The sequence below is a fragment of the Copadichromis virginalis genome, linkage group LG18, assembly GCF_057382275.1.
Source record: "Copadichromis virginalis isolate Kocher_CV1m ecotype Utaka linkage group LG18, C_Virginalis_male_GT1.1, whole genome shotgun sequence".
NCBI classification, from domain to species: Eukaryota; Metazoa; Chordata; class Actinopteri; order Cichliformes; family Cichlidae; genus Copadichromis; species Copadichromis virginalis.
The window spans coordinates 2,458,044-2,528,617 of NC_140635.1; the positions used below are offsets into that span (position 1 = coordinate 2,458,044).

Consider the following 70,574-nt stretch of genomic DNA (forward strand, 5'->3'; position numbering starts at 1 on the left):
GAATAAACAGACATGTCCCAGCAGCGGCCCGGCTGCGTTCAGCGTCTTCCAGCTCAGAATAAAAACAAATATTTGTCGTTTGCTGGCTTCGGGGCGGAAATGTGAAGAATGAGGAAGAGCTGGTGCGTTTGTGCTGAGCGAGTGAGAGCAGCAGGCTCTGAAACATGTCGGCCGGCCGAGCTCAGTCTGCACACTTCCTGTTTTTCTCTCCACATTAAATCTAAAACAGAAAGATGAAAACAGTGCGTGTGACTGCTGAAGCCTGACGGTGAAGCAGACGAGTGAAAGTGACAGCAGCAGACTCACCGTCTGAGCCGGCTCTAAAAACAGCGCAGTGACTACATGTTCATGAGCTTTTAGGGAGAAACCGCCTGCTAAAGACTTTAAAACCTTTTCTTTCCCTGTCACAGGAATGTAATCTCTAACGGCCGGCTTAGCATGAGCAGACAGATTACGACTTGGCGTGTGGTGTTTTTACTGAACATGCAGCAGCTCTGTGTCATGTGTGTCCAGCTGTCAGCACTTTATTATCTGCACATGGATGGAGTCATCTCCTGACCTTTGCATGTTGGTGCAGGTTTAGTTTTTACTCAGTGAGACGACTTTTCAGTGACTCGATCACAGCAGGACTGTGGACCAACAGGAGGAGAGCACAGAGCAGTGCAGACGTTGTATCAATGAGCCTCGGCCTCATTAGTGGACGAGTTTTTACATTTTGCTGAGGACCATCAAACCTAATGTTGTAGAAGCTGTTGGAGGCGGTACTATATGCTAATCTCAAGCATCACCCATCGATCCAAAACTAGGTCAATGCTGCAGTTCCTCTTATGTCCACTTGAGGCTCTACAAATTCTGATGTGAACATTTTCAGCTCTAAAGAAGAAACAAACAGATTTACAGTCTGCTGAAAAAAATATTTTCATTCTTTAAATTAGCTGGACTATTTAATCTGCAGGAGGCCAGAGGAGAAACGTCTGAGGGGAACCAACACTTTTTGATGTCATGAATTTCTGCAGCATTTTAGGAAAAGTCCTTCCATTAGTTGCTTAGTCCGTTTCCCCCGGTAACCATCAGTTACTAGGGAAAAATATGTATTCCCCAACTAGTTGGTGAGTGGTTGCAACCTGCTGGTAAGTGAAAATGTTCACAAGAGGGTCTGTGGCACTGAACCTATCACTGTGGTCACCAGGGGTCTGCATGGCTTGTCTTCTGTGACCAGAGCAAACGTGCCGCAGTTTTAGCAGCTTGTAGAAACTTTCCAACTGGTTGGGATTAATAATCTTTCCTGGTTACCAGTGCTTGCTGGTAGGCCTTACATATTTCACTCTGAACCACTAATGTCAGCTTAAACCTTGAGGTGGTTTGATTCCTAAGTTTGACCTAAATCCATCAAATCAATAAAAAATGAATTTAATTTAGAGCAAAGGGACCGAGTGCTGCTGCAGCTCGACCTCACTGAGCTTATCAATCGATTCAGCCCTCTCCTCGTGTCCGACTGCACAAACACGCACGCCTGGACACCGTCTTTACGAGGACTCTCACTGACATAATGACCCCTTATCTGATTCCCAACCATCACAGCTAAATGCTGAACCACAACTTAAAGTCTTTACCCTTAAACAGTCCTTTAGAGTGAGCACAAACACAATCTAACAGTCAGAATGGTTCACAATGACAAACATGCAAGTAAACAAGCACATGCAGTCCAGGAAGGGTGGTCAAGGGGGGAGGAGGTAATCTGAGACGCATTTCCTGAGTCTCAAAGGCAGCGAACTGAAGAGCCTCCATTGTTTTAGCTGGGTCCTAAAGCCCACCAGCAAACAAAGGGGGGAAGGGTTCAGGTCTCACCTTTATTCTGCATTTCTTTTTCAGCACCTGCGGTAAAGGCAGAGAGCTCATTGGCCGGCGGTTATCTGGCCGCTGTGAACTCTGGTCTGCCTGTAATGTTACTGCTCTCTGCCAGCTGGAAGGGGTTCAGCATAGTTCTGTACAGAATGAATCCCGAGAGCAAACATTAGCGGTGAGCTCAGGGACACAGCATTTCCTGGAAATGTGTTAACGCTGGTCAGCTACTCTTCTGATCCTCTGCTTCTGTAAAGCCAAGGACTCTGGCACCAGAGACTCACATCCAAAGTCCCGCCGAGGGTTTGCTCTAGACCAACAAGTCCAACCTCCAACCTACAAACTCACAGGTGGTGTCCTCAGTGTGAGATGCAGGAGCACATTTGTTGTCCTGTTAGTGCTCCTCTCACGGTTATTAGTTATTACTCACCTGACGTTTGTGTTCATGGTTAAAAAACTGAGGACGAAAGTGACGTTCAAGTCAAAGACGCTGCCGTACCTGACACAGGGACTCAAATACTGTGGTAGTGAGATGGGCCTGTACGCTTTTTAGCATAGATTAGCTAAAAACAATCTATGCTACGCTAACCAAAAGACATCAAAAAGCATTTAGAGCGCGTGCAAAGCCCCTCACAGGCTTCACGACCATCAGAGGCCTTTGGAGGGCTACGCAGTATTCACGGTGTGTGTAACAATGTTTATGTTCCCCTGCAAGCCTGCACACGAAGCATGGACACCATGATGTCACTCAGCCTCGGTATTAGCATTACAGCCATACATTTTAATGCAAGTGACAGACGAATGCCAGCAAACTTGTTTAGTCATGTGCGTCATGTAGACGCAGATACCGTACCTGCTAACGAGCAAGTGTAAGAATAAAATCCTTATCATAAGATAAAACGCTTTTAAAGCAGCTGCAGACAGCAGCCAGTTTCACTCAAAGCCACAGTGGGTTTCAGTTAATATTTGGTAACATATGTGACTCAGTCATAGAAAAACAAAGCTGCAGACTTCAATTTATGAACCATTTTAAGCTTTCAGAGCGTGAGGTGGTGGTCTGACTCGAGAGCAGTTTGTGGAGTTTCAGAGGCGGAAATGCAGAGCGAGCGTTGAGCCGGAAAACCCACAGCAGGTTCCTGCTGGTTTCTGATGCACCTGAAACCATCGCCTCCCACCTCAACGGCCTCCGTCTGTGCTTGTTGGGGAAAATGAAGAAGAACATCAGAGGAAAACACAATCACAAATAAGAAAACAAAGGAAAGAAGAAGCGCTTCAGGTTGCACTGAACCTGGAGGCGACGTTTCCCGCACGCCGCTGAACACATCACAGAACAGCAGAAGGATTACACGCTCATCTGTGGGCGCCGTGTATGACGAAAACCTCGGAGGTTCGGAGGAATGACAAATCACAATCTGATGATGAGTCGATGACACCATAATGAAAACAAAACATTTAACACACAGATTTGTGGGCGAGTCTGCGAAGGTGTGTTTACAGGACAGCCTATAGGCTGCGAGGATGCTGAGGCTCAGCACAGCTTCACATTACACATCATCAGCACAGGAGAAGGCTGGGAAACGAATGATGGCCTGGAAACTGATCGTTCTCATCGCCTCGTCAGAAACACTCGTGTGGTGGTGACTCCAACTCATCCACAGCTCTGAATGCCTCTAAATGGCATCATCAGCTTGTGATGAGATCATAAACTCATCCAGAGAGTGTTTACTGATGTCATAGCTAAAGGAGCGGGAGGCTACGTTAGACTTCTACAGTTAGATTTATGTTTGCCCCCTGCTGGCCGTTAGAAAGACTGCAGCTGCGACCAAAGGAAGGTCTTTGTACTTTTATTTTTATAAATGAGAATTACAACATTTTTGAGACTGGATGATGAAGTTTTTCCTCCTCAAATTCCGAGTCTTTGCAGCAGAGTGTGTACAGCTGTCTGAACAGGCTGCAGATCAGTAACTACCGCGATTACTACGCGTGACAACAAAAACAAAGAGGTCGCAGTCGCACTCCTGCCTCCTCGGCTTCAGGCTGCTGCGTCAGCCCGAAGAGCAGAAATGAAAAGTGAGTTTGCGGCTCGTCGGTTTCACTCAGGCTGCAGCTCGCTGCTGATCGGAGGTCAGATGTCCTCGTTTCCTGTCTCGTGTGATTGAGTTTCATGAGCAAAATAAGCCACTCAAAGCATCTCTCTGCGTTTCAAACAAGATAAAAACAGCTGCAGTAAACAAAGCGCTGCTCTGACAGGACTGAGGGAATTTGATGTTCAGGCATTTTATGTTTCAGTGTTGGAAAATAAATACAAAGAAACAGTAAAGGCTGAGCGACAGGGATCAGTTCCACCAGCTGAGGCCTGTCGGTGTGTAGTCTGCATGTTCTCCGTGTTCAATTAAAACTGATTTTTGTGATTTTTAATGAAAGAATTTGTTCTTAAATGTTCCTGTTTCATTGTTTGTTTGCGCTGCGTCCTCCTCTCGCTGTCTGGACTCTGCTCTTTACACTTCATATCAAACTTGTTGTCCCGTACGTGTTAATGTGTACTTTATAATCTGGTTTCTTGGCTGTGCAAAGCCATGTTGGGTAAACTTCCTTCTCATCTTTGTAAACTCTTAATACCTTCAAACAGCTGCAGTGATGTGAGGCCCTGTCGCTGGTCGTCTTTAGAGTACCCAGGAAATTTCAGCGCTTTGTAGAACAGCGAGGTTGTTTCACGGTGTCACCTTCAGAGCAAATTAAAGCTGAATGCTTTTGTCAGAGCTCTGATGAAAACTTCTGTAACTGCAGAGTCTGACTATTATTCAGCTGGACTTATATTTGTTTTATGTGTTTTGTTGAAACTTTGTAACGGCGCACACTCGTGGCCATGTCTCTCTCGAAAAAGAGACGTTAATCTTAAAGGTTAAATAAATAAATAAAAATAAAAGTTGGGACTGGACTGCGTGTGCTTGTGTACTTTGTCTCTTAGGGAGACAGGGTGAGAAGTCTGGGAGGGGCTCAGAGTAGAGCTGCTGCTCCTCCACATCGAAAGGATCCGGCTGAGGTGGTTCGGGCATCTGACAAGGATGCTTCCTGGGTGAGGTGTTCTGGGCACCTTCCACCGGGAGGAGGCCCGGGGCAGACCCAGGACACGCTGGAGAGATTATATCTCTCGGCTGGCCTGGGAACGGCTTGGTGCTTCCCCGGATAAGCTGGAGGAGGTGGCTGGGGAGAGGGAGGTCTGGGCCTCTCTGCTTGGGCTGCTGCCCCCGCGGCCCAGCTTTGGATAAAGCGGAAGAAGATGCATGGATGGATAAACGTTGGGTTTGAATATTCAGCTGGAAGAAGCTTCAAGCCAGAGAAAAACCACCAACTCCGACTTCATAAAACAAGATGGCAGCAGTGCAGATCAGTAAAACTTGGACTCTGTACTGTAGCTGTTGTGTTGTGACTCCCTGTATATGAATGGCCATGTCTAGCTACTTTTTTTTTTTTTACAACTACCAGTGAAACACAAACGTCACAGCTCCAACATGGAAACACGTCCCCAACTCTTTCTGCATGAAAGCTGGCGAGGGTTCAGCTGCACCACAACTCTGAGCTGGATAACTGGAAGAAAACCGATGGATGGTGAAAGATGATGCACACCACGATGGTCAGCTGAAGCTGGGTGGATTGTTCCTTTCAGGCTGGGTTTAAATGAGTTTAGAACCTCGTGAGGACCTGAGGATTTGCTTTCACGCTGAGGGAGTCTACTTTCTTTCTCACGACACGACTTTCTTAACAGAAACAGTTCACTGTTTTTGGTCGTTTTGAGTATCTCTTAAGAGGACGTTTATACAAGAATGTCTGTTTTCATCAGCATTTCCTGTGTCTTCGATCATCATGAACCTTGTAAGCCGTTAGGGACTCGTTTAAATTCTATGATTTATATATAATAAAGAAGTAGTGGTGGCGTCCTGTAGTTAGAGGAGCATCTCCTTCAGCTGCTGGCTAATTTTCAGATGATTGTTCTGAGGCTCTGCAGTAGGGCTTCTTCATCCTGTCGGCTCAGTAATCTTTTGCTCTTACAGAGAACAACTTGACCTGTTCTAGTTCTGAGAACTTTAAGGGAAACCAACACTTTGATAATGACAGGAAAGCGTAACAACAACACGATAAAGGCACAGCCAGAAACAGGACAAAGCAGAAAGGGATCGAGTGTCATCAATCCACAGCAAACCAAGTCAAATTATATGGTCATTAGAGTATTAGGCATATAAAAGACATCGATCAGTTGAAGTGCAGACTGAAGCTGAGGCACAAAGAGGAAGCATCAAAGCAGCAGTTAAAGCAGCAGCCTGCAGTCATTAGTCTGACAGGAGAAAACCAGCGTTTGAGTTACACTCCGAGCCGTGACGGGGAAGGCGCTGCGTGAGTAAAAGCAATCACAGGGCTCGTTTACGTGTCAAACACACATAATTCAGGAGCTGCGGAACAAAAAGGGAGCAGACATGCGTGACGGGGGAGCCGGCGTCTCTGAACTGGGACATCGGCTCCTGATCGTCCCCGCGGATTTCCCCGGCATCAGGGAGCAGGAAAGAGAAGCAGGTTAATTAGCTCAATCAGATCAGCAAATTACAGCAGAGCTCGGATTCAACAGGAGGACGGCACATTAACACCGGCAGAAGGGCGGCTGACGGGGCCTGATCCCGATGAAGCCCAGCTCTCAGCAGGGGAGAGGCTTAGGGTATTCTCAGGGTGTGTGACCTTTGACCTCCTTCAGCTTCCTTATAATCAGATGGAAAAGATTAATGAAAACGCCAGTTTTGGTTTTTGGTGCTTCAGACTCACGAAAAGGGTTGAAAAATAATGAAGTCTGAAGAAGAATGAAAACCAAAGATTGAGGATTGGAAAAGACAGATAGACGAAACTTAAGCAAATAGTTTTCAGGCCTCCTGTCTCTCTGTCAGTGTAATCGTCTCCAGACCAAAGATCACAGCAGGCCTCACTGCCATCTTTAAATCTTCCAAAATGATCTCATGGTGTCCCTCCAATGTCCTGGTGGAAGGTCGCTGAAAAGCCAGTACTGCAGACGCCATGTGATGGCATCAGATGACACCAGGACAAAAAGGTTTCCGACGTTTTGGAGGAAGTTACCCATTCTTCCATTTCTGGTGTTTTCGGAATAATTCCCCGTAGTAACTCAGAGTTCAGAGAAGGTTATCCATCCGTATATAAGAAGTGTAAAAACAATAACTCAGTCGTTAGCGGTCTCTCTGGAGGAGGGTTTGTGTGTAAAATCAGTTGGTAGCAACAGCAGAGGCCTCTGGGAAACTGACTCTCCTTCATGCTCAGCAAACACTGTCGTCATCGCCGCAACACGTCCCTGCAGCTCGCTCTGATATCGCTGCCGTATTGTTGTCGTGTGGCACATAAAGACGCCTCTCCTCCATAACAGCAGCTACACGACTGCAGTGCCGAGGATGGCACAGCAACGGGAGCTATTTAAGTCCACTGAAGATGCCAGGAGGTCCAAACTTTTGCTTTTTATTCTCCATAAACTTCAGAGAATTCTGGTGAAATAATGTATTGGGCATTGCTAATAAAATCTTATAGTTTGGGGTGGATTAGGACGTAAGTGACTCAGTGATCCATTTAGAGTAAAGACAGAGAACATTCGACTCAGAAAAGGAAACAGTGAAGACTTCCAGCTGATAACAGAGTTATGAGAAGAGATTGCTCGTAGTTACAGCTTTGGGTAGTGATGCCAGAATTCATTTTTTAATGAATCTCATAAAACATCTTTGAAAAAAGTATTTTTAGCCTTTTGCAGCAGAGTTATGATTTACTGAGTCAAGGTTTCATTCATTTGTTTTATGACTCAAGCTTGGAGCTCTTCAGTGGCTTTAATTGGCACCAAACCCTGTTGGTTCAATCATCACTGAGCAACAAAATCTTTCATAAAACCTGAAGGTAGAAAAAATGTGCACAACTCCCACAGAGCTTTTTCTGCAAGAAGTATCTGATCACTCAGATGAATGTGCACTCATACACTCACCAAACAGAGTGACAAGTGCAGTGGTATGGATAAGATAAACCTGTGCTCCTTTACAAGTTTGACCTCATATCATCCATCTAGGGTTAGTTCAGTTAACTCATTTTATTATTGTTTTTGGAACAATGAGGTATGACAGCTTCTTACAAAAACATTTTAAAGCTAACCTGTTGTATGTAACAGGTAACAGGTAACTAACAGAATCCAAACTCGGACACGAACCACAGACAGACATCAGTGATGCTAATTCAGAAAGACGGGGAACCCTTCACATTGGCACAGTTAGCGTTTAGCTACGCTAGTTTAGCTGACTTTCCTTTGAATTACAATTTTATTACAAATCAAACATTAGCATATACAACATGTCATTTTGCACTATTTTTAAAACTAATAAGACGTAGCAAAGTGCAAACTAGGATTTCTGAGGTGCAGCATAAAAAGTGTCATTCCAGAGAATCGTGCACTGTGTGAACGAAGAGTTAGCTTAACACGATTAGCCTCCACGTGTCTCAGGACAGGTTTTTCCTGAGGATGTAGTCGTTTCTGTACTTGATTTGTTATTCTGAGTGTATAAAGTTAATATACACATATAGTGTACTATATGTGGTACACTACGAGTACCCAGAGCACAAAACTCTTCCTCACTCTTTGTCCTACAGCAGGCATCAGTGGTGTATATCAGTATACTGCCGAATGTTCACCTGAGAGCCGCGGTCGTACGACTCTGTTTTTAAAGCCTGATGTTAGCCTTTTACTTCTGCAGTGGCTTCAGAGCTCGTAAAAACTGCCTAAATCTGTCAAGATTACGTACTTTTTTAAGTCCCAGCAGGGACATTTTGCCGAGGGAAGCAAAGCATTGCTAACTTATAACTTGCAGCCAGGAGGACGCGGCTAACACAGTGATGACAGTTACATATTTGACGTCTTCAGGGACAATAAACAGTCAAAGAGACCGTCCATGAACACCAGTCAGAAATGTCATCGCTTTTCTGCCTCTGACTGTAGTTTATTTGTCTTCATCTTGAGCTCCCTCTGCTGGTCACATCACAGTAAATCATCTATCTGGACACTGCAGAGAGCTGCAGACGCCGCCTGTCCACTCGCTCCGGCAACGGCACAGCACCGGGCGGCAAATCGCCATGGCGACCAGCCCAGATTGCTGGTCACCACGGTGTGAGGTCAGTGTTTCCATGGCAATGGAGCAGATGAACGGTAATCCGTCCTTGTTTTTGCGCCGTGGAAACAGGACGTGTGGGTGGAGGCAGAGACGCAGGAAGGGTGGAGGAGGTGGAGGAGGTGGAGTCGTGAGCATGTTAGCATGTGTGTGATATCACTCTCTCACCAAAGCTGCACCCTCACCCCCCTCCCCTAAATCCTCACCCTCCAGTCCTTTCCTCACCCCTCCTCCTCCCTTCAGTCTTAATAGCAAATTTGCAATCATGCACGGCAGATCAAGCAGGAGCGGAAGATTAAAACGCGCTGATGATCTGGAGCAAAGAAACGAGGTCAGGGCGAGCGAGCTGCGTTTCACTGCTGCAGGAAGCTGAGCAGACAGGACACGACGGGAAGGACGGCGAAGGACAGACACACTGACACAGCCTCAGGTCTCGGCTCTGCACGAAACAGTCCGTGCTTTTATTTGATCCTTGTATGCTTTTATTTTGGAATTCACGCGTGAGCAGTATACACTGATACACTTTAAAGTACACGCAGTGAGATTTAAATCAGTGCTTCAGATCAAAGACGGGTATAAAAAGATGAGGCTGCAGTTCCCCACAGCTGCCACCAGGGGCTAATAAAGACTTATTTCCCTGACACCACCTTTAATTGATCACATGATTAACGAGAACCCACGGCTCACAGGGGGATAAATCGCCTCGTTCCGACACTCCACGCTCTGTGCAGACATTCACAGCAGAATAAACTTTATTAAGCAGTTCAAAGAGGACGGGGAGATGTTCTGATGAATCTGGAGCAGTGCCTCCCATGTGTGGAAGAGAGGCGACCATATGGTGAAGGCGCATGAGCCAAGAGCCCGCGGCAGGGTAAACTCGCAGCGCGCTTCCTGAGTGGAAAAACACCAAATTTAGAAAACAGGTTTCTGTTTTTACAAACTGCAGCCGCTGCACATCCACTCCGGCAGCACATTTATCTTTTTTTTTTAAACTCCTCCTCCTCCTCTTCTTCTCTCTGGCATCTTTCAAACACAGCAGCAGCTCCTGATTGGCTGGCTGAAAGGCTTGCTGTGAGGTGTGAGGGGGCGGGGAGTGGCAGCCAATCACGTGCTCCCTCCATCTCCCGGCCCCCTTTTTTTTCTTCTTCCAAACCCTCCATGAATATTCACCCTCCCCAATCCCTCCCCCTCCTCCCTCCCTGAGTGGAAAAAAAATCCCCTCTGAGATTTAAATCTGCCCCCTTCCTCCTCCTCCTCCTCCTCATGTAGAAGAACAGCAGCCTCACACAACATGGAGGGAGGCAGCTCGCTTTGTGTCACTCACACAATAGACTCCACCACCACCTCCCTCCCCCGGCTCTCCTCCCTCCCCCGGCTCTCCTCCCTCCCCCGTCCTCCCTGCTTGCAGATTTCAGGTTGCATTGCAGCAGCTCGGCCTGCGCTGCAGCCTCTCTTCGCTTGCAGCTATAAATAACTCGGCAGCCATCTTATCTCTGCTCCTCTGCTTTGTTTTTTGTGCTGTGGCCCCCGTGGAACAGAGGAAGGGGAGGGGGGGGCTCCAGGGACAAATGTGATGACGAAATTAGCCGAAGGCCTCGAAGCGTCAGCATTATGAGCTGCTAAAGAGAATAAGTGTTGATTACTGAGCTGCAGCCGCATTTCTGCTCGTTTTGCAGTCTGTTAACATTTAAAGGTCAAAAGGTCAGGAAGACTTTGCCTCTCGCAGCAGCGCTGCTGTGAGGCGGGGGGAGCAGTTGGTGGTTGGAGGTGTTCTCCTGTTTGTGGGTAAATAATTAACCTCCAGGCTGTTGTTTGGAGCCCGTGTCTGTGCTGGAAGAGGTCCCGTCACTCGCGGCGTGTCAGAGGACATTTGCATCACTTTGAGTCTTTCTGAGACGCCCCCCCCCCGCGGTGCAGATGGTCTCTTATTTAGTCCTTGGAGCTCAGTGGGCTCGTTCACAATGAACAGCAGCTGTCGCTCTCCCAGCTCCTCTGGAAAAGCCCACCTCTCTCCTAATGGTGACCTTCTGTCTGCTCCCCAGCAGGATTGGGGGCTTAGCGAGCTAACTTCAGGTTACAGCTTAAAGGTTGCAAAGGTGGTTACATACTGACCGATCAAATCTCTGGAGGATCGAGTGGATCACTGTGGCGCTGTGGACTGTAAAGACTGTAGAGCATCACACAAAACCCAGTTCTATCTGCAGCGAGCCGGAGCAGCAGAGCTGAGCCACACTGCTGTCGTCTCTTTGTTTCCTACATTGAACAACCCAACAAACTGACGCATCGTTTTCCTTCATCATAAAGAAATTCTGCTTTAGTAAATAATAAAGCCGGGAGTGTGGCTCTCTGGGCTCTGAAACACTTTCTCTGTTAATTCATCAAAAATAAAAACAATTTACAAGAAAATGAAAAGAAAAATAACAAAAAACAGGAAATGTTCTGTTTTTAAATGAATATGAACAATAAAAAACCAACACCTCCTTTATTCATAAACTTCCTTCAAAGGTTGGAGCTGCTCTGGTGCTGTGTGACAGTAAGACTGTAAAACTGATCCAAGTGCAGGCAGTACAGTCCTAAACATGAGCCCCCCCGGCCTCCTGTGCCCCCGGGCTTGTGTTTGAGGTCTTTGTCTTCAGGAACAACTTCTTTATTTTGCCCTCCTGATGTGATATTTATGCTCCATGAGCTGTCATACGATCCGTGATCGGGGCACCTGGTCACAGGTAAGCCTGCTGACTGCTGTGCAGGTTGAACCCTGCAGGGCTGCAGCCACACGAGCATCAGCAACATCAGCTCGCTTTCATTAATTTAACTCAAGTCACAGCTGTAATCATGGCACAGCTGTCACACTGACGAGTCTATTAGCATCGTTTTATAGGCTCCCGTTTGTGCCCAGTGAAAGATCAGCTGTACGGTGCCTGCTGAGCTTAACTGCTTCAGTTTTCTGTTTTATCGATGAACCCTACGTTTGTCTCTAATGCCATTTTAAATGAAAGTGTTGGAACGCCCTCCACGCAGCCTCTGACATTAAACTGTTCAAATGAAACTAGACGGAGTACTTTTAGAGAAACTAGCATCAGATATTGAAGGCGTAGCTGTTTGTAAGTCAGACGACGGCGTGTCTGCATGAATATTAACGAGCTGTCAAACGTGTTGATTCAGACGCAGGAAACTGGCTTTAAAGTCGCATTTACATGCAAGAAATCAGACTCAAGGTGACCTCGCAATCTGCAGTGACACACAGCAGGTTTATCATATTTTACACAATTCAGTTATCAAAATGGGATTTTACCCAGCAGCTCCCGACCCCAAGCATCACGTCTGGGTCGTCTTTGAGCCGTCAGCAGGTCCGATTCAGCTCCCCTCCAAACGTCTCACATCAGTTTGATGTCGTATCAATCGATGGTGCCACGTTTTCACGAGCCGACTGATACGGAAACACTTCGATCTGCGTCATGAGGTCATTTTCACTTGCATGCGTCTCGGCCCTGCGGTTCCTCGTTCTCGTCTCTTTGCATATCTTTCATATTTTCTCAGACTTCATGTTGACATGATAACATGTACAGTCATGTTTTTCACGCTGTGCAGCAGTGATGGTTTTGCCGCTCTGATTCAGCTCATTGAGGTTTGCAGGTGTGTGTTTGTGCACGGTGAACTCTGAACTATTGCTGCAGCAGCAGCTTCTTTTCTTTCGCTGGTGGAGATCTGCTGCTGTGCTCGGATCATCGTCCTGTTGTGGTCCCAGCTTCAGCTGAGGGACAGACGGCCTCACGATCTCATTTGTCCACTCAGGGACTGCAAAACAAGCCCAAACCCTCCTCCACCGTGCTCACTGAGGTGTTTGTGCATCGTCCACTTTGGTCTCGTCTGTCTAAAGGACATCGTTCCAGAAGTCTTGTGGTTGGCTCAGATGCAGCTTTCAAACCTAAGCTGTGCTTTCAGTCTTTTCCATGAACTTTAACCTTTGACATGCTGACAGAGGCCTGTGAGTCTGGCGCTCTTGGGTTTGTAGTGGTTTCTCTGAGGACTGTGGGTCTGACCCTGGGGTGAACTCGTTGGGAAATCCACTCCTGATGTATTGTGTCACTGTGTTACCAAACAGCCCAACGTTCCACATCTGCAACCTGCCCAAACCTTTGCTTTTATAGGCGTTCACACTTTCTGATGTTCAGTTAACATGTTTGACTTTCGGCTGCTTCCTCACCCTCTCAGGAGGAGGGTGAGGAAGCAGTGCTTAGTTTGGTCACATCACTGTAAACGCCTCCAAGTACTTTAATCAAACCTGTGAAATCAACTGTGTTGCTGCAGCTTTGCTCTCATTGGTCCTCGATTCTCCAAATCTTAAACACCTGAGAAGGAATTTCTCTAAGATTACAGATTACACAGACGTTCATGGCTCGCTGTGCTAAGTGGAGCAAAGTCCTTTGAATAAGACCGTCAGCACTAAGGAGCATCAAGAGCTCCGTCTTTTAGCTCTGCATGCGTCACAGTTCAAAATAACCAGTGTTCCTGTCACACTGGGCCTGTGGTCACCTCACTGTGTGTAACATCCACCAGTGGAGCAGAAGGAGAGTGAATAAAAACATGTGAATGCAGCAAGTCTCCAAAGAACTTCATATTTATTCAGTATAAATTGTGTAAGTGCTCAAACATGGATCCGTTCATACAAACAAACTGCGGTGTGTTAGAGGCGCACTGACAAATACTGGCTGGCATTAACGACGGTGACTCAGCAGGGTTTGAGGTTTTATGTTGAATGAGACGCTTATTGAAGTGTTACAAAACAAAAGCTGCTGCGAGCGCCGACTCACCGCAGCTGACCTGCCGACGGCGTCCAGGAAGCCTCTGGACTCAGAGTCTTCACGCGAGGCAGCGCCAGGCCGAAGCGCTCACCTGCTCCCTGTCGGACTGCGTCAGCACGGACAGGTGGACTCCTTCTATCGTCCTCCTGCAGTCTGACGGCAACACGCCTGCATTTACGATCACACGTCAGACGCAAAGGGCGGCTTTAACGCCGGAGACCAGAGTTTGTTTGTTTGAGTTTTCTGACAAAGTAACAGAAAAACGTTCTGATAGTGTTTGAAAAGTTCAGAGCGACACGTCAAACTGTTACTTTGAGCACTGCGCTGTACGACAGGTCACGCATAAATTAAGCTGTGCTAATGAAAAGTGTTCATGAGAGGAAGTTCGAAAGCTCCGAAAAGCAGAAGGCTGCATCAGAGAGGAACTACTTCACACAAATAAAAAGCTTTTCCTGATTCTACAAAAAGGAGAAAAACGTCTGTAAATGTTACATTATCAGATATGAAAGTCAGGCTCGGTGTCATGGAAACGAAGTGGATCACCGATAAACCTGCTGTGGGAGGTAAACAGGGCCGGCGGGGAGAAGACGGGAGAAGACCGGAGGGGTTTTCTTTCTGCAGAAGCAGAACTGAAGGAATGATGAGAAGCAGCTTCTTACTTCTTCGAGAGCGACAAACTGGAAGACACAAAGAGTCAAACGTTACAAACGCTCCGTGGACAGCACGCCAACATCGTGGTTATTGTGCAGGTGTGCACTCCAAAAACACCTCCGATTGACCTCGTAAAGACCCGTAAATCCAGGCCTGAAGCGCGGCAGACCCCACAACGTGCACGAAACAAAAACAATGTCACGTTTGTGGGTTTTAATCGGACTTTGAGATCCCATCTGTGTAAACTAGGGGCTGGGCACTGGTGCCAGACTCTGTCAGCAGGTTTACATAAAAAGCTCACAATGTTGACCTCACAATTACTCATTAAAACACCACAGGCTGAGACATCAAACACTAAAACTAAATCAAGTACAAAAAAAGTATATACGTGCGAGTCAGACACTCTTTACTGATGCTGTAAATATTAATGTGCAGTTGTTTATGCAGCTTCCTCATTATTGTAGCAACTCCAGAGTTTAGACTCTTCCAGCATCGACTCCTGTCAGGTCAACATGCGACCGCAGAAAACAGCGCAGACTGCGTCGGGGCTTCGACGCAGGACTACAAGTTAAACTTAAAGGTTTCAAACGTGGCCACACTCAGCTGGCGTCTCTGTGACTGGGTCATGCTTCATCGGACCGTCTGTGTTCAGACGGCACTGAGTAACCGAGAGCTTTGACCTCATTGGTCCAGTGAAAAAGGTGAACTTACTTGAAGCTTTTGCTGTCCTGCAGGTTGAGCACCAGGCTGTCGGCGTTCAGGTACACTTTGTTTTGGGACTGCGCCACCTGCAGGTCAAACACAGAGTGAGCAGAGAGAAAACACAGGTGGGAGGCAGCCTGCGGGCCTGACCGAGCACAATGGGAACACTGTCCGAGTCTCAACACTGAGCTGATTCACAGCAGAGCGAGAGCTGCCGAGCACGCTCGCCATCCATGTAGGAGGCGCATGACGCCAGCCGAACGCCCGGGCCCGATGACGTTCCTGCCGCGTGAGAGCGATCACGCCGCCATGGAAAAGGCGCTCAGAGCTGCTGATGAATGAGCGTCATCAGTGATCCTCTGGTGGAGACAAACACTCGCACGGTGTCTCAGTCACTGCTAATTATCACCATCACATTAGCTCTGATAGATTTGGGCAGTCAGTCTGAATGAAGCTGCAAACGCCACAGCGACGGCGAGCGCACCGACATGGAGCAGAGCCAGAGAGATTTCACCCACATCAACTTCTCTTCACCGCAATTTTAAATCCTCCTCGTCACAAAATCTCAAATAATCAGGCCCCATCTTATCTCAATGACCTTGTAGTACCATATCACCCTATTAGAGCACTTCGCTCTTGCTCCGCAGGCCTACTTGTTGTTCCTAGAGTATTTAAAAGTAGAATGGGAGGCAGAGCCTTCAGTTTTCAGGCCCCTCTTCTGTGGAACCAGCTTCCAGTTTGGATTCAGGAGACAGACACTATCTCTACTTTCAAGATTAGGCTTCAAACTTTCCTTTTTGCTAAAGCATATAGTTAGGGCTGGACCAGGTGACCCTGAATCCTCCCTTAGTTATGCTGCTGTGGGTCTGTACACATCACCTGACTCTGCTGCGAGTCTCTTCCTGTTAAAAGGTTCTTCCATCCCACCGTCACCAACTGCTGTTCAGTTTGTTTAGCTTTTCCAAATTGTAAAGCTCCTTAACATTTATACATGTAAGTAAAACTTGCAGATCTTGGTCAAAATGTGTGAAAGTAAAACAGGAAGAAAAAGGTTTCAAGTGGCTGCTGCAGTGTACGGCTCCATTTTTAGCTGCACTGTGAGACAAGCAGCAGCATCTGCTGAGCAGAGAGCTGATGGATGAGGCCGGTGCAGGTGGGACGCTGGGTAGACGTTTGCGGCTGACATCGGAATAAAAACTCAAACATATCTGTGTTTTCATCATCCTCATCAACCTGCTCTCTGCTCTGATTGGCTGCTGAGGTTCACCTGTGTCTGAAGGGGGGCGGAGCGGCTCCATCAAACTCTTTGAAACATCTTTGTGCTTTCATTCCTCTGAGCGACCTGTTTAACATGTTTGCTTCATCAACGATTTGACTGTATTTTGTGTGAGTGCATCACTCTGCTTCACGAGGGTTTGTTTTTCCTGCTCGTCACTTTAAGTACCCGACGTTTTCCCCGTGATTTTGATGCAAAGTCAACTTTAAAGCCTCGATGAAGCCACGTTTCTCTTCTGTTGCTGCTCATCATCGTTTCGGCCTCTTCCACCTCATCTGCGTTCTTTTAAAACGTTCAAACATTTAATTTAAATCCAGAATTAATGCTCGACATTTCCTGCTGTGGGCTGATGCGTGAGTGGAGGTCAAAGGTCAGGGCTGAGGACAAAAAGGACAGTTTACAGTCTGAGCCTTTTGTTTCAGTCCTGCTTTCTGTTACATTCCTGCTCTCTTGGCGCCACCTGGTGGTCTGGATCACACATGGCAGCTCAACACGGTCGAACTCAAACCAAACGTCCGGTGATTAATGAATAGAACAAATATCTGTGACTGTTCTCGCCGAGCACGACGAGCTCCACAGCTGACAACCAATGACTGCTGAGCGTTTCAAACTATCGAAGACTGAAAGACGAGCACAAAGTGACCCTGAAAGGACCGAACACACAAAAGATTCACAAAACAAACAACCGAGAAAAAGAAGGGAAACAGGTGTGTTCGGTTTGTGAGAGACACCACCCGTGCATCCACCCTTTAGAGGAGGCCAGCTCTGCCTCTGTGGTGTCCACAGTAGAAGTGACGCTCGAGTGTCACAGGAAACGTCTTGAAACAATCGTTTTAATCATCCTATCAGCGACCCTGCAGTCTCCTAGGAGACACACACAAGGTTTGACTTGACCTTTGACCTTGATGTCAGCTCCACCTTTGGTGTGAATTTCAAAATCCTACGTCACCTCGTTCTCGAGAAACTTATGTTTCCACGCCAACCCACCCGCTCCCACCCCCCAGCGGGTCACAACACCTCCCCTCTTTTACAGCTGATGGTAAATGCACGATGCAGCACAGCAGCATCACTGCGTCAAACATTTCCTCTCGCCTTTCACCTCCGCTCACTTTGTTTATTCTCCACCACGAGGAGTCACAGGAGGGTCCGACTGAGAAACCTGACGAGTTTACATTTAAACCTGTTGGTTTAAAGAGAATCGTGATGTGACGAGTTCATCGGCGGCGCACGACTCTCGGCTCTGCTGAGGTTTCGTTCGACTCACACAAAAGGCGCCTTGTTTGCATTGGTGCTCCTCTCCCCTGCTTCAGTGTCAGCAGGGTGGAGTCTGGGACGGGGGTTTGTGCTTGTTTGTGCGTTTTTAAAGGGACAGTACACAGAGGAGAACTGCGACTGTGTTTATTTGTGGGATTCTGTTTCAGGCTTTGAGGGTTAAGACGTGTCAAACAGACGAACATGGTGCGGGTCGTGGTTCCTACCGTCTTGGCGATGTTCTGCGCCGCCCGGATCTTCCTGAGTTTCAGGTAACCTGGATTCTTGGTCACGGCCTCGCCCAGCTGCGGCAGACAGAAACAGGCTGTTAGTGAGCGCTACGCACCTGCAGGAGAGCGAGCGGCGGGCCGAGCGAGCCACTCCCAGCGCTCCAACGACGAGCGGGATCGACGCTGCGGGCGTGTCGCCGCTCGGCTTCGCACGGACGTTGACGTGCAGAGAAAACAATTAGCACATTTTTGGATGAAGTGTTTGTTTGAGGTGTTTCTGGTTCTCACAGGCTGAGGTGAGCGAGTTCACAGAGCAACAAGCGCTGGATTTTACTGAAGCACACTCGCTTTGTTTTTGGATACCAACTCGTAAAAATCCTTGAAAGCGCTGAATGACTGCAGATGTTTAACAAAAACAACAGCTGGAAACAGCTGCTCTCACACTGCCATCCAAACTGCTGCTCAGAGGTCGTCTGAGGCTTTACATGGACTCAGTCTCAGCTTCCTCACGCCTGAGATCTGCAAGTCTAAGATTCCTGGTTTGATCCCAGGAGGAGACGCACCCCACTGGGGCTGTGTCAGGAAGGCAAACTCCGGAGGAGCTGCCCACTGTGGGGACCTGACTGGGATAAGAAGCAGCTGAAAGCACCACCAGCACAAAGATTCACGTCTCTGATCAGAGGCTGAAACGAGGAAACACGAACGTGTGGGTGACGCTGCCGGACCCACAGCCCGGGCTGGAAGAGCCACATTACCTGATGAGCTAATAAGTGTGATGCGTTGTCATAAATGAGGTTACAGTGAGCATGCTCAGTCCCTGATGTGTTTTATGCTGCTTTCAGTGACGTGACAGACGTTACATGTACTGAAGTTTCTCTGTGATAAACCTACAAACGAGTGATTAACGTGAACTTCTGAGCTCAGAGGTGCTGATTGCTGCTCTCGTGTCCTGTTAATATTCCTCAGATATCTCTAATCGCCCGCTGATTGGTCAGATCTGTCAGTCTGCGTTACCAGGGAGAAGCTGTAATCTCTGACTTGGGTTTGAGGTTTTGTTGAACCTGCCACAGCCGGAGGCCTCCTCTACGAACACGTCACCTGCTGACGTTTAATGAACGAGCTTCTTGAAAAAGCGACTCCTGCAGCTCCTCTCTGCTAGAAACGTGTTTATTTTCATCCGGTAATTATAACGACAGCATTAGGCTCAATAATTTTATCTGAAAGGTTTTTCAGCTCTGAATGTTATAACGAACCAAACGTTTGAGTCTCAGACGGCGGTCTGGAGGGGCTGCTGTGGCACACACTGTGACTCTGTGGATTTCATTTGTTTTTTTGATCTAAAAAAGTGATTCATCTTAAAGACATGTCCCTCCAAAGCGGAGCTCACCATCTTGGCGGCCTGAGCTTCTCCTTCGGCCTGGATGATCTTCTGCCTCTGGTCCTGTTTGGCCTTCTCCACATAGAACTGAGCTCGCTGCGCCTCCTGCTGGGCTGAAGAGGAACAAACAACAATCGTTCACCCAGCAGGCCAGCGACCTTTTACGTGACTGTTTTTATAAGCTCACCACTCTGGTTTAATCTGGGTAATGTACATATTTAGCTTTAGGTCACAGTGAGTCTCCAATAAACTGAAATCATTTCATTCTCCACACGCTGATGAAAAACCAGCCGTCAGGTGGACGCAGTAATCGAGTCCCCGGGGTCAGAAATTCAGCCCGATGTGGCTGCAGGACAAAGACTGAGCAACTCTTCACTCACCGACTTGTTTGGCCTCCACGGCGGCCGTGTACTCGCGGCTGAAGCTGAGCTCGGTGATGGCCACGTCGTCCAGGATGATGTTGAAGTCTTTGGCCCGCTCAAACAGCTCCCTGCGGATCAGCATGGAAACCTGCAGGAGACGGAGTCAGACAGACCTCAGTGTCAGATCACTAACAGTGATCATCAAGAACTCTGAAATATTCAATTTATGTCGAGCTGCAGGGACCAGTCAGGACTTCTGACTGGTCCCTGCAGGAACACTCCACAGCTGTGGATAGGGTGAGTCGTTCCCACAGTGTTGCTCATGGTCAGTGTCACAGTGTAGCACCAGAGCGTAATGGTGCACAGAGCTTGAACCAGACAGTGAAGCTTTCAGGTTACCAGTGGCACCAGGATCCAAGCCTCCCCTGAGGTCATGACCCCGGCTGAAAGGCCGAGGTCGCAGACACAAACAGCCAAAATAAGCTTCCTCCACAGGGCGTCTGAGCTGAGCTCTCAGACACTCTAAGGAGCTTACACCCAGGGGAGCTCAGAGTGGAGCTGCACCTCCACGAGCTGAGCTGGTTCAGGTATCTGATCGGGGAACAGTCGGGGTGCCTCACCTCGGAGGTCTAAGGACCTCTGGAACAACCACCGCACTGAACTGCAGCCCAGCTTTGGGTTATCAGACGAAGAGGCACAGGCGACCCACAGAGAAATAATGTGATGTAACAGCTTCCATAATATAATTTTGTTTTTTGGACTGAGATCCTCCTCAGGTGCGTCTGTGTGTGACCCCACATCACCACACGTGATTAACCCTTTAAAGCCGGGCAGAGCAGCACGCTCCGTTTTGCGTAACTATTTTTAAATCCCTGTAGAACCGGAACCACGTGAGCTAGCGCAATAATTGTTTTTGCACATGAAACTGGAGGAGTTGTACTTACATCTGATGCCATCAGCTTGTGCTCGGTCACAGTTTCCTTCCACATAAAGCTTTGCAAAAACAGCATAAAAAGCACTTGCAGCAACAAAAACAGAATATTCCAGAAACACACTTTGCCGATCAGCTGTTCAAAACACTTCCTACGTTGGAACGATCGCACGTCCGCCATGACCTGCCCGAAACCCGAAGTGACGTCATTTCGCGGAAAATGTAGTTTTTTACCTTCCGGGTCTTCTGAGCCTAAACTGGTGTTTTTAAAACTCGTGTTTGACTTCATGCTTTTCTGTGTCGTTTCTGTGACGCAGAGCTGGAAATAGTTTCTTTTGATGCACGTGCTGGTTTATAATTATAATAATTATTTGTTTTTCCTGCAGTATGTAAAACTTGGTGTATTTCAAAAATAAAACTATGCAGACACTCAAAATAAACTTTCTGTGGTTGGAAACTTTTTTGTATTTACAGTTTTGAGGGATAAGCCTCTTAAATTTCTCTAACTAGAAATATATGTAAAAAGAACAAATGATTTTCAAGTTTTTTGTAGTTTATTGCACTTTTTTGCAATTTTTGTAGTTACTGTGGACTTAATGCAGACATATTATTAAAATTTGGGCTGTAACGGTTGTATTGATGTAAAGCAACTTGAAATGCTCCCACAAATGGCTCCACAGCATGTAAGAATATAAAGATGACTGACTTGGTTCTATGGCAGGTCTTAAAGGGTTAAACAGATTCAAACTAAGCGCGCCGCTCTGGGGGCGTGTTCGTACCTGCGCTCTCTGCGTGATGAGCTGCGATGCGTTGAACTTGGCCACCACGCTCTTCAGCACCTCGTTGACGATGGAGGGCAGCACGCGCTCGTCGTAGTCCTGTCCCAGGTGCTGGTAGAGGACGGGCAGGTTGGACGCCAGCGGCCGGGACAGAACTCGCAGGGAGACGTTGACCATCTGCAGGTCTGAGACAGAACCAGTCAGAAGCTGAACATCTGTGACAGCTGCTGACTAACCAGCCGTATCTCTGCTGAGCTTCACACGACTGCACTTGTTTGAAGCTCATGATTTTGCACAGGCTCCATTCACACCTCGGATTCGTCAGCGAGCTAAACCAGCTTTGTTTTTATGTGAAATAACCCACAGATGGCCCCAGTAACGTACTGGGGCCATCTGTGGGTATGTTCTTATAGTTTATAGGCTTATTCCAAGTCTCCAAACTGTTGACTGAACATATCGATCTACTGTTTCATTGATTATCTGAAACCAACCAGCTGTTATATGAAAACAGTGAAGTGTCTGTAAACACATGAAAACATGAAGCTGCACCTGTGGAGTTTCCAACAATGCTGAGAAGCAGCTTTACTGACACTTAATGATTAAAAGCTTAATCTAAGACTTGGAGGACAACCTGATGTGTCCTCGAGGCTGCAGGACTCAAAACTGGACTCGTTTTCCTCTAAAACCAAACACGTCCACAGACGGTCTTCAGTTATACGACGGAGGCGTCTGACCTTTGCTTCCAGTGAGAGAGGAGATCTTTCTGGGTCTGGCTCTGATGTCATAGATGATGGGATACTGAAACCAGGGCATCCTGAAGACAGACACAGAATCACATCAGTTAGTTTGCTGATCTGTTTTTTCTGCATCCGTAAATCGTTTTTATTAAACTAATGCTGGAATCCTCAGGTGTTGGGGGCTGCACCTTCATGTTCATGTCCATCTACTCTGCAGGACTTCTTTTAGTGCCGTTTCATGGAAAGGAAGAAAGTCGGACGACTGTTTGGCCCTGAAAAGCCTGCTGCCTAACCAACACTGATCCGTTAAACTCCAAAAGGAAAAAACTATTTTCATAAATCAACTCAGAAAAGGTCAAATTTAGAAAATGAGATTAGAGAGCCTGAGATGTATCGAGGAGCCGCTGATAAAGATTTAGAAACAGAGCACACGGAGCAGTGAAACAGAGAATTAAAACACTTTCTGACTGTTTTACAGTCCCGCCCACACCTCCAAACAGCCACGCCCATTAATATGAGCCAACACGCAGCATCAGTCACCTGTCAGTCAGTACGAGCTGGTTGCTATGGTAACAGTGTGGGTGTGGACTCGTACCTGAAGTGGAGTCCCTCGGCGAGCACCGTGTCCATCTGCATCCCTCCGATCCGGTTGAAGACGATGGCCCTCTGACCTCCTTCCACTGCACACAGGAGACCAACCTCAGACTGAACCCTGAGCTCTGTTCTTCAGTTTCTGCTAAACTGACGGAGCCGTTTCCACCGGCCTGAAGCTCCCACTCAGGAACATGAACCACAAACAGATCTGTCAGCACAGACCTCTCTGCTGTGTGAACGTCACAGCAACGATGCGAATGACATCGCTGCTGACACTTCAGCCTGTTACACCGAGATTAAAACAAACTTCTGATACCTTCACCTGGTCCAGAGGTGGACGTTCACGTTAACGTGACCAAAGTTTAACATGTGGTCAGTAACACCTGAGAGTAGAGCTGTTGGATATAACCATATATATCAGATGACGATATAAAAACGTCGTTTCTTATCACGCTCTTTTGTTTCGTGGTGTCGTAAAATAAACTACGTCACTGCAGTGGCTACATTCATTTCTTAAAGTTCTCTCTTTCTCTTATATTTAATATAACCACACTACGGACGGACAAGCGCCTGTTTTTATACGTTGTCGTTAGCAACGACGACGGTAACACCATCAAGTGGCTCCGCTGTCCGCTTGTTTGTTTTCCACGTAAACCTTTCACAATAAAGCTCAAGATCCTGTTGAGACTTTTCAGAATAAACTGAATCACGTGAAAGATGCAGAGTGTTTACGGAGGAGAAGCAACAAAGAGCCGCCAGGTGCTAAAGAATAAACCTTAGACTCAAACTTTGAAAGAAAACGGCGGCCGTTACGACTTCTGTCTAAAAATGTTTCATGCACCGGTTAAAACACTCGACTCCAGCTACACGACGCCCAGCTGGAAACACTTCACACAAGTCGAGCTGCCCGAGATTCACAGAGTTTACAGAAAATGTTACATTTTTGTGATTTATATCGTTGTCAGGACGATAAATGTCTTTTATCGGGATATGAGACTTTGGTCATATCGCACAGCCCTACCTGAGTCTAAAGCTCAGACTGCTCTAAATACTCAGTTTCACGCAGTTTTTTCCTGCTCTTGGACCTTGATGATGTCATAGAGACCTTACTGTAAACGTGGTCAGCTGACGCACAGAAGTTGGCTTTAAGTGAAGGTAAAACAGCTTCTTACAGACAGCTGAGGAGCACCGAGGCCTGCGAACTGGGACTCCAGCTAAGCTGCTCTAATAAAAATATAAAACATGGATCTGAACATGAAAGACTTTAATTAAACAGTGAAGATGTTTTAGATTGTAGTTCGTGAAACAAGATGAAAACTAATACAAGCACAAAGCTGTGGATTTTCTCTTTTACCACCATCAGCCTGAAGCTTCCACAGATACAGGAAAGGCCCATTTCCATCCTGCTGAGCTTTAAACATTAAAAGTTTTTCATATAATAAAAAACAGGCTGTTAGCACCAGTGCTTGCAGGTGGAGCAGACTGTGTGGCTGCCTGCTAAAAACCATTTAGTGAGTAAATACTTTGTACGTATTTAATCACTTCTTGTTTCACAAGCCTGAGCCGACCACCTTTAGACGCAGAATTTACATCATCCTCCGTCTGTGTCTGGCTGGGTAACAACTGCAGCCCAACTCCACTTTTCCTTAATCAAAGCTGGAAACTTGCAGAGCAGCTGCAGGCAATCCCGTGTTTTGTATCAATGAAGGACAGAATCGAGCTTCGAGCCTGTACCACAGACACGCTTTGATAAAAGGTCTCTAAAGAACTGTCACACTAAATATGACAGATTACTCCAGGAGAGTGAGAGTGTCAGGGATCAGAGCCCCAGCTGTGCTGAATATTCATGCTTTCACAGTGACTGGGGGTTACCTGTGTATGTGGCTTCCTTCACTGTGTAAGCCAGAGCTCCAGCACCAATCAGCAGCTTCAAGCCGAGTCCTGCGCCCCGAGGTCCTGAAGACATCCTGCCTGCGATCTGCCGCAGCTGCTGCAGAAAACCCTGAAACACAAGGATTTCAGTAAATCTCCCCGTGCTCGCTCACGCAGGACACTCATGGTTAAAACTCAGTGACCTTGACTCCGAGTGGTCAACCCCCCTCCCTGTATATCTACAAGGCCTGCATGTACCCGCCACAGAAACCTCGTTAGAGGACGCTCAGATTCTCTCTAAAAATAAACTGTTTTAAAAAAGCAACAAGGATGCTAATAACACAAGGCTGGACACGTCTGATCACCTGTCTGAACTTTAAGGACTAAGTTTAAACTCGGCTCATGCAAAAAGCACAAAACATAACTCGACTTAAAGAGAAGCAGCTTCTTTGGTTTGATGCGCTAGCTGCGGGTTAATTAGCCTGTGTAACATCAGGGCCTGCAGACTCACCTGTCTGTACGCCTGATGCACCTGAGTGTGTTACGCATGCGCAGAATTAAGTAACTGCTTCTAGAAACTTGCAATATTTTCAGTGAATTTACTTCTAATGCGTATACATGTGTTAACTCAATTATTTCATAATTGAGAGAGTTTTAAAGGGACCCCGGCGTCATGTTCGACTCCCACTCTCTACCTGAGTGTAAAGCTAGCTAACCGGCATCGAGTGGCTCTCACGGCCTCACCTGTGCCTCATTAGTGCCGTCAGGCTGGATGGAACCTGGCTGACATGGTTTCGAGTGTAAACCTGCTTACATCAGACTCACGTGTCAGACCTAAAAGCTTTTAAAATGTCACCCAGGTGCGTGCAAAGCGCGGGAAACCCGGAGCGGTTGAACCTGAGCTGAAGGCAGAAAACTTCCCTTTAAAGCCGAGTTTAAACGGGAGACTCACAAACACTCACCCCGGGATCTTTATTCGCCATGCTCGTCCTCTCCGCCTGTTAGAAAACCAAGTGAAGAAGACAAGGTCGCAAGTGATGACGCGTTTCCGGGATTGGGGGTAACTTGGGAAATGTAGTTTTTAAGAGTATTGGGGCATAGTCTCTATGTATATATATTTAAAGATAATAAAATGTTTTAAACCCACCCAAAGTTCTGAGGATGGAAATTAAGGATTCGCTTTTCATTTTTGCCATAATCTACAAAATAAAAGCAAGAATGATTGTGAGCTATAAAGTACAAAGTTATAAGAGGTAAAGACAGAGTACAGCGTCTGACCTCACGGATGCAGTGATGCCGGTCCTGAGCAGCAGGGGGCAACAGAGGGCAGCAGAGCTCCGGGGTGTCGGCGGCTCCTCAAACCGCAGGAGCACCTGCTGCACATAAAACGGTTATTTTCACACTGAAGTTCACTCAAGTCTTTGTTTCCGTGGTTTGAACACAGTGAAGTCAGCCACTGAAATGTTTCCGTTGTGCTTTCAAGAAGAAATTTTGCGACAGAGTTCAAGGAATTAACATCAAAATCCTGCTGCTGTGCACACAAACTGGACATGTTCACTCACCTTCCTCTAAAGGATGAGAAAAAGTTAGTTCCACATTTTAAACCAATACTAGTCAGAATAATGACTAATAACAATTATATAAAAGTATTTAAAAAGCAATCAGAAAATAAAGGCTGACACTCAAATAAAAATGTGACCTTCACTAATATATTACACTGTCATGTTTAAACTTTATTCTATTACACTGTTATCACTACGGGTCAACACACATCAATAAAAATAGCACTGCTGACTTTTCTTATCTCTGCCCTGCATCTGTATTTTTTACTTCCTTCCAAAAATGAAGGCACAATTATGAGCTGAGGTAAAACTATGACTTCGCAAATCAAGCTAATGAAGCGACGTATAGAGGATAAATAAACTGGACATATTTAGAAAAATCATTAAACAATTAAAATTGGGAGTTAATAAAAGAAGAATCTGAAACTCTTACATCTTTAGAAACAGAAAAACGTAGCTTTTTATTTGAAAAGTGAGGAGGAAGCTCACACCTGCTCTCTTCAGACTTTGAAACAAGCTCAAATCTCAAACAACTAAAATCAAGCAAAGAATTCAGATCATAAAAAGGAAACAGACACACCCCTAAAAGCACAAACTTTAAGCCTTAATGCAATTTAAACAGTTGTGTTATAAAAATTATGACACTTGTGTAGATGTTATGAAGGAGAAAATGATCTATAAAGACAAAGAAAAGTATCAGGCTGTGAACACGCTTATTTCTGCTGTAAAATTTGAACATGGAAGTCCCTGCTGGAGCCGCTGGTGTTGGTGTTTTATTTTTCAGCCTCTGAGGGTCACTGCTGAGAAGACTCACTCAGCAGAGAACAGACTGAGAGCATGCTGTAGGTATTACAGGTACTGCACTGCAGTGGTTTGTATCATATCTATCTAATAGACTCCAGTTTGTGCATGTAAATGGAGAGTCCTCTTCACACACTGAGGTTAATTATGGAGTTCCACAGGGTTCAGTGCTAGGACCAATTCTGTTTACATTATACATGCTTCCCTTAGGCAGCATCATTAGAAGACATAGCATACATTTACACTGCTATGCTGATGACACCCAGCTCTATCTGTCCATGAAGCCAGATAACACACACCAATGAGTTAAACTGCAGGAATGTCTTAAAGACATAAAGACCTGGATGGCCGCTAACTTTCTGCTTCTTAATTCAGATCAAACTGAGGTTATTGTACTCGGCCCTGAAAATCTTAGATATATGGTATCTAAGCAGATTCTTACTCTGGATGGCATTACCTTGGCCTCCAGTAACACTGTGAGGAACCTTGGAGTCATTTTTGACCAGGACATGTCCTTCAACACACATATTAAACAAATATGTAAGACTGCGTTCTTCCATTTGTGCAACATCTCTAAAGTTAGAAATATCCTGTCTCAGAGTGACGCTGAAAAACTAGTTCATGCATTTATTACTTCCAGGCTGGACGACTGTAATTCATTATTATCAGGATGTCCTAAAAACTCCCTGAAAAGCCTTCAGCTAATCCAAAATGCTGCAGCAAGAGTCCTGACAGGGACTAGAAAGAGAGAGCAGATTTATCCTGCTTTGGCTTCCTGTTAAATCCAGAATTTAAAATCCTGCTCCTCACATACAAAGTACTGAATTATGTCTGTCATGGCAGATGACCGCCCCTCCCTGAGCCGTGTTGTGCTGGGGATTACTTCCTTTTAAAAGGGTTTTTTCCTTCCCACTGTTGCCAAACTCTTGCTCATATGATGTCATGTGATCTCTGGGGCTTGTTCTCTATTATTATAAGGTCTTAACTTACAATATAAAGTGCATTGAAGCAATTGCTGCTGTGATTTGGTGTTACACAAATAAAATTCAATCAAGCTGAATTAAACTGAACAGAACTGAATTGACACTCTTGAGTCTTCCGGCTTTTTCTGCTTTTCATGAGCTATTTTTCTTCTTCATTATCGTGACCACAGAGGATCTGAGTGGGTTGAACTCTTTGCCCTACTCAGTCTCATTAATCAACAAGAACATGTTCGAACAGTGTTTTTCTTCATCCTGCTCCTCTTCTTCCTCCTCGTCTGCCACCTCTTGCTTGCAACTTCCTCCTCTGCCTCTCAGTCTGGGTCCACCAGCTCACCCCAAACTTTAAAAAGGCAACAAGTGTGAACATTTCTGTGTCACTGTGTGAAACTGAAAGAAAAGGCATCTGTGCTGACACTTTATCGCCCGTCAGCTGTGGTCACTGTTATGCATTACAGTGCAAAATGTCTGCTGTTTAAGGAGAATGAGTGTAAAGTCCTGCAGAGGCTACAGACGACTGAGAGGAGGATGAGGTTTAAATTAGGATAAAACTAAATGAGACACAAAGCAAAGAGAGTCATTTAAAGTGGATCATGTGACACAGCATGTGGTTATATGATATTTAGGTGAAAATGAGCATCCAGGTGTTACCCAGCTGTCAGCCTATGAGGCTCCAGCTAATCGTGACCCTGGAACTGGAATCGTGGTTAAGAAAAGAAAACGGACGTTACAGTTGAAAATGATTCAAATTGCAAACTTTTGATTTGCAAAAACATACCAAGTGAATAGTTTTCAAATACAGTTTATGGAATATTATGAAAAAGTTGCTTCACCACACCGCCCACGGTGCCTTGTTGTGCTATTTAAAGATGAACTTAGATTCTTGTGGAGCTTTTTGACATGTAGCGTCCATCGGTCCATCCCAGCTGTCACAGGCAGAAGGCGAGCTACACCCTGCACAGCTCACCAGCTGAGCTAACAAGCACGTCTCTGCAGTGTGGGAGGGGAACAGGCCACACAGACACCACCAACCAAGACCTCCACGCTGTGAACTTATCGCTTATATAGTTCCTCTAGACTTTTTGTAACGTGTTCTTTCTTACGTTTCATCTGTTTATGCTCTGATTGGTGGATCCGTGGTCAGGCTATGAACACACATTAAAGATTCAAACACACCGAACAGTCAGTCGAAATTTGTGGACAGATTTCAGCATCAGCGTCTTGTTGCCTGCTTATATTCAGGACAGCTGTGATATTGTAAATGAGACTTCTTATTGAGACAAGATAAACCTTTATTAGTCCCACGCGTGGGAAGTGGACATTTCAAAGTTGAGAGCAGCAAAGATGAAGAAAAACAATAGAATAAAATAAGATAAAATAGAATAAAATAATAAAATACTGACCAAGAATTTACCAATCAGAGCACAGAGATTAAAACACATGATGCCATAAACGAGTCTGTAGTTACTGTGTGTTTTATAAGTTTTGTGGAGTGATGGATGCAGAGTGTTTCGTGTGCGCAGCAGAGACACAAACACGCGGCTGACTGACGGAAACGATGTTTTTATGATTTCTTCGGACAGCCTGGAGTTGTTATAACTCTGCTGTGACGTCTCCGTGACGATGGTTGTGATATAAAACCCGTGGAGCTACTTTCTGGTGATGCCTGGTGTTTGTGAGACTGCAGCAGTGCGCAGACTCGTGCCTCGAGGCTCTGCTTTTGTGTTTTAGTTGCACCGGAGCTCGGGTTGCCTCCGTCGGTCGACCGTGAGGTTGCAGCTGCAGTTGCTGCCGTCACGGCTCGCTGATTGGCTGCTCGCTCAGTTCCTCCTGAGGAAATCACTCCTTTTATAGTTAACGGAGTGCCGCGCGGTTGTTTTCCGGGTTCACACTCGCGCAGCATGTAGAGAAGGCGGACCGCCGGGAGACACCTGGACCACCGCGGACACACCGGAGCCCGGACGCACGGCATCGATCCGCAGCTATCGATCAGCTATCAGTGAAGGTGAGGAGGGCAGAGGGGGGCCGTGTTGTGGGGAGAGGGAGGGTGGTGGTGGATTTGCAGGGAGGAGGGGGGCGACCAGTGCTCTGGGTGGATCCTGGTCTCAGATCAGACATGTCAGGTCCTGCAATCTGCAGACTCCGAGAAAAACTCCGCAGGGTAAAAAGTTCCTCTTCCTGCAGCCGCAGCGCCTCTGTCCGCGGATCACGGCTCAAATGCGCCTCAGCGCCAATCTGGAGCTCCGTGGCGCTCCGGGCGAAGCGGCGTGTGTGTGCCGCGGGGAACGAGCCGCTCGGTTACGCGTTTTTACGCAGACAGAGCCGGAGCCGCTGGCACGCGCTGCTTCCGGTCAGCCCGACTGTCGGGCGGCGCGAGGAGCTCTGTGATCACAGTTTGACGCAGCAGACGAAGCTCCTGAAGCGGGCTCACAGCTCTGAGACTCCCTGAAAGAGGAGCAGAGTCTCCGCTGAAAGTGCGGAGGAGAAAGGAGAAGCGCGCACTGATGAGTGAAACTGTCAGCATCATCATGGCCGACTCCGTGTTTACTGCACAGCAGCTCCGTGTCAGCTGCACATCACTGTTTATGGATCCTGATGGAATCCAGTTAAACTCTTACTGTTTAAAGCTGTGTTTGAGCTTCATTTATCAAACACGGGCGTAAAACCTGACAACCATCAAACAGCAGACACGTTCAATCCACTGATCTTCACCAAAACACCAGCTGCAGATTATGAAACGATATAAACTCTCTTATCTGTGTAAAGTGTCCCAGCTGATGAGCTTCAACTTATGTTCTCCTAAATTTACTAACCTGCTAGTTTAACTCGCACCTCTAAAAGTGAGCTTAAGTCAGTTTTTGAGGCAGTGAGTTTATTTTATTAGAAAATGTCCTGAAATAAAGTTTAATAAACTGCTTTAAACTTAAAATATACAAACGTTTGAGGTTTACTTGTATTCAGTGTTTGAGTTTCTTCGTTAGCTGTAAAAACGAAAGTCATATTAACTGATTCTATATTAAGCAGATGTAACTTTCGACCCTTAAGTACTTAAGTAAATATAAGTAACTATGACTCAATGATGCTGACATTACTGATGTTTTAAGTAAAGCCAACTTCTCAGTGTTTGGTTTTAGGTGATGTGAAGTGCATTAGTTGATACCAGTGTCTAATATTTAGACATGATTTGTATGACTTGTCGTGCCTCTGCGGTCCAGCGGTTAACACCTTCACCTCACGGACTGATGTCCCGCTCAATCCTGGGAGGAGACACAAACTCGGCCTTTATTTAGTGTAAAGTCTTTAACTCGGAGCTCTTTAGCCGTTGTTCTCTACATTAAGTCGACGTAACTCACAGGTCGGCACATTTTGAAATAAAATGTGCCGACCTAGAGTAGTCTGAAGCCGAGCTCTTTTATTTTGGGATATCTTTTAACGTCACTTCAGTTCTGCACACTGAATAAACCAACTGGTGTAACTCGGCTGCTTTAAGCGGGTAAGATGATGTTTTCTGAGTCGTTTTAAATGAAGCCATCTCACAGTGAATGTTGGATCAAATCTCCAGCAGGGAGGAACATCTCACGCAGCAAACACAAACAACTACATTTTTAACCAGAACAATCTGGTTTATGTGCACATCAGCAGAGTTTGGAGGAAGTTCGAGCTGTTTCACTTAAGTATAATTAGAATCACCACCAAGCAAAAATAAGTTGGTGCACAGCGACGCTGAACTTTGAGACCTCAGATGCGTTTTATTGCAAATGCTTCGACATTTGAGTCGTCGTCATTTCGTTCTCTTCTGCCTGAATATTTCTGCTCTCCTGTGTTTCATGTCAGCTGAGAGTCACCGACAGGTGATCACAGCTCGGTGTGGCTGCTGCACGGACTGATGGTGGCAGAGCTTCGTGCTGGCAAACAGTAACTGACAGATAAATGCAGGCAGTGATATACTCGAGTACAGTGGTACTATCAGCACAGTGTAAATTAGTCGTGAAGCTTTCAGGAGAAAAACATTTTCTCAGTTTAACTCGTTGAATGTCAGGATTCAAGGGTTTGATGCTTTTCTCTGATGGTAAATGTGTAAAATCTGTAAAAGAGTGTTTTTGGTACCTCAGGCCAAACCAGAGCCTCAGACTGTCCTCACATCAGCACAAACAGCCTCTGTGCCTCCATCCTTGTATAACTCCTCCATCCTCTAACATCCAGCAGTCTCGCTGTTTGTGGTTCACATCCACATGCTCTGAAAAGGTTTCTCTCAGAGTTTGAGCTGTTTTGGCCCCGTGTTAGCTTTATTCACCTGCTCCAAACAGACTTGGAGCCTGAAACCTGTGCAGGATTACCAAAGTCTACATCAGGGTCAAGCTGCTAATTTTGTGAAACGTGTCAGTTTGGAACGTCTTAATGTCAAGTTTTGTTTTTGTTGACTGGTTCTTCTGTGCCACGTGCCGCAATTCCTCTAATGCCCACTGGAGGCTCCAGCAGTGAGACTCTCATGTTAAAACTTTTCCGCCTGATACCAAAACTTAGCTTCACCTCAGCTGACCCGAGTTCCTGAACTTCACTGCTGGACTGTGTTTGTGTTGTGGGAGGCTTTAGTGAGATTATCTGACCACTAATGTAACTGCAGTGAGGTTAATGCACTGAGAGAATACCAAGTCTGAGCTTCGGTGTTGCTGAGTGTAGGATCTTAATCAGATTTGGTTGGATGCAACACTCAGAACGCCCTGTCCAGCTTGTTTGGGCGGCGACTCGTCTGCGCTGGTGGTTGGTTGAAAGAAAGTGATGTTTCCCCCACATCACAGGCTCAGTTTCCTGCTCTGAGTCTGAAGTAAAGACCTGGCGGGGAAAATGAAGCGCACACTCATTTCTAACGAATCTGCTTCAAACTGTCGGGATGAACGGTTCCTCATAAAGAATTTTCTGCAAACCACATGTTCCTTAAAACAACATCACATTTCAGCGGGTTAGTTATTAATGGCGGGGAAGATTTGTTAATTTTAGCTCAGCTGCTTTAAACACCCACTTAGCTCCCAACTGACCAAACACCGAACAGAAAACTCCGTTATTAGCACTTTAAAGAAGTAAAACAGGACGTCTGACTGGTTTTTATATTCAACTTAATCACTGATACCCGCCGCAGTTCATTCAGCATAAGAGGAACTTTAGTTTGACACCAAGCAGAGAGAAGCAGCTTCACACTCTGACATCTCATTTATTTCTGCACAGCACGACACATGATCGAGGATATCTTTACAGCTTGTGAATATTCTCAGAGATTAACAGAGCAGCAGACTCAGATTGAGGATAAATAAAGAAAAGACTTTTATAAATGTATCACGTGTATTATTCTGGTCTATCTGTCAGCAGATCAGTACATTTACCAGCTGGGACTCTGCAGAAAGACTTCAGTGAGAATGTGAGGTTTAGCACATCAGTGTAGGTGAGGTTTTTCTCCTGTGTCGGCTGCTTTGTGCTCCGTCACACTTGTAGATCAGGAGACGGCTTCAAAGGTGTTATAATAAGAGGTGATTGCAGAGAAAGTTTACAAGAATGTGCTGAAATGAACTTGAACTTTGCACACCAGTGTGTGAATGGGTGGATGACTGGATATGTAAAGCGCTTTGGGGTCCTTAGGGACTAGAAAAGCGCTATATAAATACAGGCCATTTACTACACGGGCAGGCTTTAAGCGACTGAAGCTGTGCCGCAGATAAAGAGGAAATCGCCAAGGATTAGAGGAGCAGTTCACGTAAATGCTCAGAGTTTCATGTGAGCGCTGTGGAAACTTCCTCTGCAGCTAAATGTGAGCTTGATGAAACATTAAGAGGTTTTCTGTCGAACTCAGAATAGATGTTTTGGTTTGGGTATGTGTTATCGGTGCAGCTTGGACTTCTTATTTTCACCCAGTGTCTTTCTTACCTGACCCGAGCTGCTCGGTCTGCGTTACTTCCTCTGTTTTTAAATTTAGGCCAAACTTTCAGAGACTTCATCACTTCCTCTTTTGACTGTTTTCAACAAGCAGGCGCTGCTTCCAGTTCAGCTTGCAGCCCGCAAACGCAACGCAAGCAAACGTTTTCTTTCAGTTTGAATTGGTTTGCAGCTGAAACTTAAAGTCTGACAGAAAGCTTCAGTTTCCTCTGCAGCAGATTTCACACAAACGCACCGTTTCTCCAGTAAAACCCACTCTGTGTCACCCACTGTCCGTTTGTTGTGTTTCCTCTCAGGTAGAATTTAGGTTCCACTTCCACCTAATGGAGACATGCACTCACCAGACACTTTATTAGGAACAGCAGTGAAATCGTGCAGCAGCTCTGCAGATACTCAAACTAAAAACTCCAGCAGCCAGTGAGGCTGTCGCTCCTGGACAAGAACATCAGATGTCGTTCATCTGAACAGAGAACCAAAACCTGCAGCTTGTTTCACATGTGGTGTGACATCAGCAGCAGTAAATCTGAATGCTCAGCATGAATGCTGCCTGTCAGCTGGGCCTGTCAGACATGTGAGACGGTTAAAAACACTGAAATTACAGAAAATGTGTCCCAGAGTCTCTGACTGATGTATAGTGAACAAACAAAGTGACGTCCTTCTTTTTAAACAGCAGCAGTGGAGTAAAAACTGATTTCACTCCACGTTAGCTTGTGTCTCAGTGAGAGACTGTAAATAAAGGATGGATGTGGCCGGCGTTACACATTGTTGGTTGGAGTTCACATTTTGAAGCCTTAGCGGTGATGTTTTGTCTGCTGCTGTGGTTTTAATGAAGCCCCGAGTATCCATATTTGGACGAGAGGGTCAAGCTAAGGTGAACTAGCTTGGTTAGCAGGCTGCATCCATAGACTGCACGTGTGCATCGCACAGATACCTGCTGATTACTGTTAATGTCATGGACTCTGAAATCAGTCAATCACAGTGGGCATGGGCATCTTTTATATACAGTTTATAGCTGACCTTGTGTCTCTTTAAGTCAGGGGTGTCGAACTCCAGGCCTCGAGGGCCGGTGTCATGCAGGGTTTAGAGCTCATCCTGGGTCAACACACCTGAATCAAATGATTAGTTCATTACCAGGCCTCTGGAGAACTTCAAGACATGTTGAGGAGGCATTTAAATCAGCTGTGTTGGATCAAGGCCACATCTAAAACCTGCAGGACACCGGCCCTCGAGGCCTGGAGTTCGACACCTGTGCTTTAAGTAATCCAGACTGGCTCCGTGATGTTGAGGTCTTTATCCTGTCTTCCTTCTCTCAGCCCAACCCAGGAGTGGGCAACTCCAGGCCTCGAGGGCCGGTGTCCCTGCAGGTTTTAGATGTCCTTGATCCAACACAGCTGATTTAAATGGCTAAATTAGCTCCTCACCATGTCCTGAAGTTCTCCAGAGGCCTGGTAACGAACTAATCATGTGATTCAGGTGTGTTGACCCAAGGTGAGATCTAAAACCTGCAGGACACCGGCCCTGCCCCAACTGGTCACAGCAGATGGCCCCGCCCCTCCCTGAGCCTGGTTCTGCCGGAGGTTTCTTCCTGTTAAAAGGGAGTTTTTCCTTCCCACTGTCGCCAAAGTGCTGCTCATAGGGGGTCATATGATTGTTGGGTTTTTCTCTGTAGTTATTAGTGTAGGGTCTAGCTTACAGTATAAAGCTCCTCTCCTTGATGCGACTGTTGTTGTGATTTGGTATTTGTATAAATAAAACTGAACTGAACTGAGGTCGGGCCATGTGTTCTTCTTCTTCTGGATAAAGATCGTTGTTCCGGACTCAGACTTCAGTCCTGGTGGACTCAAACATCCAGAGTGATCTTTTGCTGAATGTTTGCATCGATGCTAATCTTCATAGCTGCTCCTTTTAGCACAGACCTGTTAGCATCCACCAGGTATAGGTTTATGGCTACGTTCACATTCACCCCTCCATACTACCAAGTGGGAATCTGACATCAGAGGCCAAAGTGTCTGTTTGACTCCTCATCTGAAGAATAACCAGCTCTATTTTCTTGGTTTAGGGTTAGCATGTGGCTAAAATTCTAGCTAACCCCAACCTGAAGTGGTTCACCAGTTTCCTGGTTTAATTGCATTTCTTTATTTAACCGTCTTTTTGTTCGGCCATGTTTTCCTCTGTGACTCGTCTCTGTCTGCTGAACATCAGTGTTTAATGTGTGAGGCTGAATTTTCACTGTGAAATCAGTGTTTTCACCTCTGTTACAGTGAGTGTGCGCACAGTGAGTGGTTTCGATTGTGCGAACACATCGTGTCTTTATTCTGACCGTGAAACGCGCGTATCCTGTTCTGTCTTCTTATTCAGTGCTGCATGTAAAGGCTGCGGCTGTAGCAGCATCCAGCTGATAGCTCTGATAACAGGTGAAGATGCACCCACTGCTCTCTGCCGGTGTTTCTTCCAAGCAATTAAAAGTCTCACTACATCTAAGAGACGTGAAGAAATCCTGATCTCACACTGTTAAATCTGTGCTCACATTCTGTGTTTGGTGTTGATCTGGTGACTCAGGCAGCTCTGATCCATTTAAAGGGTCAGTTCTCAGACGCCGGGAGGATTTCTGTTTATGTTTCCAGGTAAAGCCGCTGAACAGTGCTTAAGTTTTCTACTTACCCCACACTGGAGGTTTCATAAGCTCTGACAGATATTGTGGAACACCCCATAAATTACAAAACTGTGAAATAAAGCCAAGCTGGTAGGGACACGCTGCACCAGAACTCCAGCAGTTTCATAATGGAAGCTCTGATTCATCCCAGATTGGGTGTGACAGAGTTCGGAGGGCTCCTCTCCGAGTCTGAGAGACAGAACGTGAAACTCTCGACGCACTGAGGAAACGCAGGCCTGCAAACACAGAAAAACCACAGGTGGAAATGTGAAACATGAACCAATATCCTGGCTTGGATCAGGTATCGTCAGTGTTTCACGTTAAAGGGTGTAGGACTCTTAAACTTACTTTTGAAGCACAGCATCCAGTAGCTTTGACCTCTTCTTCTTCCTTTGCCACCAAATGGAAAATGAAGCTAAAGATCTTACCAGCATGTTACAGACTGAGCTGTGCGCTGGTTTGAAAAGAATCTCAGTGATGCATCGATACCTGTGTCGTTGTGTTTGAATACTTCAGTGTGTCGGTTTGAATGTTTCATCATGCTGCAGCACGGCTGCATCTCTTTGAATCGCACGTGTGCAGCTCCGAATCTGTTCGCTGACGCCGTGATTGTTTTTACAGCATGGGGAACCTGATCAAGGTATTAACCAGAGACATCGACAACAACGGTGGAAACTTCTTCCTGGACTTTGAGAGTGAGACACACACACACACACACACACACACACACACACACAGACCTGTGTTCACGTCAGGCTGTTCAGACCTTTTCTTTAAGCTCACCTTTCACTTAGTAAACAGTAAATACAGAAAGTCTTTGTCAACATGAAGCTTTCGAGTTTCTTTATGTCACCGGGTGGGTGGGTGTGGGTGTGGGGGGGCTTCAGTGAAAGGATTCAGACTGTGTAGAAAAGCTCAGTGATTTGTGTGACTGTGTTTCAGAATCAAAGCTCGTTGTTGCTGATGCAGCGTTTCACTGCCCCGTCTGGGTTTGTGGTCACCAACATTAACAACGTGCTGCTTTTTGTTTTCAGGCCAAAGTTCAACAAAAATGTTCCTATTACATGTTTTTACACATAAAAATCTTATTAACGAGTTCTTGTTAACGGGTTGGGTTAGTAAACAGGTTAAACGCCACAGTCTGACGCACATGTGCAGATCTGTGACGTCAGGAAACATTCAAATAAGCTGTCCACCTGAGACAGTTCGACCTTTGACCCTGATCTTGTGTTTCAGACGCTCAGCCCTCACAGTCGGAGACGGACGTGTGGGAGAAGGTGAACCAGGTACTGACGGAGGCTCAGGTCATCCTGGAGGACCTGCAGTCGTACAAAGGGGCAGGAGAGGAGATACGACAGGTGAGACTGAGCACACAGACGAAGACATGCGTGTGCGCGGGCCGTTATGATTACAGCGCTGTGCGTGAGAGTGATGTCACAGGAAACGGCGTCAGTGTTCTTCCTGTTATCGTGCAGGAAAAAAGATTTCTCACTTCCAGCAGTGAGAAGAAACGTGATGCAAAAGCATATCAGGTGAAAGAGCGAGAGCTCGGAGCACACAGGCATCAAAACCTCTTTTTAGATTTGGTGTGATTTCCACTTCCTGTGGATATCGCCGTGATCTCACATGCATCCAAAATAATCTGCGTGCAGACTCCATGAAGCGTTTACGGCTTCGCCGCTGGCCTGTACGGGTCGCTCTTCGAGCGCTCCGGTTCCTCACGCCACCGTGGACACGCCAGCTTTTTGTTTCTCGTCACCGAAGCTTCAACAGAGGAGGAAAAACAAACTCGGGCTGCAGTCTGGGTTTGAGATTTTTATCAGATCCAGTCTTCCATGAACAAAGTTCCAAAATAAAAGTTGCTGACGTCGGGACGTAAACGCACCCTCTGCTGGAGCTCTTTAACTTTCCAGCAGGAAAAAGATCGTGAACAGTCTTAGTTTGGTATTTTCATCCTTGATAGTCGACTGTTTACAGGGTGGATGCAGTGACGAGTCACAGAGGTCGATAAATGCAGATCTGTGTAAAGATGTTTCAGTGTGAGGAGGATCAATAAAAGCAAACTTTGATGATGGCAGACGCAGATCTGCCCGAGAATCTGTGATATTTGAATTATGAGAATACAAGTTATAAATATGATGATTATGAGGAAGATGAGGTCTCTACTCTGAGTTCGACTTTCCTCTGATAAAGCAGATTGATCTGTACAGGTCACATGATGAAAGCGACCACAAACATCAAAGTAATTTGATCAGATTCAGGAAACAGTCATAAACAAAGCAATGAGAAGACGCCGCTTCAGGAGGTTCAGTTTTTATTGTTTACATCTTTGTAAAACTGTCTGTAGTATGAGAATGAAAGTTTAAAAAGTAAAAGGAATGAAAACCACACAAAGGAAGCCGCGGAGTAATTTCAGGTAATGATTAAGAAAAATGTTTCTGCGTTCATGAGCCAGACTGTGCTGTCAGCGATCCGAGAGAAAACAGGAACAAATGTTTCAGTGCGAGCGTGCTTTTCACTCGCTGAGCCATAAATGTAAACGCCGTCAGCAGGAAGTGGCGAGAGCCGTCCACCAGAGGGCGATCACTGCAGCAAACAGCCGCTCCCTGTCAAACAGTGACACAGGAAGCAGCTGATTGGGTCACAGCCAACGTGAAAAAGCAGAGAAACGTGCAGGAAAGAACAATAACAACAGTGTGTGTGTGTGTGTGTGTGTGTGTGTGCAGGCGATCCAGAATCCCAGTGTGGAGGGCGTGCAGGAGAAGGCCTGGTCTGCTGTCGTTCCTCTGGTTATAAAACTCAAAACCTTCTATGAGTTCTCCCAGAAGCTCGGTAAGAACCACAGACGGCTGCTTCAGCTTCAGCACGTTTGAATATTAGAAACAAAACAAACATAAATAAATAACAATGTTCAAAAGGAGCAGGAAGAAGCATAACCTTCTTTAATAACCTTTTTCTGTTTGTGCTGCTCCTCTGTATGTATTTGGTTTCATAACCACACACACACACACACACACACTCACGCACGCACACACACACTCACGCACGCACGCACGCACGCACACACACACACACTCACGCACACACACACGCACGCACGCACACACGCACGCACACACACACGCACGCACACACGCACGCACACACACACACACACACAGATGCAGAAACGTTTCAGGGATGTTAGCAGCTAACGTTCACACTGTTCGGCCTGATCAAAGAGGTGCTTTCTACCGCGTCCCACAGAGACCAGCCTGCAGTGTCTCCTGGACGTCCTCACCAGCTCCAGCTCCACTCCCACTCAGCACCTGGAGCAGAAGCAGGCTCTGGCCCGGCAGTTCGCCCACATCCTGCACTTCACGCTACGCTTCGACGAGCTCAAGGTCCGCTCCCCCTCCTCCTCCTCTGCTCTTCGTCTCTGTTATTCACTGCTCATCCTCCTCTTCATGTTCTTCATCTCCTTTTCTGATTGCTCCAGATGACCAACCCCGCCATTCAGAATGACTTCAGCTACTACCGTCGCACCATCAGCCGCATGCGAATCAACAACCTGTCTGTAAGCAAACAGCTCCAAAATGCATCTGAAAATCTAAAATATGTCGCAATGATTGAACGAGAATAAAAAACCACATGAATGCTGTAAAATGACGGCCTGTATATAAAAGATGGCTGCAGCCCAGGCTGTAAATGTCTCAGAGAACAGAAGCTTCACCTCACAGGTCTCTGCAAACTTACAAATCTCACGTCTACATTGATTTAAATTCACTTTATAAACTTACAAACTGCCAATTTTTCAGTCTGAAGCAGGCAGTGAAGTCAACAACGAGCTGGCCAATCGGATGTCTCTGTTTTACGCCAGCGCCACGCCGATGCTGAAGACGCTAAGCGACGCCACGTCGAAGTTTGTCTCAGATGTAAGTTCCTGCACACTTTCACTTCTGATTCAGGGTTTCTATGTCTTCACTGCTGGAGGTTTTTTACATCCTTCAGTACCGCCCTGAAATGTTACCTGAGGGAACTTTTCTCTACTTCCTGTCTGAGTCTCCTGTTCCTGGATGCTCACATTACACATGATCTCAGTCTCTAATAACGAGGTCTGTGTACGAGCTGCAAACTGCTCCCAACACAGTTCATCTGCATGATGTCATATGGTGAGAGTGCATACTGAGGCCTCCACCCACCTACAACAGTTCAAACAGCCGGCCAATCAGGTGAAAGCTGGCTTAAAGGCTGAGGAGCTAAAACAGAAGAATAAAGCTGCAGAGGCTCAGTATGAGATTCAGTCTGTGTACTTCAGGACTTTTTTATTTGCAGTTTTTTTAATACACAGAACTGTATGCTGGTTTTTGTTTTTATAACCCACCAGCAGAGGGCAGCCTCAGCACCGACTGTGAAAACACAGTTTGATAAACTGATTCTGATTTTTGTTGCTCAGCATCCGGAGGTGCCGATCGAAAACACGACAGACTGCCTGAGCACGATGGCCAGCGTGTGTAAAGTGATGCTGGACACACCGTAAGTCCTGACGTGTCCCTGAACACACCACGATCACCGTTTCTCTGTCATGAAGCAGATTCATGACTGTGTGTGTTTGTGCGCAGGGAGTATCGCAGTCGCTTTGCGAGCGAGGAGACCGTGTTATTCTGCCTCCGCGTGATGGTCGGCGTCATCATCCTGTACGACCACGTTCACCCAGCTGGAGCCTTCGTTAAGACCTCCAATATAGATGTAAGTTAGCACACATAACTTTTTTAAATTTTACAAATAACCCTGCACACTTCTGCAATGATCTCCTCACAGTTTAAGAAAATCACCCCCGTTGTCGTTTCCCACGAATCTGCTGAGCATGAAACCTCAGCCTGTGTCTGCAGGGATCAATCAACGTTTGGTTTTTGGTGCTTTTCAGATGAAAGGGTGCATCCGAGTGCTGAAGGAGCAGCCGCCCAGCAGCGTGGAGGGTTTACTGAACGCTCTCAGGTGTGTACTCGCCGCACAAACACATCGAAACCACCAGCACAGCCAAACAGGCTTTAAACGAGCTCCACCCTTTCACCCCTGCAGGTACACGACCAAACATCTGAACGATGAGACTACCTCCAAGCAGATCAAAAACATGCTGCAGCAAAATTAACCCGACATGAAACTGGAAGGCTGCAGGGAGGTCACAGTGTTTGGTCCGAATTTCAAAAGAACTACTGAACAAACCTTTATCTAATATTTCTGTGATTATTGTTTTAAACTGTCATTTTGAAAAAAAGCTGTTTTTGTTGTTAAGAATTTTTTTTAAAAAAAGGGAAAAAAGGACATAAACCAAGAACAATTGGTTAAATATGAACTCGACTCGCATTCACGTCATGTGTGGTTTACAGGCCACCTGGTGGGCATTAGCAGTAGTACAGCTGACTTAATGTCTTAAATCTCTTTTGCTGGTTATTGCAAATTTACAGAAAGTCACACATGCAGAAAACATATCGGCGCCCTCTGGTGGAGGTGTTTGTTCCAGCCTAAAAGCATCCTGATGATGATGTCGCATCCAAACCTCTGTCACTAGCAAAGTTTACAAAGAAGCTAGGAAAGTAAGAAAAGCCAGTGAACAGAGTGTCACTCTGGCCTTTTAGACTTCACGTTGTAAATGCAGGAAACAGAAGTAAACAGGAAAGTTCACCAGTGGCGATGATGATGATGATGGACAGCCATGTGGGTAAAATTTCAGACGCATGGAAAACCTGGAGGTCTGCCTGCAGCTGATTGGGTCTCATTCATAAAACAGAAACAATCAAAAGTGAGGTCGCAGCAGTTTGATGTCAGAGGGCTTAAAAAAGTCGACCACACGACTAAAATCTCCAAGCCTGCGGAGCGAGCGCTCAGCAGGTCGTCTGTAACGCTCAGTGACGTGAATGCGAGTCGGTCGCCTTCAAAGCAGCACAGATCAGTCAGCGTCCATCTGTTTAAGTGTTTTGGTGGTTCAATCACCACTTTGGCCTCTTTTCCATCACAATTTTTTTTAAGAACCCAAGACAGCTTTTATCTGATCGAACTCCTCGGCTGTCGTTCCTCAAAGAAAAAAAAAACCCTCTGTGGTTATTTTGAGGATCTATTTTCTCCACCAGTCCTCTCACACCAGCGGAACAAGATCCAAACATTATGGAAACCATCTGAAACTCCTGGAGAGGCAGATTTTATTGTCCTCTTCTGAGAATGTTTTTCCCCCTCACATTTATAAAATGAGCATTAGTATGTTTTTAGGGTCTTGAACCGCTGCTGCTGTTGTTTCCAAAATCTTTATCAAACCAAACCAACAGGCAGGAAAACCAACCCGTCACCACGGCCGTGTGTGGAGTCCTGCTCTGCACAACTCACACTTTTATTTCTTAACTTTAATGAAATGTAGTTTGTTGATGTCTGCAGTGAGGTGAGGTCAGCGGTGCAAAACGTCACAGCCAAAACTGGTTTAGCCATCTCAAACATTACAGAAGAGTTTCATCGAGCTGAGATGTTTCAGCCTGATGGTAAATCTGAGGCCTTTTCAGTGTTCTCGTTTTCTTGTTTTATGACTGTGCTGAGTTGTTCTAATTATTTGATGGTACGTTGAAGTTTCTTTGGTGGAAAAGCTTTAATTCCTCATTTGGTCCCCTGGTTTAACCAAACACACCGTTTCAAATAGTTCTCTGTGGTTTCATGTATGTTCTTTACACTCAGCTCAATTTATCTTTCATTTGTTAAGCTTAGACTGAAACATTGTTGAGGTTTGAAATCCTCTAACACAAAACTGTCGGGGGGAGGGGAGGGGCTGAGAGCGGGTATCGGCCAACCAAAGAACCACTGTGATGATGATGATGAGGAGGATGAGGTACGAGGGAAACCGAGGAGGACTTTACTTTGGGCCGGCTGACTGGAAACTTTGAGCTTCTTGTTTTGCTTTGTATGTTAGCGCTGCCGTTTCAGGGACTGTATGGCATTAAGTGTTTGAAATGATGTCTGTGTTGGCAAAATAAACTTTTTACATTTTTAAGAATGATGCGTCTGTCTCTCATGTCATCATCAAGTCCTGAGTGGGAGCGTCCACACAGCAGTTAACTAATCAAAGGTTTCAGCGTCACTCATCAGACCACAGGGGGGGCGCACTAAGCAGCAGGTTTGACCTTTGTGTTCGCTGGATGACGACGTCCTTCTAAAGTCGGGACCAATGACTGTATAAAAGATGGACGACGCGACACCGCCTCCTCCCATTGTGCAAAAATGAAGCCAAAAGCTCGTGTCCAAATTCATGGGCTGCGTCCTCCTGAGGACGCATTTGTAGACAGATTACTTCACAGCGACGTGCCGAAGGCTGCATTCCTCCGAATGCAGCCGACAAATGCGTCCTCCTTTTCCCCAAATTTGAAGGATGGGTCGGGTGTGTCCTTCGTGGCCCACCATATCCCAGAATTCATAGCGCAGCCCAGCCAAACTCCAGTTTCCAACAATGGCGGCCTCTACTAAGTTTTAAAATTACTCATACTAATCTTTCTGGGTAACAAAATAAACTTTTAACATATTTTCAGGCGAGAACGTGGGCGTGTAAACTTGAAATATCTGCTCGGTTTATCAAGATTTCGCATATTTGCATAAGTGCTTCGACGTTTTCGGAGACGTCTGTTACCCACCAGCTCGATAGCGAGCCGAGAGCTCGAGAACGGCACAACTCCCGGCACATCATTTTCAGATCACCGTGGACTTTCGCTACTCAGGTTAAACGTAATATATAAGTCACTTAGACAACCTAAAAATGTTATTGTTGGGCTTTTTTCAGTGTTTTATTTATTCGTGAGTAAACCGGTTTGGCTGAGATTAAAGTTATTAGAGTAAATTAGATAAAATAAAACTTTATTAATCCCCCGGGTAGGTTCCTCCTTGGTTTTTACTAGGGATGGGTATCGTTTAGGTTTTATCTGATACCAGTACCAAACCGGTACTTTTGAAACGGTGCCGGTGCTTAAACGGTGCTCAAACCGGTGCTTAAAGAATGGAGAACACAAAATTGGTCCAAAAACCTCATGTTCAGCTGGTTTTTTTGTAAAAAGATAACAATGTTAGCCTTTTCTGCAGCTATAGGGGATATATGGCATCACTCTTGGCTGGAAGCAGTGCTTAAACAATGGAAAAAAAACCACACACTTTATCCAAAAACCTCTGTTTATGGATAAAGTGTGTGTTAAACATGAGAGCTCTCATGTTTAGCTGTTTCCCTCTTCTTCTTTGGTCATTTTAGCCTTTTTGGGCAGGGTGAAGGGAGTATCTGCCATCAAACAAGAAAACAGCTGCATGTAACTACCACGGTGTTTGCTAGTTCACCTTACATGCATTAATGTAATAACGTGGTTAGCCTACTCAACGTAAATTACACACGAACAACATTAAGCTACTCACGCAGAGAAGAACGGCTGCTGCTGATCTTCACCAGCAGCTCCCTCACAGGGAAATCTTCAGCACTCCTCCGTAGGCCCGCCCCACGAGATGGATAAACCCAGCATTTCATTCAATTCAATTCAATTTTATTCATATAGCGCCAAATCACAACATAAGTCGCCTCAAGGCGCTTCATAGATACATGATTCATAGATTCATGAACACTGTGATGGGGACCTTTGGTTTGTGTAATGTTATAAATACTCAGATACTCCCCAGAGGCTCCGGACTTTTACATAAAGATATTATATTCAGTCCTGTAGAAAGTTGTATATTTAAAAACACATGATCCTCTCTGAATCACTTTATGGTAAATAACACTATCTGCAAAACACTGAAAGAATTCCAGATCACAAGTTTGTAGTTCAACATACAAGTGACGACCTTTGACCTTCATCAGGTTTTATTTAATTGTGTCAGAGAAACTCAAACGTGCTCTTCATGCAGCTGAGTACATGAAGTGTTTAAAACAGAAGCTGTGCAGGTCTGAGATCAGCAGCTCTCTGAAACACCAAACTGAGGTCCTGTTAATGCTGATATACAGTGACACAGTTACAGGGGTGAGTAATCCTTTTGTTTTTTTGTCTTTAACTTTATCAATAAAACAGTGTGGTACTTTAACCTTTGCACTGTTTCCATCAGTTCATTTTGCAGTTAACACGTGAACATGTTGGATGATCTGTCTGCTGTCACTGGTGGTGCTGAGGTCTGAATCTGAGGGCAGCTCCTGTAATCACAAAGACAACAGAACCATCCAACTCAGATATAAAGTTTATCTCTCAAAATTGAAATAAAGCTGATTCTTCTGTCCTCACACACTCAGGATCTGAAGCTCTTCTCTTACATTTTTTCAGTATTACAGTACACTACAGTACTTTAATCCATAGTTCCTGAGTAATGAGGAGCTACTGAAGTACAAGCTTTTAAAAAATTGTTACTGTCTTTACAGATGTGGCAAGAGACTGAAAACATGCTGTTGTTTGCACATATTTAATATTCAGCTCTGCACAGGAGCTGTAGCAGGATGCAGCCTGTTGCTTTTACAGTATAATACTTGTAATAAAAGTATAGTAATGATAATTAGTGACTGAGCAGCTTGATTTCTTTAGTCAGGGTAAATTCATTCACCTGCACAGATTAGCTAAACGAACCCTGACAGCCGAGTGCTCATCTTAGCTAGGTCTCAGGACCGAGCTAAGGACAGTAGTTACGCATTAGCTTACAAACACGTTTAACTTACCGAAAAGGTGCAGCAGGGCCTCGGGTCCTTCTGTCGGGTAGTCCAGTTTACTGAAGAACACCTCAGGCTGTCAGGTTAAAACACTGGGTCGTGTTTTCGTAGCGTAAACTCTGGCCCTCCTCGCAGAGCCTACGCTCTATCTGCTATTCGCGAACAGAGATACGCAAGTTTCTCCGTGACTGCAGCTGTCAGTCAAAGCTGTTATGATGATGTTTCACCCCAATTTAACACAATGGCGGTAGGAATTAGAATCAAACTCATGGGAAAGGAGACCCCTCGGACATCAATCAGCGTGATGAGAACTATTGAAAACAAAAGAAAGAAACTTTGGAAAAAAAATTATCTAAGGGGAATTAATCTATTTTAGTCTGACCCCAGTCCCATCCGCTAACATGGAGTAGGCGGGGTTTATGACCTATACTGCAGCCAGACACCAGGGGGCGATAGAGACGTTTTGGCTTCATTTCTGGGGAGCTGTTGCGTCGTCCATGTTATCTACAGTCATGGTCGAACCTGCTCCTGATTAAAAGTTTTTTTTCTCAAACACAACTCGTTAATTTTGCTCCGTGTGGAGGGAGGAGAATGCTGTAACTATAGCGACAAACATTACTTCACTTGCACCAAACAGTTTAATAGTTTAATAAAATGTTTAAATTGTATATTTGAATTAAACATTCAGACATTTACTCCTTGCAGCTAAAGTCATGCACTGATCTCAAACACTGAAACAAATCTCTTATAAAAACCTTCAAATTTTAAACGTTCCCAGGAAACATGAAGACGTTCTGCATGAATGCCACGGCTTCTAAGTGCTGAGCGTTCACTGCAGGCCGCACGCTGTGGTGAGATCTAATAAACTTATAAAGCATATTGATGACATGGAGCAGAGCCGCAGGAAGCACCAAGGAATAAAGGTGACCACAGAAGAAGTTCTGGGAAAGAAGAGTGAAGATTAGTGAGCAGCAGCGGTGTCACGTCAGCAGCAGGTGGGCCGTTTGCTCCGAGCGCGCTGATGGACGGAGACAGGAGCTGAAATGTGTCTCTGTGGAGAAACTGGAGGTGTGGTATCACATACAGATACAGCGCTGCTTGCACCACAGGTGTCTCTAAGTAATGCAGCAATGATGTAAAGTGCGACTTTCTTCAGGGACTTTTAAATAAGCGAGGACGTGCAGACAGCATACTGGATTTTTGGAGTAACGACCCCAACAATGTTAAAGGTGGGCCTGTCAGGTGGGAGGAGCCAAGAACATGCAGGTGACGGAGACTGAAATGTGGTGACTCCTAACAGGCAAAGCTACAGTACACAGCAAAATAACCTAAACAGTGGAATAAACACAGGTAACAGAATAACAGAGGCTCACAGCAGCCTTACTGTGGGATATCTCACACACGCCTGCTGTACAGTTTCCGATGCTCTCTGTGTGACGGCGAGCTCACACATCACAAACAGATGTTTAAATCCAGACGTTTATCGGGCCTGGTCTGCCGGGTAATTCTCCCCCACAGGTGCTTCCGGGCTTTGTTTCCGACCTCTGTGAGTCCTTGTGTGAATTTTCAGCTTGGATGGGTCTTTAAATCGTTTCTCGCAGGTGCTGCAGGAGTAAGGCTTCTCACCTGTGTGTGTCCGCATGTGATACAGCAAATGGATGTTCTGGATGAAACCTTTTCCACAGGTGTTACAGATGTACGGCTTCTCGCCCGTGTGGATCATCACGTGCTTCTTCAGCGCCGTCAGTTCGGTAAACCTTTTCCCGCAGGTGTTGCAGACGTACGGCCTCTCACCTGTGTGGGTTCTTATGTGGACCATCAGGCCTTTCCTAGAGCTGAGACTTTTCCCACAGGTTTGGCAGGTATAAAGTTTCTCCCCTGTGTGGACGGTCATGTGGTTTTTCAGCGCCGATAAGTCTGTGAATCTTTTCCCACAGGTGTTGCAAAGGCACGGCTTCTCACCTGTGTGAGTTCTCATGTGGACGTTCAGGTTACTCGGCTGACTGAAGGTTTTCTCGCACAGTTTGCAGGAATACGGCCTCTCGCCCGCGTGGGTGTTCGTGTGGACTTTGAGGTTGAAGCTACTGTTGAAATGCTTCCCGCACGCCTCGCAGGAATACGGCTTCTCACCTGTGTGGATTCTCATGTGGACCAACAAACTGTAGCTGCAGGTGAAATGTTTCCCGCAAGTTTTGCAGGAGTACGGCTTCTCGCCGGTGTGCGTTCTCATGTGGACGGTCAGATTGCTGCTTTGGCTGAACCCTTTCCCACACGTTGTGCAGGAGTACGGCCTCTCGCCCGTGTGGATCCTGTGATGTCGCTCCATCTGCGACTTGTGTTTGAAAACCTTTCCGCAGAAAGCGCATTTTACTGGCTTTTTACCTGCAACAGTGTTGCAGTTATCCACATCACTGTGACCTCTGTTTCTGAACTGTTTCTTCCCTCTTAGCTTGATACTCTTTCCTGACTCAACATTCCCGCTCCCTTCCCGATCTCGGCTCTCAGTTTCTTGAGAGCTGTGAGAGAGGAGCTGCTCACTGATTGGTTCTGATTCACTGTGGTCGCTTTCACCGTAAGTAAGAGTCACCATGAAGGTATCCGTCTCCTCCTTCAGTCCCAGCTGCTCTCCCTGCTGACTGCTGCACAGTTCCTCCTGCTCCTCTTTAATCTGTGGAGGTTCTGGTTCCTCCTGCTCCACACTGGAGCTCCTCTCCTGGTCACAGAGCTGCTGCTCAGGGAGAACCTCCTCCTCCTCCTCTTTACAGACGTACTGCTGTGAGACGTCTGGAGGGACACAGAAAGGTTTGTAGTGTGATTACAGGAAAAGTAAAAATATTCTAGAATCTAATTGTGATTAGAGATGAAATGTCAGATTATTTGGATGCACCTGAGAAACAGCTGCTGAAGGCTGACAGAGTCCTTCAGCTCAGGGTGAGGAGAGCCCTTTTGTACATGGAGTAGTTTAGGGTCTTTTTTCCAGGTATTAATAAAAATATTTTGTTTTGCCCTAATTTAACCTCCTTGAATCATTCTTCCTTGCAACTTCCTGAGGAGTTTTGTAACATCATAAAAACATTTATCTTTTCATAAACGTTAAAATCAGAGACGCGCTAACTTGAGCCAGCTGTTAGCGCAGTGAGACGCTGGCTTCAGCTGTCTGCTGATGCACGTACTGATAAACTGGACACCTCAGTGTACAGAGACCCAAACATTAGGCTAAAAACATAGAACGCGTGTTTCCATCACTGGCTTATTTATTTTTAATGTGAAAGTGTTTCCTGTTATTTACAGTCTGGTTACTTTGTCCTGTCTCAGCTCCTCACACTGAGGTCTGTTATTAGAACAGGCCGACGCAGCTTTGCCTGCACCATTAAATAATATCGGTACAGGTTTTGGTGTGATAACTGTCACCATATCAGTGACACAGACATATCATCCTGTATTTACATTCCCTGTCTTCCCTTCCCAACATCGGCCACAAGCGCAGACATGCCGCAGAGAGCAGCAAGAAGCGGCTCCACCGAGCGTCGCTGGAGCGCTCGCTCGACCCAACATCTGCTTGGAAAATCAGTTTCAGTTTGATTGTGTGACAACAGTGAAGCTCTGTGGAGTCACAAAGGTTAAGGTACTTTAGTTACTGTGAAACTGAAGCTTTATGCACTTATTTTATACTTTTACTTAAATATTTCCATTGAAAACAGCCTCTGCTGATATTGTGCTGCATCACTGCAGATAAAGCTGTGTCACCATTGTTACACTGTAATGATGCTGCTGGCACTTTGTGACAGTTGATTCCTGCTTTGACTCAGATCATCAGTAAGGATAGAAATGAATTTTCTATGTTGTCATAAAATCATCATCACACATTTTTTTCACTGTCGTGATAGAATCTGTTGTTTATGAGGCAGAAGAAGCATCACACAGACATCGTGAACACTTCCTGTCCATCCAGTGAAACTGTTGGGAAGACAACGTTGGAGAAACGTGAACATTTTCTTTGTTCTGTATAATCTGCAGATTGTGACAGAAATCTGCAGCTATCCTTTGAAGCAGCGCTCCTCTGAAACAGCAATAAGGATCATTATTAGGCCAAATGTAAATAACACAACAACTTTATGACTTAAAGCAAAATTGGGAAACGTAATATTAAGGGCCATCAGTCAAACAATACTGTTTACTCTGGGTGTAAACAGAGCGCGTTGTGTGTGACGTCTTCTTTTGCGCATGCGGCTGCTTTGAGCGTTCACACTAGAGCGCGTTTGCTGTCGCATTTTATTTGTAGTTTGAACAAGCAGACAGAAAAATCAGATTTGATTTAAAAATCGGAATTGAGCATTAAGACCTGCCGTGTGGACGTAGCCTTAGTTCGTACTCCTCACCCTGTGCTCCTACACATGTAAGACACACTCGCTTCATTAGGACCACCTCAGCTTCACACACCTATTCTGTGTAACTTGATTTCAGGTTTCCAGATGACATCCAACGGTCTGCACTGATGTCTGATGTCTCCCTCACACTGCATGGTATTTTTTTCCAAAACCAGTGTGAAGGTATCTGTCTCCTCCTCCAATCCCAGCTGCTCTCCCTGCTGACTGCTGCACAGTTCCTCCTGTTCCTCTTTAATCTGTGGAGCTTCTGGTTCCTCCTGGCCCACACTGGAGCTCCTCTCCTGGTCACAGAGCTGCTGCTCAGGGAGAACCTCCTCCTCCTCCTTACAGACATGCTGCTGTGAGACGTCTGGAGGCACAACAATATTTTTAAAAATGTAATAAATTAATCTAAAATAATTATAAAAGCAATTTCTTATTTTATGTACTAACACTTCGAATAAACGATGGAAAATGTCTTTGTTGTAGAAGGCAACGAGTAACAGTAATAACTGGAAAAAATACGACAAAGCTAAATGTCTCAAAATTAGACAAAAGAACAGATTTCAGTTACACAGAAAAAACAAAGAAGCAAAATAAAATAGAGCAGGTCTCGATTGAGAAAATGCTGTGGCTCCCTGACCAGGAGAGGGCGCTGCACGCCGAGAGCCGCGACCTGAGCGACGTGGCTTCACACTTGGCTGTGAACCACACCAGTGTGAGCGGAATATTCATGTTTGTGTGGACAAAGGGCCTGACAGTGGGTGGAAAAACAAAACAAAACCAAAAATAAAGATTTTCCAGTAATTATTTTCGGTGTTCAAACTTCGTATCAAACGTTTTTAAGGCAGCGAGATGGTTGAGCAGAAACTGTTCTAAACATGTGATGACTTCAGCTGCAACGAGCCAGAACTGAAGCCTTTAAATGGTAAAGGTTTGCTGCTTTCTCTGCAAGCTGCTTTGTAACCCGCCTCCTCCTTCCAATAACATTTCCATGCTGTATGAAAACATCACGTGTTCCTGTTCCGCTCCATCGAGCTCTGACTGCGCATGTGTACGCGGACAGTCGTGGACAATAATAAACGAATAAAGCCGCAGAGCTGAAATTTAAGTTCCGGCTCACAGGGACTGTTTCTCTGACTGAACAGATCCTGACTGAAGCAAACATAAACACGCGTCACACAGACAAACAACAATGAATGACATCAGACAGACTGCTAAAAACATTCATGCTGTCACGGCTGTCTTTGTCCAGCTGACATCACTTTCCCCTGACAGTGTCGTCACCTCTGTGAGATGAGCTCATGGCTTTTGTATCTGTTTTCCTGGACTTTAATCCAACGCAGAGCTGTGATGAGAATGAGTCAGCTTCATGTGAGACTCACCTGTGCTGTGCGGCTTTATGTCGGGTTTCCAGGTGATGTCCAGCAGTCTGCGCTCATCCAGCTCTCCCTCTGCGGTTTCCGTTATCCTCTCCTTCTTAAACTCTGTCGCACACTCAGGAGAGGACATTTCTACTTCAACAGCTGAAATATTCCATCAGAGATACAAACACGGAAACATTTTCCTGTTTTTAGTTCTCAGGTCTTCGAGCTAACGCTAGATGCTAACGCTTTCATTGTTTACATCCGGCAGATGTCACACTCTGAGGTTCCGACGGTGATACTGTCGGACTTTGGTTCCGCTCTTTTCCCCGCAGGGTGCAGAAGTCCCAACTGCTCGGTGTTAGAAATAAAATCCCAGCAGCAGCTTTACACTAAACACAGATGTTATATCTGTATGTATATATGTGTTCAAATGTTATGATTTCAAACCAAATATAAAAGCTCCGTTTATGGAACTGTTGTGGGATGTTGAGGAGGAGTTAGGAGGAGTTATACTGTGGACTGCCAGTTGGCGCCGTATAGTTATTACATGACTTTGGTTTTTTAGAATTCTCAGGCTGGTTTCATAGATTAAAACTTCTCAGCTGGTTCCCCAGTCTCTGTGTCCTCCTCTGGTGTCTGTCCATCTGTTTGATAGCTGGTCTCCTGATGGAAAAGGAGCTCTCTTCCTTTCTTTTACAGACAGCAGACGTAAGATGTGTGTCAATGAGAGGGAGACGAGTGCAACGGTGAAGCTGTAAGGATCAGAGCTAGTAAAGGTGGATGAGTTTAAATTCCTGGGGTCAAATATTCAAAGCAATGGACAGAGAGGTGAAGAAGAGGGTGCAGGCAGGGTGGAGCAGGTGGAGATGAGTGTAAGGGGGACGTGTGGCAGTAGGACAGCAACAAGAGTAAAAGAGAAGGTTTATATGACGTTAGTGAGACCTGCTCTGACGGTTTGGAGGCGGCCGAGCTGGAGATGGCAGAGGCTCTTCACTGGGAGCGAGCAGGAGCACAGGATCAGCTAAAAGGAGGTGAAGAACTCCGTCAGCACAACACACCTGTTTTGTAGAGCAACATAACAACACTGACACATTTTAATCACACAAGAAAACAAACCAGCCACATGTTTTTGTCATATCAAACCACAATGACCACAAAATGATGACGTGGTTTGTAAACATTCTGCACACACACACACACACACACACACACACACACACACACACACACACACACACATGCACACACACACGCGCACACACACACACACACACACACACACACACACACACACACACACACACCTCCTCCTCTGCTGCACCACCCCTCTGTGACCCTCCTCTGAGGTCTTTGTCTTCTCCAGCTGTTTGCCAGCTGATACCAAGTAACACAGGGACCAAACCAATACTTTGACCCTATGAAGGCGGCGTATGTGGGAGAGCAGCGTGTCGGGATGTCTGGGCTGAATCATGACCAATTTGTAATTTCTGATATTGAGGCTGGATTTTTGGGAAATGTGTTTTTTATGCAAATGTGTCTGTAAAGCACTTTGGATCAGCTGCTGTAGTCTGAATGTGACATAGGCTTTAAATAAAACAGACGTGACAGTCGACACAAAAAGGGTCAGATGTTTTCCACAGTGCTTGTTTGAGGTTTTTGTGTCATTAAAAAGAAAAAAGGTTTAACATAAATCAGTGGGCTCCATACTGAACTGAGAAGAAAGAAACTTCTTGTGCTGGTATTGATCTGATACCAGTATCTGGACTGCTACTATTGATATTTGCGCCTGTATCTGCTGGCAGCTCCATCTTCATCATCCTGTGTCCGGTGTATCCTCGGTCCCTGCTCTGCACATGTCAAACCGTCTCAGTGTGTCTCTAACTTTGTCTCCAAACCGCTCGACCTGATTCTGTTTAATCACGAGTCGTTTACAGCTACAGTAATGAGCAGTGCAGCCTGTAGGGGGCACTTCCACGCCTCACTGGATTTCAGACTGCTGCTAATGTGTTCAGAGAGGGACGTGGGCGGGAGAGGAATGCATGTTATCTTGACTGAGATATTTGAATGAAATCTTATCTTTATAGTGAGAGTGTAAAGATTAGATAAAGTGCGTGGGTTGTGAGCGTGTGTGTGTTTCAGAAAGAAAGACTTCCTGCGTGTTTGATGTGTCTCATCGCAGATCAAAGACACTTTTTATGAAGCGTTTGTAGAAGGAGGAGAGAGCACGCCCATGTCCTGCTGAAGGGATCAACAAGTGCTCTGACACATGAAACAACCAAACTCTCGTTAATGTTTCTGTGTGGCCTCTAACCGCCAGAACCACGGGACACACGTCAACCAGTCAGCTGACTCTGAGGGAGTCAGGTGGGAGACACCCACTACTGCTTAATTTAAAGATGACAACATCAAGCTATAGAAACAATGCAGCACGTGTACTGCAGTAAACCAGATGACTGATCTGTGCGTTCAGGGGCGACAGAACCTGGACCCGACGCTGCAGACCGGTTCCCCGTGCAGGGACAGAAGATCGTGGTCACTTCCTGTAAAATAACTTCATGACAGTTAAAATGGAAAAAGAAATCTCTGATCAGTTCACGGCGGCCTGCAGGGGCAGATGGAGGCTGTAACTCACTTTCCACTGAGATAAAGTCAAACCTCGGGGATATTTCCCTTTCCTGACTCCTTTTAGGTCAACTATTATTATCACATCAGGCACGATTTCCTTCAGCTGTGGCAGTTAAAAATAAGCCCGAGAGTGGTTTGTATTATCAGCCTCACAGATAATAAAACGCTCACGCAGGTGGAGCAGCTCCCACTGCTGTGGAGTCGCTGCAGTCTCCATCAGCGCTGCTCTTCATCTTTATTACAGGAATGTGATGATTTTAGGCATTTTAAAAACGTGTAGAATCTAAGAAACCAGATACATCATCAATAATCATATCCAACCTTTTCTTTTTAGCTCTCATGATCCACATAATCAATAAAAATAAAAAATTAAAGAAGCAACTTCAGACTCTTCACGCTTCGGTTTTTTGCTCTTTTGTTGGAAAATCTCCATTTTTGCAAAAAACATGCAAAACAGCATCAATATCAGGATCCGCACGAACCGCGGGAAGAGCCAAACCACACGAAAGCAACACAGAAAAGGTAAGGCACGCTTGTAATGTCAGTGGAGGCGTGAAAAATAAAAATGATAAGCGGCGGAAATTTAGTGTTTTAAATGAGTGAAGTGGAAAAATCTAGTCAGATACTTCATAACACCTGGGCCAGAAGTTGTACTGGACAAAACAGGCAAATGGTGATCACCTGCTTCAAAACACTGTGTGTGAATGATTTTATACAGCGTGGAGCTGTGAAGGAGCCACGCTAGCACTCTGCTTTAACAGGATGCAAACACTTACTGTTGATTTGGCTCCTTTGTAACATGTAACCTGTATTTGTCTGTTAATAAAAGGTAACGTACACCTGGACCGGTGGTTGCAGGGTTAAAACCAAAGGCAAAATGATTCACACCTGCAGCCAGATTGGAAACACCTGTTAACCAATCATACTTATCTTTGGACTATAGAGGCCGGAGAACCCAGAGAGAACCTGGAGAGAACCTGGAGAGAACCTGCAAACAGGCTGAACGATCCAAACCCAGGACGTTGTTCTTGTGAGGTGTCACTATCGCTGGATTCTGATTTGATTCATTTCTATGAACAAATTATTTTTGGATCCCGATGTGCATCCTTCTAGTTATTAAGGAAGGGCTGAAGTGAGGAAATAAGGAAGTGATGTTCTGGTTTTTCCATGTAAGAGAACTCGAACAATCTATTTCCAACAACATGAGGAACGTGAGCTTTCTACTCGAGGAACTTATTTTATTCAACAACCATCTCTGTCCCTGAAACCGCTCGTGTGCATTCATTAAACTTCACTGTGACACAGCACACCTGCTGCCCGTGTTAGGAGTTCCTTCCTGCAGGTCGGTGGGATTGATGTTGGAGTGAAAAAGGAAACCGCTCCATCGTTTGAGTGATAAAACCGCACGGCATCGTGGGTAAACAGGGGACACGTGAAGGCTTATCAGCTCAGCAGTTCGATCTGTCAGGTGGGGAGTGTTACTTTTAGTTTTGTGGGTTAACCAGACGGCAGCTGTGTGATAAGATACTGCAAACACTAACACGACTGTTTTCTTTTCATCTTAACGTCCTGACTCACAATTTACAGCTAACTGTTACTGGCCCACAGTTCACCAGTGCCTCCTGCAAAACACACCAGTAACACTGTGAACAGGATTCAAAGCTCTGCTGCATGAAGTGGTTTTCATTAAATCTCCCAAACACCTGCATCCCTCCTTTGTTCCTGTACTTTTGTGGGTCCAGAGCAGCGAGGTCTACAAAACCGATGAGCTTCACAGGAAAAGATCGCAATAATAAAATCGTTTTTGCACGTACTGTATACAAAAGATGGACGTGATTACTGCGGCATCACTCATTGATTTTGGGCCTCAACCTGAACATTTTGGCCAACTGAGCTGAAAGCATGCTAACGCTCATTAGCATTGTTAGCACTGACTATAAAGACGGTAATTAAATTAATAAAAAATTGAATTTCACTCAGAGAAGCTGGAGCTCAGACGTCTTGGCCGGCCTGTTATTCCCATTAAACTCACAGCAGCCATATTATTGGTCACATGGCTCATTAAAATCTCCAACAGCACAAACGCGTGTCCAGTTCAGGGGTGCAGTTAGCAGCTACAGCCGCCTGCGTTGGTTAAACTGAAGCTTGGCAGCCCGATGGTTCTCTGTTTGGTTTTGTGGCGTTGAAGCTTCAAGGTTCTTTGTCTTTATTTGCCTTTGCAGCCACAAAACAAAAAATGTCCACCTCAGAAGTTGGAGCTGGAGGCTGGGGCTCATGTTCTGTGGTGCTGTTATTTTTACTCCGAGTTTCAGTCAGTGTCCTTATATTTAGTTATTTTTCCGTCTTCATTATCACGGAGTTTGGTTTGGGCTGAATCGCTCGAGTTTTTTTCCCACTTTGCTAGGTCAGCAAATCCTGCCCCAAGAATAAACATGTAGTTTAGTCACAGTGACACATTAATGTAAAAATACTGCATTTTGTGCAGCAGTGAAGCTGTTCCACATTTAGCAGCCAGACTGGGCCGTCTCCGACTTCCCTATTGTGGCCGTCAGCTCCAAGCCGACTGTTCTGACTCATTAGTTTAATGGTCCTCTTTACATGTATATCAGCAGGTGCATTGTTGGAGCCCATTAACATTTATTGTTCTGGGATCTGTGTTTTCTCTGGTTCTGGGATGAAGGGACGGCTGTACGAGACGTGGCCGTGCACAGTGTCACCATCTCTGTCAGCTTGAAGACGAATGGCTGCTGTCAGTCGTCTCAAGAGAGACTAGAAGTCAATAAATAACCTGAGCTGATGTAAGAAACCACAGCAGGTGAAGCTTCTCAGAAAAACACAAGGTGGTGTGTTTGAAGCTCAGGAAACAAGGGTGTATTTTTAGGTTACTGCCTTCCAGATAACTGAGCTGCTGCTGTTTACTGAAATGTGCCTTTCAGTTTCTTTTTCACTTTTCACACCAGAGTAAAGTGGATCATTCCATCTACTGTGCACAGTGCATGGAAATACAGCTGAAACTCCAGATTAAGGTTTCGGTAACATAGTCCAAAAGTTCCCTCTCACAGTGTTTTCTGAAAGACCTTCAGCTGGACTGAAAACATCCTGATGTGCAGCTGAGAGCCTGGCTGCTCCATCAGGCAGCTGCAGAAGTGATGATAAATTATTCTGAAGATGGACCTTGGAGAGTGTGAATGATGGTCACTGAGCTTTGGGACAGACTCCAGTCCTGCTGCTTATGGCTGCTCCTCCCAAAGAAAAACAAGAACTGGACCGGCTCTGAACTCAGGAGTGGCACAGACACAAAACTGTGTATGGATGCTCCAAAGAAGTTTAGGACTCCCTCCTTTCCCTCCTGCCTCATTGTGAGTCCTTGAACTTCATTCGGCCATTAGCCCCAGCGATCCTGGAAGCATTACTAAAGCACATCTGCAGACTGCTCTGGTTTGTAGTGAGCGAGCGAGTCCAGAGCTGTCCATGTTCACTGTGGCATCAGTTTATTATTCCTGTTATGATTCCAGAAGGGAAAGCCCGGATCATGAAGCTCCCGTCTCTGCTAATCCAGCAAAATCATCTTTGTTGATCATATAGCTGCATATGACGACACAAAACATGATGAACATCAATGGAAACTCTTCTTCACTGTATCAGTGGGCACTATTAATACGACAGAAATGCTGTGAAGCCCACAGGATCAGTCAGAGCTCAGGGAGCGTGGATGCTGAACACGCCTCACATGCAGCATCACTGCGGCGTTGCTGCTCTGCTGCATGCACGAACATTCCCGCTAAGTAAAAAAGTTCTTCAGCACAATTTTATGAAAATACTTTCTTTGAATGTTCGGGGATTCCGCTCGGTTTATTTTTAACGCGCAGATTTGAAATGCTCATAAACAGATGTTGTGGCGTCGGTCAGAGTAACCCGGCCTGCGCGCTCACGCCTCTCTGATGTTTATTTGCGCAAACCTTTTAACCGCAGTCGTTTTTACGCCTTTTTGTCTAATGGTTCTGAAAGTGGGAACTTCCAGACAAAAGCAATTCTGAGACCATCTTCCCACTCCGAGTGCAGTGAAAGTCTTGTTTTTGCTTTCATAAATACACAGCGCGAGTCCTTCAAAGCGAGCTGGCCTGTGGTGAAAGGCAGTTTAACAGAAACACAGAGGGCTGCTCCTTCAGCTGATTTTGCAGAAGTGTTCTTGTGGAAAGTTGCTCAGTCTGAACGATGAAGCGTGAAGAGCTGAGGGAGGTGAAGGGGAGACACCGATGACTCACGCTTTTACTCACATGCTGATTTCTGACACATTTACCTTCCAGATTTACTCACCCGTGTCTTTCTTTGGCCCCAGATTTTGTTTCCATTATGATTGTTGCTTTGAAGGGAAATTTCCCCTCAGATATTTTCTTCTTTGTTTTGGAAGAGTTTTGACACTTTGTTTTTTCTCGTGTCCATGCTGTGTGATGATGTGATGCAGGACATGCAGCAGGAAACTCTCCCAGTGCTGTTGTTAAAATTGTTTCTTCTGATTGTGCTTCTTGTTTGATTTAATGTGACAGTTTTGTCAGAATCAGCTTTATTGACCAGTTATGTTCACACATACAAGGAACTGGGCTGCAGTTATTTCTTTGCTTTCAGTGTGTTCATTACAGTGGCCCTGAGAGGCCAAACGCACTGCAACTTAAGAAAACACCAGCAAAAAGAAAAACGCTGCAAAAACACACAAAACACAACGGGAATAGAAAAAAGTTGCAGACCAGTTGCAGGAAGCAAAATATGCTAAGAACTGTGCTGGGAGACGCTGAACAGAAGTGGTTTTGTGAGGAAAGAAAAGATGAGAGGTAAGTGTGTTAGCCTAACTATTAGCCTAACAATCCGTCATCAGTATTATATGAATGATGATAAAACACGCCTACCATGTTTTGGGTCCCTGCAACTGGTCCGTCGGGTTATTGTCTCCCCAGAAACACTTCCCCTGTGCTTTTGGAAATCAGTTTTTTCTATTTCCGTTGTGTTTTGTGTGCTTTTGCAGTGTTTTTCTTATTGCTGGTGTTTGTTGCAGTCTGTTTGGCCTCTCAGGGCCACCGTAGTTCATGCAACAGAATAACAACAACACACAATACTGACAATGTCGCACAGCTGCTACACAGCAGTATAACCATATATGCATATAATATATTTATGTTGCAAAGATACTTGAATAAATGAGAGATGTTTAACTACTTACTATATATATATAAAATATGTTCATGATTTAATGACCATAAATAAATATGAATGGTTTATAGAAATATGGATGAAGTTTAAGTACAAAAGCTTGAACCTGCGAGCTGGTAGCGACTGTCTTGCTTACCTGCCACCGGTGGTCATTAGAGGTACTGCAGGTTGTGTCACTCACATGGTTTCATTTATAATTTCTGGTTCTTCTCTTGTTTTATTTTTTCCTGCATCATCCTCAGTTTCTTTTTCTTTGAGGCCACAAAAAGTAATCGGGCCTCGTCAGGAGGTGCTCGTGGTGCTGTTTCCCTCTGTTTTAGGAGCTTGGGGTGTTGTTGAGCCTGACGGGCGTCACTTTTTGTTGACGTGTGTAAAATATGATCCTTTTCTAATGGTTTCTTATATTTTAACTTAATTTTACGGTACAACTTTCATTCCAAAAACATCATCGCCCCAAAAATCAAGCATTTATTTCAGTCTGCATGCTTGCATCTTTGTCTGCATGGAGCTTTTCTCACATTTCTAGAGTTGCTGAGTTGAATTTTTGTGCTAAGAATAATTTCTTGTTGTAAAAATGACTATAAATCATCTGCAGAGACGTCACACGGCAGTTTGTTTCCCTTCAAACCTCAGACAGTCTTACAGTCTTAAATTGTCTTTGCAAGAAGTGAACTTAGTTTCTATTTTTCACTTGATTTTAAATTAATGACTGAACCAGCTGAACTCTGGATGCTTTTCTTCCCGTAGTAACGAACCCACCACAACAGAAAATCCTTTGTGTCATTAAAACAATTGTACGTCTGTGGAAACCCAACAGTGAGCACGCCGCGCTGTGGTCGGCAGGTTTTTCTGTGGTGGTCTGCAGACAGACAGTTTTTCCGCTCAGCGTGGGGAGCAGCTCTGCGCAAGGGAAAACCCTGCTGCAGACGCACTGAGAGGGGGCGCAGGGGGGTGTTTGGGGGGAGGCCATCTCGGTGTCCCATGGGAGCTCGGCAGGATGGGTGGGAAGGTTGAAGGGTGTGAAAGCTCAGTGTCATCACTACAGGTGCTTTTCAAAGCTGAACTTTTTGTTTATTTATAGAGAAAAACCCAGAAAAAAGCTTCAGATGTGCCTAAACCACAAGACTGAAACTCGAGCTGCTGATACGGTTGATTAGATCTGCTCAATAAAGGCGCAGTTATCAGGTCACCACAGTTTGCACAAAAATAAAATGATATAGCCATAAGCAGCAGGTGCAAGACAACTTACTGAGGAGAAGACGTCAGTCACTCACAGTCCTGACAAAGAGAGATGAACACCTGTGGAGGTGTGCTGTAAGGTCACCTGACTGGTTTTTGAGCTACAGAAAGAGGGGGAGCTCAGGGGGCACGTCAGTGTTTCAGCTTCGGTGTGCTTTCAGCCCATTTTTGTTCAGTTTGTCAAACATTTTACACACAAAACATCCTTTGGCCACCTGCTCTCATGTGATTTGTCAAAACTGAACCTGACACATCAGGTTATGACACATAGCATTATGATAACAGAAAGACAAAACTGTCACTTCTAAGTCCGACATTAGTCAGCGAGCGGGCTTACTGCTACGAAGGGAACGAGAAGATCATCCTGACCTATGACCTTTTCTAAACCAAAACTTTTAGTGACTAAACGTAACCAAACAGTAAGTGAAAGCCAAAGATCAAACCACAGAGCTCAACATATGTAAGCATCAGTGTTGGGTTGTTGCTCAAGAAAAGTAATGTAGTATACATTACTTGTTACTTTTCTTAAAAGTAATGCAGTATGTTACTTAATTACTCAAAGAAAGTAATTAATTACACTACTTGTTACATAACTCTTTGCTCAGTAAAATGACCAGAAATGCATTGTAACAAAATTACCATTTAACAATATAAACCTGAGGCTACACACGCCAACACAAATCCCTATCCTGTGAGGACACACGTGCAACAATACACAAAATTCACAGTTCAGTTCAACACAGACGGCATCGTCAGAAGGAAAGTTGATAAAATAAATTAAAAATGTTGTATTGTTCGATACATATGCGTACCGAACCAAAAGATGTATCGAACGGTTCAATATCGTTACGAGTATCGTTGCACCCCTAGTATTTAGGTATGAACACAAAGCAAACATGAAATCCAGCACAAAGAGACTTTAAAGCCATCACCACGCTGTCTATAAACTGACCGCTCATCAGTTTGTTACCTGCTGAAGTCCAGGCTCTGGCTGCTGGGTGGGCTCAGCATGCACTCAGCTTTAACATCACTCTGGGAGCTTGGCTAGCTTAGCATTAGCATGCTGTTTGTGAACACAAAGAGCTGAAGTTGTGTTAGCAGCAGATGCAGCTGTTTGCAACTCTTCTGGGTGCATTTTGCATTTTACCATCGTGCTCCTTACCTTTCATGCAATAAAATAAAAGTCAACTCTCCACTGACTAACAGCTGTTTCCACCATATTCCTCCTCCTGCACCTGAGCTGAAATCAGCTGATTGTAGCCCATGTGGACCTTTGTAATGAAAGTGGATTGTAACTGTAATGTAATTACTCAATTATTACAGTAACGCATCACATTACTGTGTTGCTAAAAATGTAAAGTAATTACATTAACACGTTACTTTGTTGCTTTGTAATGCATTACAAAGTAACAAAGTAATCAAATACAGAGCTGCCAACACAAAGCAAACACTGGTAAGTACACTCCACTGCCAGCCCTCCAGTCTAATCCAGAACTTGTTGGTTTTCAAAGTGGAAAGCTATCTTTGAGCATCCTGTGTTGCTAAAGCAGATCCATAAATGCTCCAATGTCAAAGGACAATTTGTGCATAATACGACAAGTCAACAGATTTGGACTTTTTCAGGATGAGAACAAGTTCTGCTTGAGTCATCAGAGTCACTCATAAACCAAACTAGTGGAGAACTGACACTGATGGTGGATGAAGACGTGAAATAAGAAGGTGGCTGTAAAGGCTTTTACAGTTTATACTGCAGCAAACATTTAAATGTCTAATGACGGGTAAGACAGGTATGAGGTTTAAAGGAAACCCTCTCTTTTTTCATCATCATCATCTGTAAGATGGTGTTGTTTCTTAGGTTTGGCCTCATTTGCCCTGGAGAACAGAAGATTTTACCCCTGCTTTCTCAGGTTTTGCACAGAAATGTTAATAAAGACCTGCTGGTTAATTCTGCCCTGCAGGCTGGTAAACCAGCTCTGACCGGACGTAAAGCTGCTGTGTTTTCTGTGGAAATTACACGTGAGCTCATTTGCATGTTAATGTTGTGAGCAGTTGAACAGCTTCAGGGGAAGCTGCTGTTTGCTTCACCTGGAAAAAGTGAGAAAACTCAGCTGCACGATCCTCTACAGCCTGCAACAATAAATGCTGAATAAATGAAAACTCTGCGTTTCTCTGCGTCTCTTTTTACCATCTGCTCCAAAAACAAAGCCTCATACTCGGCAGTGCTTCAGCGCAAATGACAACGAATCCTAAAATCTACATTTAAATCTTGTAGCAAACAATACATTTCAAAGTTAACAGGAAAAAAAAGGGAAAACATAAATAAAGATGTTTACAACAGAACTTTAACTCTTATATCAGTGCAAAGCTCTAAGCAAGCATCTGTAAACATCTGTGTCACACATTACTTGATACTTTTTTGTTCGTTTGCTTTTAAGTAATCAAACTCAAAAATGAATTCCTTACATTTTCCTTACATCACATGCAAGCATCCCTATTTAATCCTTCTTTGAGTGTTTGTGTTTGAATCCAAAGCAGCAGCAGCAGCTTAGCGTTTCAAAGACGCGTCCACACGGTGGAACCTCTGACAAATAATGACTGACGCTGGATGATTGTAACAGGTGTGTCATAGTTTTATTCTCTTTCAATGACAGTTAAACTGTCTCTTTGTGCACACTTCGAGTTACTGTATCCAGCAAACACCTGTCTAAGATTTTTCTACAGTTTTCAGTTATTAAATGTACAAAAACCCTGAACGTGTAGAAACTCCTGCCTGTTATGAGTTATGAGCTTTGGACTCCAGAAAATCAGGATAAAATGCAAAGGATGGAACTTAAACCAATTATTAAAAATGGAAATTTCTGGTAAGTCTATGCAAATCTCTCCAAGGGGAGTCCCAGGAAACTGTTTTCTGCTTTTATTTGAATATCTCAAATTATGCAGTTCAACTGCAGTTTCTGCAGCAGGAAGTGGGAACAGCACCGGCAGTCACTGAACCTGCATCCATGCAGGAAGGTTCACTGAGCTCACGTGTTTGTCTTTGGTACAGTGCAGCACTTTAACACAACAACAGAGTTACACACAAATATGTTTTTAAGGGGCTTTTTGTATCAACATGTAATCACCACAAACTAGATCCCACTCTGCTGACAACATGGCCAAAGTAACAGCAACATGTACCACACCCCCGATGGTTTGTGAATTCTCTTTGATCTGCTGTTTGTCACCCTGAGAGCTCAGATCATGTGACTGCGAGCTTCCTGTCAGAGAGCGCGAACAAACACCAGTCTGGCAGATTTGCCACCTGATCCGTGCCTTCTGCCTACCTGATGAGATTCACAGCTTCCAGCTTTGTCCCGACTGTAACTCAGCAGAAATTAAAACATCATTTGGTGTCAAACAGTCTGGATGAAGCTGCTCAGCAGGAGTATTTCAACACTGTGTGTTTTCAGAGGAAAAGATACGCCAAAGGAGTCTCTCTGCTTTTCAGGGAGACCTCCAACTGTGTTTATCGCAAGGAAAGTGCAGCTCCTGATTTATGAGCAGCAGGTGGGAGTCCTGCCATCGCCTCAGTGGTCACAGGAATTTGTCTCAGTCTTTTATGGAGCTTTTATAGTGTTTATTCGTTCCCAAATTCCCCTCAAGAGGAAAATGAGAGCACCTGGATGCCCTGTACAAACAAGAATATGCAGAAATTCCCTTGAGTACACGTCCCCACTTCCTCTTGGCATTTTGCCTGTGTGGGTACCTCGGAGCCTCTAATGTCTTTAGGTGGACACATGATATTCCCTGTATGTGCTTTTCAAATGGCTCGTTTGACAGCAGAGGGTCTATTGTCACCTCCTGAAAGATCCTTAAAAGACATAAATGGAAACATGACAATCCCAACAAGTCTGCATGGGGACATCTGATTACCCACTGCACGCTTGACTACCACAGACCTAAGAGCCCACTATATGTTTTTATGAGGAGATTTAGGAGTCCATGAAACACCTCATGATTTATTCAAGGACACACTGGACTCATTTATGGTTGCTGTGGGAGGCATTTAAAAGCCCAGTGGACACCCGAGAGCCCATTCTTTATCTTCATGTGGATTTTCTTCCTGGCACCTTACAGTCAGTCACTCAGAGGCTGTGGGTCCACAGGCTTCTCTGTTTGGAACCTCAGAGCAACACTCAGCTGTCCACGGTGGTTTGGACACCTGGAGGTTCACAAAGAGTCTCATATGTCTCTCTGTGTGGACGAACAAGAATCGTCTTAGTGTCGCTGAGACGTCTTCAAAGTCCTTTCCATCTCTCAAAGCTCCTTGTCCCTTAGCGGCTGCTTGTTTGTGCCTTCTTCTAAAATATTCTTAATGCAGATTTCAAATTCAAACTGAGAATTAATCAGAAACATGAGCGCTGAGGTAATAGAAACGTGGAAAAAGTGGGAAACAAAGCTCTGGAGCAGCAGAAACCGGAAACTCGTCACCCCTCAGTCACTGCTGACCGTCCTGGACGATCTGCAGGTTTTCAGCATGACTCAGCAGTCTGGACTGTTCCCGTGAATCAGCCTGAGTCACTGCGACTCAGAAATTAGTTTTTTATTCATGGAAAGAATGAGAGAGGATCCTGTCCTGATGCTGTTATCAAAGTGGTTCTTTTCTTTTGTTTCTTGCATGCCTGAACTCTAGACGCAACAAGGAAAGTTCACGGCCGGCGCCCAGACTCTTTATCAGTGATTAAATATCAGAAACAGATGAGTGAAATAAAAGTCAGAAGAATATCAAAAGATACCTTTATTTTCCCTGCAAAAGTCATATTCAGAACGTCTTTTCAGAGAACCCATGTTTGCGAGGGGGCGGCAGTGAGTTCAGGAGTCTGATGGCTTGGGGGAAAAAGCTAAACCGCAGCCTGGAGGATCTGGCCCCGATGCTGCGGTAGGGTCTGCCAGAGGGAACAGAGTCCATGTGAGGGGTGTGAGGGGTCAAGCATGACGCCGGAGGCCTTACTGATGCAGCAGTTGTGGAAGATGTCCTGCAGCAGAGGGAGAGATGTTCCAGTGATCTTGGCAGCTGCTTTAACAATTCGTTGTAGTTTGCTGAGATCACCAACATTGCAGTTTCTGAACCACACGGAGATGCAGCTGGTCAGAACGCTCTCCATGGTGCTCCTGTAGAACATGGTGAGGATGGGAGGAGGGTTGGCTGCTTCAGGTGTCCCAGGAAGTGGAGGTGCTGCTGGGCCTTTTTGGTGATGCAGGCGGTGTTGGTGGTCCAGGTGAGGTTGTCTGAGATGTGAACTCCCACGTCGTTGCTGCTGATGAGTCCAACCATATGAAGGCTGAATTTGACTCATGTGCCTTTATTGAGTGGCATGAAGACCACCACTGGATTCAGGTGAGGATAGAGCCGACGAGTTGAATTTGTTTTTCAGTGAATGCTCACACACCCACAACCTCACCTGTCAGCCTGAGCCACACCACTGTCGCTCCCTCCCTCTCCATATAGCACTGTTGCCACATCAGGATCTGCTTCAGTTTGATTACCAGCCCCGTCTGGGAAGTGAGGACGTCATCATCTCTCTGCTCAATCGTGTCTACACCCACCTGGACCAGCGAGCACTGTGAGGGTCATGGTTTTTACTTTTCCAGTGCTTTCAACCGCATCAGGCCGACCCTCCTGGGTGATAAGCTAACAGCGATGCAGGTGGATGCTTCTCTGGGGTCCTAGATCGTTGATTACCTGACAGGAAGACCACAATACATGCGTCTTCAATGTTATGTGTCTGACAAGGTGATCAGCAACACAGAGGCACAAGGGACCGCCTCTCCCCCTTCCTCTTCACCCTCTACACCACAGACTTCAGCCACTGCACAGAGACCTGCCATCTTCAGAAGTTTTCTGATGACTCTGCGGTGGTTGGATGCATCAGCAGGGATGATGAGACAGAGTACCGGGCTGTGGTCGACTCCTTTGTCACGTGGTGTGAGCAGAATCATCTGCAGCTCAACGTGGCAAAGACCAAGGAACTGATCGTGGACTTCAGGAAGACCAGGAAACACTTGACCCCTGTTTCAATCCAGGGGGTCAGTGTGGACGTTGTGGATTAATATAAATACCTTGGAGTACACATTGACAATAAACTGGACTGGGCTAAAAACACCACAGCACTTTACAGGAAGGGCCAGAGTCGTCTCTATTTTCTGAGGTGACTGAGGTCCTTCAACATCTGCCGGACAATGCTGAGGATTTTCTATGAGTCTGTTGTGGCCAGTGCGATCCTCTACGCTGTTGCATGCTGGGCGAGCAGGCTGAGGGTCGCAGATGCCAACAGACTCGATAAACTGATCCGTAAGGCCAGCAATGTTGTGGGGATGGAGCTGGACTCCCTCAAGGTGGTGTCATAAAGACAATGTTGGATAACACCTCCCACCCACTCCATGACACGGTGGCTCGTTCAGCGAGAAACTCAGGTGACCAAATATCACCACGACACAGGAAACCATTCCTGCCCAACGCCATCTCCCTCTAACACAGCGCAAACACTGCAGTAGTTACACCCTTTTGCACACACTCTTTCTACTCTGCGATTATCCTGTCAGCTTTCTTGATATTTATTTATAATCACCTGTTAATCCTAATTTTATTTTATTGTTGAGCGATTTGTATATATTGTGCTATTACTTAAATGTCTTAAATGTCTGTGTTTCTGTTATTTATACTGAGCAACTGTAACCCACATCATTTCCTCAGGGATTAAATATGCTGATTCTGATTATTGATTAAAAAAATATTTGCTTTATTGGTCTCATTCATTTTGAGCGTATATTTCAAAAACACACTATCCTGTTCTGCCTCAGAAACCTCAGATTTTAGGTTGTTTTACTTACATCACTCATTTATATCACATTCAACAGTAAAAATAAATGACTGTGACACCAGCCTGTTTCAGTGAAGCTTGTTTGTCGCCTCCAGCTTGTTTCATTGTAACAACTTCAATCCTTTAAAACCAGATCTGACGAGCGAGCCGAACACAAACCCTGCCTGACTGATCTGAGCATAAGTCACAAACTGAATTTCATATCGTGTTGCGTTCCCTACAGTTCCCTGTAAATTCTCTGTGGAGTGAAGAACGAACACTTCCAGGTGGGAACATTCGTGACTCAGCATATGGACACATTTACCACCTCTGTGTTCAATCAATACAGTTTTTTTGCTGAGTCCAGGCTGTATGACACATGATCAGGATATATTTGATTACGTAAGTGTACAGCCTGCTGCTTTCTGAGATCAGCTGTATGTTTGACAGCTTTGTGTGAACGTGATTGGCCTGAACTTACACTGAATTATGTGACTAACTCGGGTGTGTTTGATTGTTACGTTCTGTGGTCCTGAGTTAAATTAACTTTGACAGCTATTCAGTCAAAAGATTATTTAACTACTAGAGTAGGGAGTTATGTGTATATAGATACTGTTCAGTCAAAGCCATGCCGGTTGACCTTTGACCCTCTTAAAGTGATGCGGCTGGTAAATGCAGAGCAGCTGATTTGGTTTGAACTTTCACCCCGTGTTCAGTGTGGAAATCGCGCAGCACCACGACAGCCTCAGCGCGCTGCTCCGCTGGGCCGGATGTTCTCCGATGACGCAGCCGAAATGTTGAGTAATGACTGAAAAGAAACAGCTCAGGCCAGAATACAGAGGAAATGCCATGAAAATGACCCACAGGAATATGCGCTGGATCATTTTCAAGAGGCTGAATTTGTCTCTAAGGAACCAACTTGGCGATTCCACCCTCAGATGTTACAAGAAGCTGAAAACACTTCCACTGAAACTTGGAAGTTTATCAGTGACTGTGGGGTAACGTCACTGTGGGTTTAAGCTGATCCTTCTAGGGGGATCCAGCGGCTGCCTGAGGCACGTTTCACACCACCACATGAATTCTGGGACTTACAAACAAACAGGGAGGTTTGCAGAAACAAAGCAGACACTTTGAGATCAAGAGAAGCTCCAACATGTGAAGGGCTTTTATTCTGAAGGGATGAAAACACTTCTGATGTACTTTTAGTGCAAAAAAAGCTTTTGAACAAAAACAATATATATATATAAAAATGAACTCTGAAATTAAAAATACACAATCACAAATACAAAAGCTTTAGGGAGTGAACGGATTAAATAGTGAATTAAATTATTGTTCATCATCAGCTGTAAATTAAAGTTATGACACATATTTATTCACATTGTCGCCTCATAAACTGGAATGTTTGAAAAACTACTTTAAATTAAAATAGTCAATAAAAACAAAAATAAATAAAAAACAGAAAACCTGATTACAGACGAGCAGCGAGCCCCACGGGCAGCGTGCTGCATTCAGGTGACGTCGGTCATTATTTTAGCTTTAAAACCTGAAGTGAAGAAACTAGAACGACTGAGCAGATGTTAATGTGAAGTCCTGAGCTGCTGCAGCCTCTGCTTCAGCTCTCTGCTCCTCTTCCTCAGTTCATCTTTCTTTGCCAACAGCTTCCTCTCCTGCTCTCTGACCTCCATGATGAACTCCGCCGCCTTCTTCAGGATCACCACCTTCGCCGCTTTTTCATTGTTGGCCACCGCTGGGACCTCGTCCCTCAGAACCATGAAGCTCATCTTCAGCTCGTTTCTCCGCTGCCTCTCCAGCACGTTGTGAGTCCTGCGCTTGTCGTTGTCCTCGCCCTCCGATTTCGGGCTCCAGCACCGGCGCCCGCCGCTCTGCCTCGGTGCCGCGCTGCTGCTCTCCGCCTTCACACGTTTCTCAGGGGGTTGCTGGGCAGCGTAGTTGTGTTGGTGGATGTTGACATGAGAGCGTTTCAGGACCAGAGGGGAGGTGTGGGACCGTCGAGATGACTTTCTCCTGTCCACTGTCACCACATCGATCTCTTCCTCTTCCTCTTCATCATCTTCCTCTTCTGAGAAAAAACAAGGAAAAACATTCTGGTGTAAATAAAAGTGATCGCGGTCTGAGCCAAAACCACCGTCCTGCTGATGGACGAGTGACTGAACAGGGACAGAAAACGAGTGAAAGCAGCAGAGCGAGACAGAAAACGTGCCCTCCTTGAACTCCTCGCTTCCATATTTTCCATAGTTTTCAGACATTTACCGGCCAATGAAAACATTTCTCAGATGTCTGCTGACACTGACAGTACTGGTGGATATTTTAATCCACAGCTTAATTCAGACCAAGGTTACGTTTTAGTGTACTACTATCCACAGTAACTATAGCGTCAAAATAATGGTGACGTATGAGGAACAGAAAGAGCCCTGTGGTGAAGCTTTCTGAACAGCTGGTCTGATCTGGGATGACAGGTACGGCTTCACTGAGAGCCCCCACATCATTTGACTGTCCTCTGCACTTCCTGTGATGTAAAAGTACTGACCGCAAGAAGAAAACCAGCTACTGATTTTAAGGAGTTCACTTATGTCAGCTGATTGGACCCCAACGCACCTGAGCCTGTTGAGCCCCGCCTTGTTTAGGCTCCCTGACTCAGAGATCTGACCTGTGTGTGTGTGTGTGCGCGCGCGCGTGCAGGATGTCACAATGTTTGCAGCATCTAATATTTGTAA

General features: G+C 45.5%; 4 protein-coding genes across 7 annotated transcripts in view; 1 reads left to right on the forward strand and 3 right to left on the reverse strand.

Moving 5' to 3' along the window:
- Positions 1-13,634: 13,634 nt before the first annotated feature.
- On the reverse strand, positions 13,635-25,642 carry LOC146686897 (prohibitin-2-like). The gene is made up of 10 exons (XM_085440144.1): positions 25,560-25,642; positions 24,598-24,727; positions 22,727-22,811; positions 22,129-22,208; positions 21,395-21,579; positions 19,703-19,832; positions 19,332-19,435; positions 17,942-18,019; positions 15,197-15,273; positions 13,635-14,511 (listed from the first exon to the last, which is right to left on the reverse strand). The coding sequence occupies exons 1-10, from the start codon at positions 25,578-25,580 to the stop codon at positions 14,490-14,492; spliced, it is 912 nt and encodes a 303-aa protein (XP_085296270.1). The 5' UTR covers positions 25,581-25,642; the 3' UTR covers positions 13,635-14,489.
- Positions 25,643-29,619: 3,977 nt separating this feature from the next.
- LOC146686898 (CYFIP-related Rac1 interactor B-like) lies at positions 29,620-43,533 on the forward strand. Its single transcript, XM_085440141.1, has 11 exons — positions 29,620-29,945; positions 37,140-37,213; positions 37,755-37,876; positions 39,245-39,350; positions 39,765-39,901; positions 39,997-40,074; positions 40,316-40,432; positions 40,954-41,033; positions 41,120-41,246; positions 41,425-41,495; positions 41,580-43,533. Exons 2-11 carry the CDS (start codon positions 37,141-37,143, stop codon positions 41,647-41,649), a joined length of 981 nt encoding a protein of 326 aa, XP_085296267.1. The 5' UTR covers positions 29,620-29,945; position 37,140; the 3' UTR covers positions 41,650-43,533.
- On the reverse strand, positions 42,534-52,339 carry LOC146686899 (uncharacterized). Of its 3 annotated transcripts, XR_014916568.1 has the most exons (4): positions 51,950-52,339; positions 50,638-50,934; positions 46,207-48,981; positions 42,534-45,693 (listed from the first exon to the last, which is right to left on the reverse strand). XR_014916568.1 is itself a non-coding variant. In XM_085440105.1 (3 exons), exons 1-3 carry the CDS (start codon positions 52,074-52,076, stop codon positions 47,678-47,680), a joined length of 1,728 nt encoding a protein of 575 aa, XP_085296231.1. In that variant the 5' UTR covers positions 52,077-52,339; the 3' UTR covers positions 42,534-47,677. The 3 variants fall into 3 exon arrangements, 2 of the variants coding, with proteins under 2 accessions (XP_085296231.1, XP_085296232.1); XM_085440105.1 differs by having other exon boundaries at positions 42,534-48,981; XM_085440106.1 differs by lacking the exon at positions 50,638-50,934 and having other exon boundaries at positions 42,534-48,981; positions 51,950-52,338.
- Positions 52,340-68,975: 16,636 nt separating this feature from the next.
- The window catches only part of LOC146686900 (transcriptional regulator Myc-2-like), a 3,430-nt gene continuing 1,831 nt past the window's right edge, over positions 68,976-70,574 (reverse strand). Inside the window, exon 3 of one of the 2 annotated variants that reach the window (XM_085440134.1) lies at positions 68,976-69,916. In XM_085440134.1, coding sequence (XP_085296260.1) covers positions 69,417-69,916 — 500 coding nt within the window. In that variant the 3' untranslated portion in view covers positions 68,976-69,416. Of the gene's footprint in view, positions 69,920-70,574 lie in introns of both variants that reach the window. The other variant, XM_085440133.1, reaches the window with a different exon arrangement.

Coding starts and splice junctions, on each gene's coding strand:
- LOC146686897 (XM_085440144.1), bottom strand. CDS start 25,580: ATGGCGAATAAAGATCCCGGG. Junction 22,209..22,726: donor GCCGAGGGACTCCACTTCAG/GTACGAGTCCAC, acceptor GTCTGTCTTCAG/GATGCCCTGGTTTCAGTATC. Junction 18,020..19,331: donor AAGCTCAGGCCGCCAAGATG/GTGAGCTCCGCT, acceptor TGTCTGCCGCAG/CTGGGCGAGGCCGTGACCAA.
- LOC146686898 (XM_085440141.1), top strand. CDS start 37,141: ATGGGGAACCTGATCAAGGTATTAACCAGAGACATCGACAACAACGGT. Junction 40,075..40,315: donor TGCGAATCAACAACCTGTCT/GTAAGCAAACAG, acceptor CCAATTTTTCAG/TCTGAAGCAGGCAGTGAAGT. Junction 41,034..41,119: donor AAAGTGATGCTGGACACACC/GTAAGTCCTGAC, acceptor GTTTGTGCGCAG/GGAGTATCGCAGTCGCTTTG.
- LOC146686899 (XM_085440105.1), bottom strand. CDS start 52,076: ATGTCCTCTCCTGAGTGTGCGACAGAGTTTAAGAAGGAGAGGATAACG. Junction 50,935..51,949: donor CATAAAGCCGCACAGCACAG/GTGAGTCTCACA, acceptor TTGTGCCTCCAG/ACGTCTCACAGCAGCATGTC. Junction 48,982..50,637: donor AATCAAGTTACACAGAATAG/GTGTGTGAAGCT, acceptor GTGTCCCTCCAG/ACGTCTCACAGCAGTACGTC.